This window comes from Dysidea avara, chromosome 4 (assembly GCF_963678975.1).
Source record: "Dysidea avara chromosome 4, odDysAvar1.4, whole genome shotgun sequence".
In the NCBI taxonomy this organism is placed as follows: domain Eukaryota; kingdom Metazoa; phylum Porifera; class Demospongiae; order Dictyoceratida; family Dysideidae; genus Dysidea; species Dysidea avara.
The window spans coordinates 24,158,843-24,230,931 of NC_089275.1; the positions used below are offsets into that span (position 1 = coordinate 24,158,843).

At 38.5% G+C, this 72,089-nt stretch overlaps 3 protein-coding genes across 5 annotated transcripts; 2 read left to right on the forward strand and 1 right to left on the reverse strand.

The window, feature by feature from the left end:
• The first annotated feature begins 3,963 nt into the window (after positions 1-3,963).
• Positions 3,964-21,236, forward strand: LOC136253303 (uncharacterized). Its single transcript, XM_066045946.1, has 9 exons — positions 3,964-4,075; positions 5,668-5,924; positions 11,525-11,771; positions 12,606-12,854; positions 13,551-13,612; positions 14,255-14,452; positions 16,677-16,879; positions 19,144-19,253; positions 19,502-21,236. Coding segments are annotated over exons 2-8 (1,176 nt in total). The 5' UTR covers positions 3,964-4,075; positions 5,668-5,708; the 3' UTR covers positions 19,145-19,253; positions 19,502-21,236.
• Positions 21,237-28,895: 7,659 nt separating this feature from the next.
• Positions 28,896-35,915, forward strand: LOC136254451 (uncharacterized). 3 transcript variants are annotated; one of them, XM_066047140.1, is made up of 7 exons: positions 28,896-29,528; positions 29,643-29,814; positions 29,868-29,924; positions 34,790-34,891; positions 34,948-35,522; positions 35,631-35,682; positions 35,728-35,915. In XM_066047140.1, the coding sequence occupies exons 2-5, from the start codon at positions 29,713-29,715 to the stop codon at positions 35,314-35,316; spliced, it is 630 nt and encodes a 209-aa protein (XP_065903212.1). In that variant the 5' UTR covers positions 28,896-29,528; positions 29,643-29,712; the 3' UTR covers positions 35,317-35,522; positions 35,631-35,682; positions 35,728-35,915. The 3 variants fall into 3 exon arrangements, with proteins under 3 accessions (XP_065903212.1, XP_065903213.1, XP_065903211.1); XM_066047141.1 differs by having other exon boundaries at positions 28,896-29,275; XM_066047139.1 differs by having other exon boundaries at positions 29,113-29,128; positions 29,186-29,814.
• A 10,790-nt stretch (positions 35,916-46,705) lies between these two features.
• LOC136253695 (uncharacterized) lies at positions 46,706-49,175 on the reverse strand. The gene is made up of 2 exons (XM_066046355.1): positions 49,120-49,175; positions 46,706-49,067 (listed from the first exon to the last, which is right to left on the reverse strand). Exons 1-2 carry the CDS (start codon positions 49,173-49,175, stop codon positions 46,706-46,708), a joined length of 2,418 nt encoding a protein of 805 aa, XP_065902427.1.
• Positions 49,176-72,089: the final 22,914 nt, after the last annotated feature.

Genomic DNA, 72,089 nt, shown 5'->3' on the forward strand with positions numbered 1-72,089 from the left:
GTAAAATAGCACACAATAATAATTTTACCATGCAATTATGTTATGTAACATAGAAATCACCTATAGTCTTTCAGTGGTCTGCACATTCACTCTAGCTTTGCCAGCTCTTTGGTTTATAATGTTTGTAAATAGCAACAAGTGGGTAGTGTTACAAAGAGTTGCTTCTCATTGTGCACACTTTCAAACAGGAAGTGAGGTTACACATATTTGAAAAAAATACAGTAACTGTAACAAGAGGTCAAACCAAAGTTATACCATGAGCAGGCTGTAGGACCAGGTGTCCTACAGACCTTCAGCACTTGTGCTGTAAAGCATTAATAAATAAATAAAATAAATTTAAAAAACCACCAAAACGAGCACCTACCTTTTTCAAACACACATCTTTAAACAGGCTGTAGGACCAGGTGTCCTACAGACCTTCAGCACTTGTGCTTAAATAAATTCAAAATAATAGACTATGTACAGTTAGCTGTACGTATGTGCCTCTAATACTCAAGATGAGACGTTATGTAGTCACTTTTAGTGGTTGAAAGAGGTGTTTGTGGTCAAAAAAATGCGTTTGAACAAAATGTATGTGAGTCCAGTAATCCAGTCTAGTGAATGGATACACCCACTTATTCATCCACAGGACCACAACATATACCAGTTCCGTGTTTCAGCACATTTAGTACCGATGTTTCACATGTGTAGCACGGCATGCGTTAAATTGGCACATTGAAACAATAATATAATAGCATATATACAAGTAACAACAGGAATTCGTTCCCAGTCGCCCACGCATTTGAGTGGGCGGCTGGGATTGTTTTCATATAAGGTCGTGTGCGTTAGTGAGTGTATCCTCTCTAATTATATTCATGCTGAGTATCAGGGCTGCAAAGACAAAGGTAGACGCTTCGATTGCGAGACAAGATTTGTTGCGAGACTTGTAATAACTAATATTTCAGTTAAGAGCAGGGTCGGTTAACAGTTCTTTTGCCGGCACAGTGAGTCATGCAGTGTTGGATGGTTTCATAGTTACTCAGTGATCAAATCATTTGACGATGTCTCTGCTGGTAGGGGACGTTCATCTACTGATACTAATCTGCATTGGCATGTCACCGTCTCATGTACAAGCACTAACGTGGAATGATGTCAAAAACCCAGATGCGTCGTGCAACGATTTTACTCAAGCTGGGTATTATATCGTTCGCAGGAATGATTCTTCATCATCAGATTGGCTCATGTTTCTTGAAGGTGGAGGTGCTTGCTGCCAATGTGTGTGTGTGTGTGTGTGTGTGTGAGTGAGAGCCTGTGAGTGTGTGTGTGTGTGTGTGTGTACATGTGTTTGTGTGTTTGAAAGGTTCCAGGTTTGATGCCCGGGCCCAGCCCGGCTATGCCAATTTGGTTGTTGTTTCAGTTGTTGAGCAAGAAACTTTGCTCCAGTCTATCCAGCTGTATATTGGGAACCTGGTGGCCTGGTGTCAATTGGGAAAGCAGCCCACCCAGCTGTAACATCAATGGTTGACTGGGGAAGCAAATGCCCTACTGTCCTTGTCTTGTCTGGAGTCATTGTGGAACTTTGGGCTCTGCAACCTCTTTCTGTGATACCTGGACAGTCCTCCTGTGGGTTACTAACCCTGCCCCAACCTGCACAAGGCTCATTGCCTGAGTGGTGTGCAGGGATCCCAGTGCTGGTTTGCTGGGCAGCAATAGCTGTGTTTTGCATGGCTGTCATAGGTTTGTTTTGCTTTGCTTTGTGTGTGTACGTGTGTACGCGCGTGTGAGTGATTGTAACTATAACTGAAATATTTTGAAAAATACAAACTAATGTTAGGCAAACTATAGCTACTTAATAATAGTAATTGTAAACTAAAACTAAAATCACTTAATCAAAACTAAACTAAAGTAATTTTCCATTTAAAACATCACTAGCAATGTATGTAGCTATGCCTAGACCAGTGTTGAGACTTGGTCGGATCAACTGAGTCACATTTTGTCCGGGTCATCCCTGTCATATAGAATAACTGGCCAGATTGGATCATGTGTGAAATGAATTCAATTAGTTTGATGGATATGGGAGGCGTATTAATGCACCATAGTCTAGTCCCAGCTTCTTTTGTGACCATATTCCCTTATCATTAGGCATATTGGGGTCTGTAGGTTTGCACTAATCCATGTTTGTTGTTGTCTGCATACTTACATGGAGTCATGTAATTAGTATTATTTGGTGCACAAATCAATGTGATTATATACATGCACAGTTATTGTGTGAGTCATAGTCTAGTCTTGCAGCAAGCCATCTTCCTTGTGAGCCATGCCCACTTATTGGAAATACGTGATATTGCCTGTAGGCATGAATCCATGCAGAGTTGGAGGTAGCCAGTAACTAAGTAATTAGTTACATCTCTTGTCCAAAAGTACTAGTTATAAGTTACGATAGCAACTAGTCACAATAGTTACTAGTAACCATGCTTTAAAAACTGACACGTTCTACAATTTTTCTACTATACATGCTACAGTCTGCTTAAGCAGACACATTCTGTGTACTATACTCTGAATGTAACAGACAAATTTAGTTGAAACTGAGCTGAAATGATCGCTAGAGCTTTTACGTAAGCTCAATGTAATATAGCTTTGTTCCACTATCCCAACACCCATTTCCTTAATGTGCGTACAGTGGGTGGTATAGCCTGTACTTAGTCAACAACAAACTTACTGTGTAGGTCTCTTACATGGCTGCATGTCATCTGTGGATCCACCTGCTATTACTACACAGTTTAAATCACAGGTGATGATATTATTAACAATGACAACATGTTAGCTATCTGCTTATCTACTATGTTTAGCTAACAAAGTGTGTTGTCATTGCCTATCCACCTTTGTTGAACCTGTTTTGTGTGTTTAACAGGAAACACATTTTACATGTCTTACCACATATTATAAACAATCACTTTTATTTAAATGAAAAATGTTGATTATACAATAGGTACTTCACTCGTGAGACACGTGCTAGATATGGGGGTGGTGTGATCTTACAGGATTTTGATCTGACAAGAGCTTGGAATGAAAACAAAGACAACAACCGAAGGAACACAGTTTCACCATTTATGACCTCAATCAAAGGCTTAACTGGTGATGAATATCATTATATTGAAGGAACTGACATCTTATCCACCAATGAAGACACTAATCCAGACTTCTACCACTATAATCACATCCTTGTACCATATTGTAGTAATGACCTGTGGTTAGGAGATGATGATGTAACAAGATTTGGTGACATCACTAATTTTGAGTTTGCTCCAAATGCCACAGATAGCATTCAATTCATATTCAAAGGGTTTGTGATATTTCAGAGTGTTATCTGTGACCGGTACTGTACTATTAGCAGGATACAGTGCTGGTGGTATTGGAGTACTGAATCATGCTAAATGGGTAAAGGAATACTTACCAAATGCCAACATTAAAGTCTTATCTGACTCATCCTGGTTCATAAATTTTCACGATAACATTTATAACATGTTCACAGACTACACTAATGTATCCAAAGTCTCAAGAGATGCAAACTTCAACATCACAGAATATGTTATGGAACAAGAGAGAGCAAATGGTGACAATGGTGACAATGGTCATCCTTGTATTCTCTGTTACTTCATCATCCTCTTTGTAATTCAGTTGAATTAGAACTCCCTGTTGTCTTTCAGCACACTGTCTAATTGCAAATTCCAATTTTTACCCAAACAATTAATGTACTCACGTTTGTAGCAATTAGTATAAACGATGCATTTATACTGTCAAAGTCTCTTAATGGTGTTGTAGCATTCAATGCTCAGGAGACATCATTTGAAGTTAATTTTGAAAACAATGGTGAAACAGAACCAGTTGGGTTGAACTTTAATTTCCTACGGATAATTGGATAATATGGCGGAGTTATGAACAGTACATTAGATATCACATCACACCAATCACCACACCTCAGTTATTATGTTACTAGTTGTCTACAACATGTCTACCTGGCTACGTCAACACTCTGGGGTGATGATAGATTATTTGGTAGTAACTCTTTAGAGTTCAGTAATGATGTGTCTTTGATAAGGTGAGCTGCTATTATTCATACATTATTAATTGAATAGGAGATGGCTTTTGTCTATTGTGGTGGGTGAAAACAACAGGATGAATACCTTTCCATATTATTTTATAAAGACATGCATTTAACATTTTCATTTTGAGCAAAACAATCTGAATCGTATCTTGCTCTTGGCTACATGCAGAAATCCCTTTGCTTCACACATTATAATTGGAAGACTGCAACCCAGGTTATTAACACATCATAATTATAAATTAAACAAAAATAATATTTAGGTATATGAGTCCTTAAACGGGGAAATTGGTCAAGCATATTTGCAAAATAGTCTCCAGTTCAAAAATTTGTCTGACCAAATGGATTTTTGTCAGCCAAATGATGAAAATTAATTGATTGGCAAGTGATCAATAGCCAAATACTATTGCAAGCACCAAGAGTATATAATAGTAGCCATGAGTATTGAATGGGTGTATTTCCCCATGAATGATTGCATAAAGTAACATGGATATTTCAGTAATTGTTTGTTTATATCACCATTAAGGGTTGCTGTATTTAGCCCAATTCGGCCACTAAACCAATCAAAAACATGATAGTATTAAAGGGAACTGGCTAATGTTATAGTTCTGGCATCATCAAGCAGATCCCTGAAGGCATAGCAACATGCTCATTTGTGTAACCATTGTTTTAGCAAGCTGGAGTTATCTTGGGTCCTTATACTTTCCTTGTACAATAACTGTTGAATGCTTGGTTGAAAAACACAGAGAACTGGTGAACAAAGACCCATTGCCATGTGTGCATTTCAAATCACCATTCATGTAAAAGTACAATTACTGATATATACATGTTACTTTACGCAATCATTGATCACGGGCTAATACACTGTTCAACACTCTTGGCTTCTATTATATACTCTTGCTAGTGCTGCATGATGTTGAAACATTAAGATAAGTAATACTTTGTCCTTAATACACACAAGTGTGGGAATTTTACAAACTAGTAGGAATTGTTACAATAAAATGTTTAATGATCACCTGAAGTGCAAATTTAATTCCCATATAATTACAGCAAACCAGCATGGCTAAAGTAGGGATTAAATTTGTACTTTAGCTGATGATCCCTTAACCCCTATTATATATACAATTATGGTTTTCCTGAAGATATAATTGTGTAACAAAACACATGCCCCTACTATATAGCATAATGTAGCTGTTTGCTTAGTTGGTTTCTGGTCAATAATTCTTTGTAGGAATGCTCTAAACTCCATGATCCCTACTATACAGTACTACTGTACTGTATGATATAACGATACATTCAAAATGCTTAAGGTAATGTCTATATATACATTTGCTGCATAACATGCATTTGATATGGCTGCTAGTCTTTAAAAGAAACTGCCAGTAAGTGTGGTTCACTGCATTTCCTAGTGTAAGATGTATTATTGAATATAATGAACTATGCAGGCTCACTGTTAAACAAGATCATTGGATCAACTTTAAACTAAGCAATTGTCTGCTACATCTAATGATATTGAGTATAATGTATCCCTGCGTGATGCTATTGGTATGTGCATGCATGGCTAAATACTGCTAATTCAACAAATCCAGTTCAATTCCGAGAGGCATGCTACCTCACTCATTGCAATGAGATGTGTCCTGAAGAACTTAGATTTGAGCAAGATGAGTCATTTCTCTGGGAAGATGCCGGAGTTAAAGTGTTTGTTTATTGCTTTGTTGGCATGGTAACACTGATATGTTTCATAATCAAAGGAGTGTTCTGGTTATGGCACTGGATGTTGTTACATAAACAGAGTCAGTTCCTACAAAAGGTTGAAGATACTGAAACAAGTAATGCCATTCATCAGGTGAGTACACTGTGTTTATTAACTATGCAAACTATGGGTTGGTATTGAAAGACAGCTGGGCTTTATTCTGAGGCCTGGTAATTACAGCCTATAGTCTATGTAGCTATTGTAGTTACAGTAAGCAGAGACCTCAACCTGTAAATTGAAGTGACACCTAGATTGGGTGAAATTTGTTTTGCTTATGAGCGAGATTACCCTCAATGGAAAACTTTTAGGTTTTTCCTGCACCTTTTCTTAATTAGGTTAGCTTTAACACAGTTTGTTGGTTTTTATGTTAGTGTAATGTGTATGATGAAAATAACCATCAAATTATGTAAGAGTGTCTGATGGTATGTGAGATCAAGAATCACCTCACAGCATTATTTTACAGTTTCACAGGCATATTACATATAACATCTTAGACCTTAACAAGGAAGTTATAGACCCCATGCACACTAAGGCATGCATGGTCTGGCAAAAAGTTACTACGGTTCAGATTCCACGATGATTTATGGGGGGAAATGAGGGCAAAAGTATCAAGCATTCTATTGCAAAAACCTTCCCTTGGCGAGATAACTCACCATGCAACAATTATGTTATGTACTTTTACGTACTGTAGTATCTTACATTTTAACAGTATATATACTCCTCTGTTTTTCAGTATGATTACTTTGCATTGCATTTAAAAAAAATTACTAGCATGAAATGAATACGTTTTTTTGCCCTCAAAAAGTGGCAGATGCACCATTTTGATGATGTAATACAGTGCCATGCCTTAGTGTGCACAGGGAGAAGTTGGAAGAAGTTGGCATCACTAAAGCAATAATTAATTAACATGCTTGATGGTACTGGAGAAACAATTTTGGATGATTTCGTGACAAAGGGAGGACCTGCTAAAGATTGTGCGAAAATATCTATCTTTAGTAGTTCATCATATTTTAAAAGCTTTAACCAATAGCGTTTACCGAAAGGGGATAATTTTTTCAGAATTAAATTAATTAAATTTGGAGCCTAGTAGTTATAGTACCAGCCTGCTAGTTTGGCACAATATGACTTAATGTCACAAATAAGATTATCTGATCCAAAACAGCCAAGCTGTAAAAAAAGAGTGCGGCCCTCAAAAAGGCTATGGTGAAAAAAGATGTGAAATCCAAGCTGGCAACCAAGAAATGGCTGTGATGGTAGGTTAATGGTAAAAATTTTAATAACAACAATTAAGGTGAATTTTGGTGCCGCTTGGTCTTGGCACAAAATTCACCTGAATTGTCGTTATTAAAATTTTTACCATTAACCTACCATCACAGCCATTTCTTGGCCGCCACCTTGGAATTCACATCTTTTTTCACCATAGCCTTTTTGAGGGCCGCACTTTTTTTTACAGCTTAGCTGTTTTGGATTAGATTTCACTTCTTTTTGTATTTGTATACCCCAAAGCCAGCCTATGGCCAGCTTTGGGACTTTTTTAACCTATCTTTTTTTCTTTACCACAGGAAGAAGAAAAGATGAAGCAGATTTACTTTAAATATTTCTAATTTTATCAGTAAATGTACAAATTATATATATATATATAATACATATATTTATTACAGAGCTCTCCATGGTGGTTTCTTTGTAACTGAACACTCTACAAGGTGACTTCTTCTAGCTGTTCTCTCTAAAGGGTGAATTGTTTGCAGCTGAAAGATCTACAAGGTAACTTCTTCTAGCTGATCTCTCTACAGGGTGATTTGTTTGTAGCTGAATTCTGTACAGGTGATTTGTTTGCAGCTGAACTCTCTACATGATGGTTTCTTTGTAGCTGAACTCTCTACAAGGTAACTTCTTCTAGCTGATCTCTCTACAGGGCGATTTGTTTGTAGCTGAACTCTCTACATGGTGGTTTCTTTGTAGCTGAAGTCTACACAGTGATTTCTTCTAGCTGAACTATCTCTTTCCATAGTTGCATGAACTCCCTACATGATAACTTCTCCTAGCTGATCTCGCTACAGGGTGAATTGTGTGTAGCTGATCTCTATACAGGTTACTTGTTTCTAGCTGATCTCTTGAATTCTCTTCAGGGTGACTGCTCTATTAGGATGACTGCTCTATTAGAGTATCTCGATCTTGCACTTGCTACACCAAGTTGGATTTCGTGTTATAACTCCGTGGCTTTAAGTCTGATTCTTCAACACCATTGAAGAGCCTTTCTAAGATGATTACTCCATCTGTACAGCGATTTTCAAAGCATTACCCCAAGCGGTTTATCTGGTAGGCGTGGCAAGCAGTCGTTTTTTTTATTAGTTAATCTCGATTGCGTAATTGTTACACACTGTTGGTTTTTTCGTTGTATCTTCCTGGTTTTTAGCTCGATTTCTTTCAAACCACAAAGGTTTTAGGTTCAATAGTTAACCTATTCACCACCGATTTTCAGCTTCTTCCCATACGTGGTTTACCCTGTAGGCTGACAACATATTGGTGTTATTTTTCGTGAATAATCGCTCATAACTCTTTGCCTGTGTATCGTATTCCAGCCAAAGTTGGTACCGAGATGCACCGTTATAACCCTCTTCTGTGTGCCATATTTTAAGGCAATCGGCTATAGCGTTCGCGTTTTATAGTAGTTTTTGTAAGTGTGTGAAAAGAGGAAGAAAATATGAAGAAAAAAAACGAAGAAACTAAGCCAATTTCTGAAGCCGCATATCTCGGGAACGCTTGAAGCGATTTTGCTCAAATTTGGAATGTGGAGTGCTGAAGTTGGAGGGCATGTCCACAGCAAAAATCGTCTTGTTTCATCAAGGCAGCACAGAGCTACAGAGGTGCGAAAATTGCGTTTTTGTTCTTCCTGTCAATATACTCACGGGTGTTGTGCGCCAGCTTCTTGTCCGCACGACACACTACCGTGTGTCTTGATAGTTGAAAGCGTAGAAATGGCAAAAATATTATATAGTTTATTATAAGTGCTGCAATGACACAGGTAAAAATATGCAACCCTGAGAAGATAGGGCATGTGGGCACGTAGCTAAAGTTTTCCTCCTTTTTCAAATAATCGATAACATTTTATCATTTCAATGACTTTATAATTGAATTTAAATTACAGAAAGCAGTTATTCTATCCAGTTACAGTACTATGATATGTGAAATTTTGACATCTGAGAATCAACTACCAAACCACCCACAAATGCTAGGCTAGGTACCATGCACATTAAAAAATGCTAGATTAGTGCTATTTGTTATTAATGTCTTGTCATGTAAATCAGCTAATATGTTTACAAATTATGAGGTTTTTTACTATATCTTCAAGGAAATGTCTTTTCAAGCTGCAATACATACTATCAACCTTTCTTACTAACTGTACTCTAAACTAAAACCATCAATGGATGCATTGTCTGGAAGGATTTCCAGCTGCAGCATCGTGAAAACAAGATTTCGGACTCGAAAAAAGTTTCAATGCCGCTGGAGCACACAGCAACGATGCCAAAGTCACCCTCCCAGGTCAAACTTGTCTGGCATTGGTCCAACTACTCCCACACCAAATATCATCAAATTCCAAAATTGTTTGTCATCTGGCTGAGCTCTACGGCTGTCATCAAAAATGCTGATATTATCCATTTACAGGAACTTTTGCAAGCCTAGTCTTCCGATACCATCTATGGTCGATCTGGCCTATTCTGAGGGTCACCTTGAGTCTGGCACCCTCGAGTGAATTGTTTCAGTAGCTGGTACCCTCCAGCTGTCCAACACTTAACAGCCAGTGTTGGGGGTTGTAGGCAAGGGCAGTCCATCTAGCCCGGGAAAAATATTTTTTGTAAGCCAGTTGTGCTAGTTTACTTCTTAAAAGCTTGCTAGACCCATAGCCAGTAACCTTCATTCATAGGGTTGGTCTGGTAACAACCTTATAATCCACCAAATGCTGATATCGAAGTATTCTACCAATTTACACCTCGTTAAAGAAATCTTGCACACCAAACATGATACTTTGCCTCTCTAAAGTCATGCTGCATCCTGTTTAGTTGCATTCATCCATAGAGTGGGTCTGGCTGCTCTCATATCAAGGCCAAAATCCATCAAAAATGCTGATCTCATCGGTTTTAGTAAGTTTTACAAATCAAACATGCCGATTTGCCTCTCTACATTCTTGCTAGACCCTACAATCACCTTCATCTGTGCAGGCAGCTTTCTTCAGCCTCTTGGAAACGTCAGATTATGCCAATTGGGTGCAACCATAATACCAGTTACTGCTTATTCTATTCATTTATTCCTGATGAAGAAATACCAGCAGAAATATTGCAGAACTCAAATGATGCTTACACATCTCTACTACCTATGAATAGAGTTAGTCTAGCTCTAAATATTACACACTTGGGCACTTTAGACTATATGAATGGAAATTTCGATTGTGGTTTTTGGTAATTATTTGCATTTTGGCAATCATTTGTAACCATGTATATTTAGAGCTATCTGTAATATTTCTGCTATTTGTCTTCGTCATTCTTGTGTAGAATCAATGAAACAGAATAAGCAGTAAGTGGTATTATGGTTGTACCCGATTGGCATGTTCTGACTATGCTCTGACATTTCCAAGAGTCTAAAGAATGCTGCTTACACAGTCGAAGGTGATTGAAGGGTCCGGCAATAATGTAGAGAGGCAGACCAGCATGTGTTGACTTGCAAAACTTACTAAAACTGGTGACAATTGGTGAGATTGGCGTTTTTGATGGATTTTGGCCTTGATAAGATAGCCGCCAGAGCCACCCTATGGATGAATACAACTAAACAAGGATGCAGCATGACTTTAGAGAGGAAAAGTACCATGTTTGGTATGCAAGATTTCTTTAACGAGGTGTAAATTGGTGGATATCGACAGAATTCTTTGATATCGGCATTTGGCATAATTAGAGGCTGCTAGAAGAGCTTCCAGACCACCCCTATAAATGAAGGTTACTGGCTATGGGTTTAGCAAACTTTTGAGAAGTAAACTAGTGCATCTGGCTTGCAAAATTAAGTTCCTGTTAGTGGATTAAAATCAGCATTTTGACAAATTTTTGACAGCCGTAGAGCTCAGCCAGATGGCAAACAGTTTTGGAATTCGATGATATTTGGTGTAGTAGTAGTTGGACCCATGCCAGACCAGTTTGACTTAGGAGGGTTACTTTGGCATCATTGCTATGTGCTCCAGCAACATTGAAACTTTTTTCGAGTCTGAAATTTCATTTTCACGATGCTGCGGCTGGAAATCGCTCCAGACAATGAAGCCACTGATGGTTTTACTTTAGAGTACAGTTAGTAAGAAAGGTTGAGAATACGTATTGCAGCTTGAAAAGACATTTCCTTAAAGATAAAATCTCGTAATTTGTAAACATATTAGCCAATTTGCACGACAAGATGTTAACAAAAAATGGTGCAGATCTGGCATTTTCTAAGTGGTACCTAGCTTAGCATTTGTGGGTGGTTTGGTAGTTGATTCTTGGGTGTTGAAATTTCACGTTGCATACCCTGACTATGATTTGTTTTGCGACGGGGTGTGTGGTTTGTGCCCACATGCCTTATTTTTGCAGGCCCGATCACAAATATTGTTGCTGAATTATGACAATTATGATACTCTTATCACTTACTTTGTTATTTTATATGTAAATTTGTTACAGTTTCCAGAATGTGTAGACAAGATTTCTATTGCCTGTTTGGACCTTCATTATTCTGTACCCTTTAACCACAAGAAACACAAATCAGATTATGATGTCATGCCTATGGTATTGCCATCCATCAGCACGGACAACGAAAATAATATTTTTGATGGTTATAATGATGATTGTGGTGATGAAAGAAAGATGGCAGGTGATGTTGCTAATGAAGAAGAAACGATTGGTCCTAAAGTTACTAATGGAGTTGCAAGTAAGTGATTTATAACAAGTATGTGTTGCTTATATTATACAACTGGCTTATATCTAGAAAACTATAATGTATGTACTGTATATAGGAAGTAAATGAATCATTACATAAAGTGTATTTCCTAGTAGTTAAGACACTACTAGCCTATAATACAACTGTTATGATGGTTTCTGTCTTCATGACCATGGGAACTTTTCATACTGCACTGTACCCACCATAGTGTGACATGGTTACTTAGCAGAAGGATGATAGTGTCTTGATGCATTCAGTGATGTATCTACATAGCCAAACCAGTTTTGTATACATTTAATTGAGAACCATATCATGCAGTACAGTAGTACTACATATTAGGGATCATAGAGGTTTGCACTTTCAAAAATACATTTGACCAGAAACCAGCATTACACCCACTACTACACCTTCATGATGCCTTAGCAATATTGGTTAGGTATAGTGAAGCCCAAAAGTGCCTTGATTGTGACCCAAAATGCTTCCAATAGGTAGCTGTAAATATTTTTTAAAACTTCTTTATTCACCGAATTTTCGACAGACTGATAACCAACTAACTAACTAATGTCTAAGGATGAATATACAGTAACTCAATAATGGCTAAGAGTATGGGCTTGATTTTTTCACAGTTCTACAGTGCTTCAGATCAACAGGTGCCTTTTAGCATACCACAGTACATACAATGTGTGAATCTTGGACTTGCCTTGTCCTCCTTTGTGTCCCTTTTCATTTTGCTGAGGTGTCAGTATGCAGTAGCACATTATAACACTGTGTAGGATTTACATAAGTAGTAAAGCAGTGTTTCACTGCTATGTACCTCCCCTCCAGCCTACAGTGATTATCACAAGGACATAGAGTCAGAGACTGGCAGCACTAGTAAGGTGTCCTCTGTGTTGTTTGATGAAGAATCAATGACTGTACCTGCAGTCGGTGATGTTGTGCAAAAACTTATTGGAGAACACTGCAGCAGAGATAGAAATATGACTTCCAAATCCAAGGAGAAAGTGAAAGTGATACTGAAAGGAATTTCACTATATTTTAATCCTGGACATCTTGTTGCTATTATGAGTCCATCTGGTGAGTGTATATATAAGTATATATAAGTGTATTGTGTGTTTGTGTAGGAGAGAATGGTACTTACATGTACATATATGCATACAGCTTATTTTGGAACAAATCTTTTGAGTAAATTATCTGCAGGTAGAAGAAAGCACATTAGTCATTAACAGTGACACATTCAATAATGTTGTCTTAACAATTAATACCATTGTTTTTAGTTGCCACCGTAACTGCTTTTCCATTAGGGACCTATCAGAAGGCTAAAGCTGAGGAAGTCAGAATTTTGCAATCACAGTTGTAGAATTATTGGAAACCATATAGACAGATACAGATAGTATAAACTGACTGTTTTATTAGGGTGACTGTACTATTAGAGTATCTTGATCTACACGTTATTGTATGCAGTGGATTAATTGTAATAGAAAAGCCTTTTGGTGGTTAAAAAAGCAATTGGATTTTGACTCCATTGCAAAAAATCTAGTACCCAATCCCACTTTGTAATCTCTATATAATAGCCATGCTTCATGAAATCAATTATGGTATTTAGTTTTGTAAATATAATGTGAACGTTGAACCCTGAACTCAAGCTCATGTGTATATATCAGACAAAGCAGTCTTGCCAATGGTATAACAATTGTGGGCATAATCTACGTATATGCCCACAATTGTGCTGTCTACATGATGTACTTACATGTGTACACTTATTTGCTACAGGTTCAGGCAAGACAATTTTTCTGGACCTGCTCACGGGTCACAGGAAATATGGCAACATAAAGGTAAAAGAAAAATAGTATGGCATCAAAATTATATATAGATATATACACATATAATATTTATTTAATAAGCAATTACTGTAATGTTGGTTCAACTATTGCATTTGTAAATCACACACTTTTGCTTTGCCACTGCTGACAATGTTGCCATGGTAGAACATCTTAATAAGTCACACAGTTATCCTGGCCTAGTTAAAGCTCTATACTTACTGTGCCATTTTTCATTATGCGATTACATGTTTCGCACAACTTACGGCCCATTAAACAGGGTCAGAAAACAGTAATCAGCATCTATAAATTTACATATTTTGATGGCACTTAACATATAGAAGTGGGAACTGTACGATGTACTGTGGTGTGCGACTCATGGTCCCTTACACTAAGTATGCAATACCCATTCATCAACTCATGAGTTTTTTATATTAATATTTTGAAAAACAGTATTTAAATTGTGATAAGCTAAAAAGGAAAAAGAAAAATAACTATAAAACTTAAATACGTTGGCCTAAGGTTTTCTCTAACTGAAAATTGTTTTGTAAGAAAGCTAACAGCACAAGATGTGGTTACTATGCAGAAGGTTATGTTACATATTTAAATGTACAATGTTTTGCATACATGTGCATATACATCTTCTCCGCTCCATAGGGCAACATATTTATTAATGGACATGGGCTGGATAATATTAGGGACAGGTATATAGCCAATACTGGTTATGTACTACAACTGGCAATACCTTATTATGAGGAACTAACTGTGAGGGAGAACCTGACACTAGCTGCCCAGATGAGATTGTCATTTTCTATGAGGGAGAAGTTTGAACGAATTGAACAAGTCATGAATGAGGTAGGTATGCCTGTTAGGATAGCTGTTTTTTTCTCAATAAACACATGCAACTTTGTGATTGCGTATCTTAGCACTTAATAACATTATATGAATAGGTCTGGACACCTTTTCTCAAAACTAGTAAAGTGAGGAAATTCCTAAATGCAGTTAGATATGTAGTGCCTAAGTTTAGTTATTAATTTGAGACAATGGTTCTGTGACAAAATCTGTACAAAACATTGTTTATAGATATGGCTATTGCAGTTATTTAACTTCCTAGTGTCTAAATGTAAGCTATGTATTTGTAAAGAAAATTTACTTCAGGTATTTGTCTGTTTATTAGCTATCACTATGAGTTTCCAATGCCCAGAATATGCATTGTTGTGGGCAGCGGTAGTAATGTTACATTTGGTAGACACAAGGGGAGTAGGTGGGGATGGTGGGTGGCGTGAAGGCCAAGATCACATTTGGAGTCTTTATGTTCCCTTCTTTGCACTCAAATTGCTTGAAGAATAAGACTAGCTGGCTCTCCATGGCTTCACAAGCTCACTAAATACCATTCTTACAAAGCCATGGCCATTGAATGTTCACAAGAGAACCTGCTGCGGAAACCAGACTTACCAGTTTTGAAGGTTGGTTTTGCTAGTCTATTATTGCCTCAATCCTGGTGAGGTAAAAACTTGGAATTTGTGTGCATGGAAGCTGGATGGGTATTCCATCGTGATGTTGGCTTGCCTTTATTCTTCAACTGTATATATCAGAAAAAATATGTACAAACAAGCTGTGTGGCCTTGAATTAAAAGGGCAGTTGTTTTTTAAATATTCACAAAAAGTGTTTTAGACTGTACTTTGCAGCCCTGGGTTTCACTTGATAGGACAATCATGCTGCAGTTGGTCTTGGATTGTCAGTTAGCTTTATCAAGACCAAGTTCATGGTGGCTGGACATGATATAACGGAGGAAGATACGCAGCCAATAGTAACATCTGGAGGGAATGTGGAGTGTGTGTCCAAATTTGTATATCTTGGTTCCCAGATGGCATCTGATGGGAAGTTGGACACAGAGGTGGAGAAACGTATATCTACTGCATCCAGAGCGTTTGGTACACTACGCCGTGCAGTTTTCCAAGACATAACTCTGTCAGTTCTCACCAAGAGACTTGTGTATCAGGCATGTATACTCAATGTATTACTGTATGGAGGAGAGTGTTGGACACCATATAATCGACACCTTGTTCGTTTGAATCGTTTTCACCATCGGTGTATTAGGACTATTCTTGGAATAAGCAGGAAGAAGCAGTGGGAGCAGCATATCACTTCTGAAGTGACCCGTCAGATGTGGGGTGACCCTGAGACCATCAGTGAGAAACTGATTAAGCGTCGGCTAGAGTGGTTGGGGCATTTAGTGAGAATGGGAGACAGCAGGACCCCCAAAAGAACATTATTTGGGTGGTTACCCAAGAAACGACCACCTGGTGGTCCGAGAAAGAGATGGAGAGATGTTGTGAAGGCAGACCTTCAGACAGTAGGACTATTGGATACTTGGTACACCTCAGCACTCCACAGAGATCAATGGGACAACCTGTATAATAAAAGAGTAAGCAACAGTCAACTTCTAGCAAGAGCAGCTTTACCAACAGTGCAGTGTACGGTGTGCAGCAGGACCTTCCATAGGGAACAGGATAAGGCAAGGCATAAATGTATTGAAGAAAGACTGAAGCCAGTGCATCAACAACAGGGTGCACTGCAATGTGCTGTTTGTGAAAGATGGTTTAGGAGTAAGGGTGGTCTTGCTGTACATAATTGTAATCCCATCAAGCACAATATATTTGAACATGCACCAATTCCAGCAGTGGAGAATAGAATACAATGTTCTATATGTGAAAGATCTTTTAGCCGGTCTAGTGATTTGAAGCGACACAAATGTCTGGCAGAGAGATCACTGCCAATTGAACTTCAACATGGAGCTATTCAGTGCTCATTATGTCACCATTGGTTTCGTAGCAAAGGAGGACTAACTGTACACAAGTGTCGACCAGCTGAGTAGATATCTTAAGCTTCTTCATACAACCGTATGAAGACCACGTGACCTTTATGGTAGTGGAGAGGAGGAGGAGGAGGAGGAGTGTGTGCGTGCGTGCGTGCGTGCGTGCATGTGTTTATGTGTATGCATGCGTGCTTGCGAGTGTGTGTGCATGTGTATGTGCGTGTATGAACAAACATTGTTATTGATATTCCCTATTTTAGGTAATAATGGTATCATCATACAGTTTTGAAGTTTATCTACAAGTGTTAGTTGTCAATATGGCTCTCAACCAGACATGGATTGCTCTACTAATATTTGTACTCTGTGCATTCCCCAGTATAGCATTCCGCCTGTCACCAGTGATTAGTTCAGTAGCTGGATTTACTAGTGGCTTCTTTATACCCCGTGAATCCATGCCTCCTTGGTGAGTTGATAGTGTAGACTCTAGAATTACATGTATGGCTTACACAAAAACTCTAGTTACATGTGCTTGTTTACACTGGAGTAAAATGTGGCTTCACCATTTCTAAGCTTTAATAGCCTTCTTGCTTGCTTGTAACACTATACCATCATGAATTTGTTGAGTCATGGTGAAGATGAGACAAATCCAAATTCCATAGATTGTTGTACTCATGACTTCTGATGTGCTTTTAGTTTATTTTCAATATAGTTGCTATAGAATTGCATTCAATAATAAAGCTGAAACTTTAACAGATCATCAATTTATCCTTCTAGACATGTAGCTAAGAAACCATAATATGAATTCAAGAAAAATGCCAACTAGTTGGGTTTTTATTCAGCAGATCACATGCAGTATAATATAAATCAGATCCTTATTACCTGTAGGGTGACTGAAGTTCCACTCTCTGGTATATTCATTAAGGTAGCTCAATCTGAAGGTTATCATGATTATTTTAGAATTAATGACAGCTTGTGCATTATTTCACAATATTAAGAAACATTGATATCAAACTTACAAACACATATGTAACTATGCCAAAAATATTGCTGAGTATACATAAAATGTGTGAAAATTTGGTACAGGTAGCTTCAACCATTGGTAAGCTACAATACACCAAATACTTGAAACTGGGTCACATATATGTGCACTATTTGCATACATTCTTTTTGTAAGGAAAACTTATTTAGTTCTGTTCATACCTATCTGTACACAGGTATCATTGGTTGTTCTTTGTTAATCCTAACTACTATGGTTTCTCCTCAACTTCTTATCTACTGTTAAAGGAGTTTGACTCAAACTGTGATGGAAATGAGCTGGAGTGTTATGTCTCCACTGGGGACTACACCTTGACACGGTTCAATTTCAATGAAACCAACCCCGCTCTGCATGTAACAGTGAGTGTTCACAGTAAACTAAAGACTTGCATATAGTCTGTACTGTAACCGTTTAGGAAACTACACATATCAGCACTTTTGAATTTCGCAGATGGTCCAAGCTATTGTAAATTGAAGTGTAGTCGGCATGTGTGATTTTTTGCCGTTAAACTTTGTAGATGCATTAGTTTATCAATCATTCCCATGTAGGCGTGACAAAAAAATCTGTCTTTTCTGATGCAAATTATCATCCACAACTCTGTGACCATTAAAACAATCCATGAATTCACCTCTAAATGTATGCCAAATTTTACAGCAGTTGAGGTACAAATTTGTGTTTATACTGGTTTTGTAGAGTATGCAAAAATGAAGAAAACTTACTGAAGCCCCTGCAAAAAATGTAAAAATGAAGAAATTAAGCCTATCTGTGTATAAGATGATTTTGCTTAGATTTGGTGTGTGGGGTACCAAAAGTGGAGGGCAATTACAAAAATTGTGTAATTTTGAGAAGGAATCATGGAGCCTATGCACAACATGGTATGGTGTGCCAGCTTTCTTGGCTGCACTACTCACTACCAGGTGTATTGATTTTTAAAAATGAAAAAGGCAATGTTCAAATTTTTATGTAACTTTGCCAGTGGATCGAAGTGCAATATATAGTAAGCTCACAAACACAGCAGCTTGTAGCAGTTGTGCACTTACAGTCTTATGCTTGATAACAGTAATAGTCAAGATGCAGATTATTGCTCTTGCTCCAACTTCCTCAACAAGCATTAGTGCAGTCACTGTAAATTTTAGTAATTTCCTGATGACTTAGCTGCTGAGTTTTAGTATCTGTCTGCAGTTGAAGTACAAAAAATCAAGTGAACTTGGAATAGTGTAGAAATACATTCATTGAGAGTGGTTGCATGTTGAACTAATTTTTATAAGTACCCACATGAGAATCCATATAACACAGGAATTGAACAGCCCACATTTGTCACCCTTGACACATTGTATCACATCTTTGTAGTTGTTTGCGTTTAATGTTATTTTTATTAAAGTCATGTTAGGTTGAATGCGGAGACAATTCCAGATCCCAAGCTGTGTGGTTCATTTAGGTGCTTGCCTAGAATGTCAGTTGTCCTGGTGTAGAATTTTCTGCTAACAGTTTTGTTGCCAAGATTCTGACTATATAGGCTTTGATCCTTTGTACATGTCCCTAGTATACACATTTACATGTAATATGTATATCTTATAAAGTGTACTATAAATTCATGAGTTTGTATAATTAATGTGCATTTGTAGTAGATAAAGTATGTTTTATAGCTGTAAATGTACTACTGTAGTAGATGTTGTATAATTTGTCATCAGATTTTGCTGTTGATGACAGTTGGTTACCTCATACTAGCAGTGATAGCAATGTGGATCAGACATGCCGACTTTGGTCCTACACTTCGGCGACTTCAGGCTATATTCTTTAAGTAAGAAATCGCCATGTCAGTAATATATGTTTGAGTTGGTCACTATAATGAGTTTGTATAGAAATGGTGTCCACTAAGTTACTCCCTGCTATACAAGTTTTCAACCTCCTTGTAGGTCCCGAAAATACAAAGCAAACTTGCTGAGTAATGTGTAAATTAATATGTTAAATAATGCTGTGTCAATTTTAATTGCACATTAATTAAAAAAGACAGAAGATAAATATATTGATGCTGTTGCCTCTATCCAGGTCTTACAGTAGAATATCTAGTTTTGACCAGTGGTTGAAACTTGAATCTCCAACAGAAACAGAAAATGAGAGTGAACAGACGGGGTCTGACATTCAAATGACAGAAATTGGTAGTGCAACTAATAGCGATCAAGATGAATATTGCAGTGACATTGATGAAGATGATGAAATATACTTTGATGATATGGAACTAGAAAACACAGCTCCTCTTGTAGCACAAGGTCAACAATTTAATGGTGGCAATAAGACAAATATCTCAACTAGCATCATTTTCTCCAAACAACAACATAGTAAGCTATCTTTGTCTACTGTTGAAGAAGAAGAACCATGTCCTACCACTACATAAAATAATGGCTCAGACTTGCAACTTGAGAAGTTACAAGACTACTCTATTGGATCCCAAGGTAGACAAGACACCAATCATGAGTTATTCAAGAAACAAGCCAGCTCATTCAGTTTACCAGAAACAGGGAATTCTTCTAATCTTGAACTACTTGTGAGAAGAAAACCATCTACAGATAGAACTGAAGCTGGAAGCAAAACACATCATAAACTACAAAGAGGAAGTACAAGACAGCGATTTTCTCGAAAACCTAAAGATTTGCATCTTCAACATCGTACATCACGTTTCCAGAGTAAGTTTCTCAATGATGATGAATTTCATGTAATCTGGAAACCTGACACACCAAATGTCACAGCTGCAAGACTGAGTGATTCAATGCAAAAGAATCTTAGTACTTCTACTACAGTGCCAAAAATTGATCCTAGTTTACCTAAGTCAACTTCTTGGAGCCAACAATGTGAAACTGTTTCTCCAGCAGCTATTAGCACTACATCCACACCAAGTACACCAGCAGATTTGCGCTTTAGACAAAAACAATTATTAGAATGTGTCAATGTAGCTCGTGAAGTGTCTAAAGATCAGAACATTAAACTGGTACAGCCAGAAGTTTCTCAAAATGTCAAGCAACGTGCTCTCCGACTTGCTTCAAGATATGTTTCTTTCCGAATTAGTAAGAAACCTCAAAATATGGCTGATGTAATATTGCAAGCCCAAAAACAATCACTTCTTGCCAACTCTGATCAACCACTAAGTCCGAAACAAAAGTGGCAAAGGGCTGTTTTATTATCAGCCAACAAAACAAAAGTAATGAAAAATCCATCAGAAACTTCATTAAGTAGTAGTTATTCAGAAATACAGCCCATCAGTATCCATACAATTGGTCAAAGAATGAGCAGGATGAGCAAAACCCCATATCACAGTGAATTTCCAATGTAACAGTCAGATTATACTTTGTCATCAAAGTCAAAGGATTCTTCAAGCAGAAAGAAAAGTGCACTAAAAACTTGTGCTAGTTGCGCATTAATGAACACTAAACCCCTACTAGAAGACGCTACTGAACTGGAAAATGATTGTTTTGAAACAACAGCTAAATTTTCCACTGCAGCTAATTCATCTGTTGAGAATAAGAATTCCACCAATACACTGGAAGTAACAGATGGCTCTTCTGCAGCATCACCTGATGATAATGATTGTAAGGATGTATCAGAAGCTGATAAAAAATTTGCTGCAGTACATAAACCAGCACTGGCTACAGCAAGAGTATTTCAATGACTGGCTTTGTGACTAAAGTGGTCAAACATATTATTGAGCTGCTCAATACTATAGCTATAATTTTTAATGTGTGTGTGTGTGTGTGTACGTGTGTTCATAAAATTTCATGATATAGTTAAATGAAATAATAAATAGCTAATCAAATAAACTGACAATAGAAACCTCTAAGTGTTACTAACAAGTGTTTATTTTGGGAGTAGCTAATCAAAATTGTTGACATGAAGCCTTTTAAGTACATCAACTAGAGTGGTCAATTATTATGGTCGGACACAGTTGGATAGATGTGCACTACAAGGTGGTCTCTATATGTGATTAGTAGGCAATTGCTAATTGGAGTACAAAATGCTGGTACGTAATGAGTAGAATTATTCCCTGCACTCAAAAGTGTGCAATAAGTTACCTACAAATTGACTTAATTATTATACTGAGTAATGTTGTAGCTATACCTGTTAGTAGTAAACATGTATGAATTAGCATAAACTTTTTGAAATGCCTGAGCTAGCTAATATCCCACACACTATATATAGTTACATTAATGGAGAAGAAGCTTAAGGTAGAGGAACAAACACTAATACTTAAATCATTGCCTTGATAACTGAAGCTAAGTGAGTACCATCCACTGGGACAACTATCTCTTGCAGTGACATTGATGTTGACAAGTTTCCTCTGCATCCTAAGCAAACAATTGTTTCACATACAATACCTCCATTACTGGTCATCAATTCGAATTGAAAGTACCCCAACTTGTCACCAGTTTCAAGATAATAGATGTAGATGATCTCACAAGGTAATACATTATGGTCAATAATTATTCACCACACACAAATGCATCTGTGATGTTACATAAGAGCATTGTTAGATATCTGACACTTGAGGATGCATTCTTAGTGTTAAATTTCTGATTCTCTTTTTCAGTATCCTTGCAGGTACTGGTACTGAGTTCTGGATTAAGGAGGTAATCTGGATTATAATATATCTACAACAGTACTAAAGCAACTCTTTATGACTTAGTTTAGCTTTCTAACTGCAAAGATAGAGACCTATACAACATCTATATAATAGTGCTAGAATTTATTTTTACTACAAAATGGCTATTGACAAATTTTTGCAACATCTAAAATGATTCAATTACCGCAACACAAAATGATGGAATTCAGACAAGTAAGGGCCTACGACTCAAACATAGCTATAGTATAATTAAAACCCATATTCAAGTGGATCAACATGTGGTACATTGTGCAAAAGGATAATGTACAGTATAATACTGGTAATTAATTTAATATTAATACAACACATTTACATTACATAAAATATATACAACTTTTACATGCCTGATATATAACTTTGTGTTTAATTGTTATACTTTATCTGCTTATATGTATGTTGCAAAGGCTTTATTTCATAAAGCTCTAGCTACAGTACATGCACAATAGCCTCTTTGATACCCTGATCATTGGTCCACGGACTTGTATGAAATACAAGCCATACACAAATGGGTCAAGAAGAAATGTCGTATAAGTGACATTGGGAACAATGATGTAGTCCATAATGTTGTGATAAGCTGTGGAGTTTATCAGTACTTCTCCTGGAATATACAATGTCAGGAAGAGCACACCAATAGAATAATTCCCAAATAAAATAACCAGTAATGTCTTAATAGGTTTAATGTGGTGCTTGAGTTTGTGCTGCTTTTGTTTTAAAGCTTCAACTTGACTGGTAGAACCTGATAATCTGGTTTCCTTTTGGATTTGTTTGTTAACTTGATAAGTTTTAATGGCTAAGTAGACATTGAGGGACATTGTTATAATTGTTTCCATAAAAACTGGTGTTGCATAAGTTGTTATAGTTTCAACGAAAGCATTGCCATAAGTGCAGGTACCATACTCAGACACTTCAACATAATCAGGAGCGTAGGGAGGGGGGGTTCCGGGGGGTTCAGGAACCCCCTGTAAAATTTAGACTTCTGCAAGCAGGATCCTGACACCATTTAGTGTGGCAGGACAAAATGAGTGAGCAATATAGTGTAATGGCACAGCACAACAATTGATAAAACTTACATTCATCTCTCAGGGAAGGATTTACAGAGGTAACATGAGCCCTCTTCAAAACTTGTTTAAAAGATCGATATACTCTAATAGAGCAGTCAGGTATATACTCTAATAGATCAGTCAGGTATACTCTAATAGAACATGCATGTAAATATCCATGTCCATATGAAGTTTTCAGACATTCCAACATTAAATGCAAAACTTAGCATGACCTTATACTGCTATAGCTTTGGTGTGCAGTGTTTAAAGATATAGAGCTCCAGTAATTTATCACTTGTGTTATGCAAAATGAATCCATGCTATGCATGCATATTTGTATAGTTATATTGTTTTGATTGTCATTTGTATCAGTGGATTCATGGCTCCTATACCACAGTGAGATATAACCATCACTTACAGATTACTATATATATGTGTCTCTATGTGTTATGCTGTCTGTTTCTACTAGGTGGCTTTATATAGTACTACCTTCATCCCAGGGGCACTTAATGCATCATAATTAATGTAAAGCTTCTTCAAAACAAAAGGCCTTTAGGTCACTTGTGATTCCTATTCTGGATTATGCAAGTACTGTGTGGAATCCACACACTCATAAAAACTCCATTGCCCTTGAACGAGTACAAAACCGTGGTTCTCGCTGGATTTGTGGCAGCAGGTTTTGTCCTAGGACCTATAAATGGTCTAAATCATCTGAGGAATGCTGTACAGAGCTATCATGGCCATCTCTTTCCACCCGACGTAAACATCTGTCATTGACAATTATCTATGATATTCTTCACCATCATATATCTCTAAAGTTTAGCAATTACTTCACTTTTTCTTCTGCTGCCTCTACCAGATCACACTCATTGTCTATTCTATGCAAGCAGTCCTCCATAAACTCTTACCATTACTCCTTTTTTGTGAACAGTGTATTTTGGTGGAACTCCATCCCATTTGACATTCTGTCAACTACACGCCGCACTACTTTTAGGTGAATGTTATACAATTTTTGTTTCTGATTAAGTCATGTATGTTTTTAATGTAGGCTTTTATTTCAATGTACTGTTGTAATGTATCCTTAGTTGTTTGGTTTTGTATTGTATTGTTTTTGTAGGTGGTACTTATATAGGCATATTTGCCTTTTGTATTCACCTTACCTTTTGGTTAAACTAATAAAAATAAAATAAATAAATAATGTACTTTTTGCATAAAATATAGCAATTTGCTGAGTTTTGATTTATTAAAATATTGAAAGTCTCTCAGCGGCTGGGGGCTGTGCCCCCAGACCCCTGCTTCTAGTAACTCAATGCTGGTGCTGGAACCCCCCTTCAAAAAATCCTGGCTACGCCCCTGATAATCATCACTGTTAAAAAACAGATGAGCTGTAAGTGCCATCGATAAAGGTCATAGAATGACACATATGTTTAGAGTGACAGAGGTTGTCATAATTCTTTTGTGTTTGAAAGGAAATCTGATAGCAATTACTTTGTCAACTGATATCATCAACATTGTAAAATGAAGCACAACTATCGGATGAAAGAGAAAATAGTACACATTACAACTGATAAAATCTCCTGCCCCAATAGCATAGCCAATAGTCATAATAGCAGACATCACACAAAACAGCACTGCTAATATCATATCAGTTATCATCAAATTAGCCACAAAGATGTTATGAGGCCTGTGTAACCTTCTTGTAGTATTGATGGTGACTAAGACCAAACTAGCCATTAGAAAAATGATCAGTGTAGCCATCACCTTGAATCCCAAGGACAGGTAGGTAGAATACTCTGGAAGATTGTCTACATCTTGTGATAGAAACAGTCCTGAATGTTTTGCTAGCAAGTTCCTGATTGATGTTCGTATATAAAATGGTGGTGGTTAGTGTATTCAGTGAAACACAACAGGTATTGTTTGTCACAGTAAAATGCATACCGTATAGGGCAAGAAATTTTCATGGTATTAAATTTTCGTGGATTGCTAAAATATGTAATTTTCATGGAATAAATTTTCGTGGTTTAAACATCAATCTCCATACAACTAGTACAGGAGCTAATGTTTAATTTTCGCAGATAAGACACCTGCAAAATCCATGAAAATTTGTATCCCACAAAAATTTCTTACCCTACGGTAACAAGATCAAATATAAACCTTGGTTAGAGGTTGCCTTGTCTACAACTTGTGAAAGAAATAGTGCTGAATGTCTCTCAGAGAAATATCCAGTTGATACTCATAACCAGATGCTGTGGATGGCATCTGTTGTAGCTTCAAATTCACCCACTCCACAATCAACGTACACTGTTCTAAATGTTAAAAAGTACCAAAGTGTTGGAAATTCTGTAAGTAATTTATTATTCCTTATAGTGTTTTTATAAGTGCTTGATTGTAGAGAACAGGTGGAGTTGCTGCAGTTGTTTCCCATTTATTAGCCATTGTTGCTATGTATGTTGGCTATCAGTTTCATTTTGTAAATGAAAAATTGTAGATGTGACATATATTTTTCCCTTTGTGTGAAACTGATAGATGTGAAACTAAATTGTAGATGTGAAACTAAATTGTAGATGTGAAACTATTTTTCCCTTTGTGTGAAATATATATTTTCCCATTGCTAGCTAGCTACATGTACAAGTGTATAATATATATATATAAATTTTTATTTAGAAATAATTTCATTTTAAGATCATTTCAATTACCATACTATTAACACTAAGCTAAAATCTACTGCCATACTAATGTTAAACACTTTTGTACCCAACTAGCTCTCATACCCCTGCAGGCTGCTCTTTTCCTTTTGCATGTAATTCCCACAAGAAAGTCTGCACTTCAGTTTTTAAAGCTATGTACCAGTGTACTGTGCTGAGCTATTTTATAATGGAAGCTGGCCATGTACATCAGCTTGATATGGTGTAACATTAAGCTGACCGTTTTATTACAAACAATGCAAGGGTTACTGCATGCAATGTTAAGTTAGTTAATCTCCCATCTTTATCACAAGGAAGAGATAACATGGAACTTGTAACCCTTTATAAAATTGTCAACTAACTATTTCAGATATCCATCAACGAATTAATCCCTCCATCCATACCACAACTAAAGGCCATGCATCCTTACTGCTCGCTATATGAGACCCTATAAAAAATTGACTCATCAGCAATAAAGTTATTGAAGTAATGGAAAAACAACAACCTACCTCCTGATGAATGCAGCAGGAACAATACATTTAGACAGTTGATAAACGTTATAATCATCTCATCTACGTATATTGTAATTTTCCTGTTCCTTATACTCCCTGCATGGTGGAGGGAAAGTTTGTATTCAATGTTTATGCAGCCCACTATGCAGACTTCAAAACAGGTTCACAGATAACTATTATGGAGTTTAACAATTCCTCTCCCACAATCTTCATGCAAGATAATGCCTCCTATTCTTTGCATGGATTGCTGATGTAGTTAAACAGAAAGTTCAGTAACTATACTTAGCTATTATAGAATTGGTTTGAACTTCAAGCATATCAATATTATGCAGGACATTGTGGCTTTACTTCTTATGTAAATACATATGCATTAGATTGGCAACTCATCCATAGATTTTTGCCTGGTTCTACCATGCAGAATTATAGAGATCGTAAGTGTAGCTCTCAATATATGTAGATGCGTAGTATAGCTATTTCTATCATATAATTTCTTGTATTTTATTATAAAAGCTACTTGTTGATTGCTGCTTGCTGTTACTGCTGCAGTTTGCTGCTGCTCAGTCAAGGCTCTAAAAGATAAATATCACTAGAACGTTGTAGCTACCATGGAGGACTATTCTGCCTTTTGGTTGTGGAGACTTTTGGAATTATGGACTCAACTTGCTGTCAGTGTAGAAATGCTGCATGCAAGACATACTAGGATTCCCAGGAAGGTGCTTGATTTTGTTGTTTCTGGAGATTTTCACACAGATTTACCTTTAAGATAAAGCAAACAAGTGCTAATTTGTTATTGGAATGTTTGCAGCAGCTGCTATCAGCACAATTTTAACATATGTAAATATCCAAAAAAGTGGTCATGTGACCAAAAATCCCTTCATATAAGATTTACACTATAAAATAAGATGATGCTCAGTCTTTTTCATTATTTCTGATGATTTTCATACAGGCTTACCTTTAGATAACACAAATAAGTGCTAATATATCATTAAATTGTTCAATATCAGTGCAGTTTTAACTGTACACAAGTTAAAGGAAAAATTAGAAATTTTAAGTTCGATTAGGGATCATAGGAAAAAAGTAGGGAAACAAGAAGGTTGCCTACACCTCCAGATATACTAGGGAACATTTAATCCCTAATCCAGTCTATACCCAAAACCAAGACTGAATTAGGGATTAAATGTTCACTAGTATATCGGGAGGTGAAGGCAACCTCCCTTGTTTTCTTTTTTTTTTCTATGATCCCTAATCGAATGGAAATATGGACGATTCCTGTTTATAAGCATACCGTAGGGAAGCCATGCATTGCTCTACCGCAAATCGGCACCTTTTGGCTGTCAGCAAAAAGAAATGTGACACAAAGGAGGACAAAAGTAAGTCCATGATACGTGAATTGTACATACGGCAGTATGCCAAAAGGCACATCTCGGGATGAAGTGACATCGAACAGTGAAAAAATCAAGTCCATAGCCTTAGCTGTTATCGAGTTACACTTGCCTGAAGGCATCAGGCAGGCAGGCAGGCAGGCAGGCAGGCAGGCAGGCAGGCAGGCAGGCAGGCAGGCAGGCAGGCAGGCAGGCAGGCAGGCAGGCAGGCAGGCAGGCAGGCAGGCAGGCAGGCAGGCAGGCAGGCAGGCAGGCAGGCAGGCAGGCAGGCAGGCAGGCAGGCAGGCAGGCAGGCAGGCAGGCAGGCAGGCAGGCAGGCAGGCAGGCAGGCAGGCAGGCAGGCAGGCAGGCAGGCAGGCAGGCAGGCAGGCAGGCAGGCAGGCAGGCAGGCAGGCAGGCAGGCAGGCAGGCAGGCAGGCAGGCAGTTAGTCAGTAGAATATATATCTTTTAAATTTTGTAACAATCTATTAAAAGCCTTTAGGATCGTACTGAAGGCACTTTTGGGCTTGGTTATACCTAACCAATACTGCCAAGGTGCCAGGATGGAGTTGTGAAGCTGGTTTTTGGGTAAATATTTTGGCTAGGAAAACCCAAATCTCCATGATCCCTAATATACAGTATACCGTACTTAATATGATACCCAAAAAATGGTCATGTGGCCAACAATCCCATTGCAGCTATAAAGCAGGGGCGTAGCCAGGGGGGGCTCAAAGGGTTCGGACGAACCCCCTTTTCAGAGTTAAGTTTTTTAAATCGTGATACTGGTTAACTAGAACTGAATTAACTTACACAAATCCACTGAAATGGGTAGCTACAGGTCTTCAGGCAGAGGAATTCAAGTACCTCTACTCGCTATTGAAACCCCAGACTTCCTGAACCCGCCACCATATGACGGTAGGTCGACCTTGTTCGATTAACGAAGAAGGTGATAACCGTGTTCTCTGGCAGTTCGTGCGAACGAAGGTCTTGCTAAGTGGATAAGTACTGCGAGTGAGACGAGTCAGAGCCGAGAAAACATTCCGCGAAAATACTGAGTTGGGCTGTGGGTGAGTATCCTACTTTATGTGTAGCACAGTGTGTATTCTTTACGACCTGACACTAGCGACACCGAGACAAACTGGCGCCTTCATGTCATGCATGCACAGTAGCTATTCAGTTGTTGGTGATTGTCACCATGTGTAGAATATGTATGTATGTCCTACATGAACACTATAATGGATGTTTGAGCCTGTGGTATTCAAGTGAATTCATGTGTCATGGTTAGCACTCTAGGAGGTGGTGATGTTCATCACACTTCTAGTGAGGTGGTACAATGAGAGGCACCTCTAAATCATCTGTGACACTTGGCCAGAAGGGTCACTACGAGACCAACTTGGGTGCAGTTCTCAGGCAAGTGGCTACTGGAGGTGGGGGTGAATATTTTACAGGAGCAACTATCAGCCATGAACATAACCACCTAATAGCTGGACCAGATGGTGTGCTTTGGAGAAGGGGCCATGGAGCTATGCACGCGTGAAAAGGCTGTTTTCTTTCTTCCTGTCAATATACTCACGGTATGGTGCACTGGCTTTCTTGGTCACACGACACACTACCATGTGTCTTGATGCCTATATGTATAAAATGACAGTGAAATAGACATCTGTTGTTCATTGCTTTATATCAAAAGTACTTTTTAATGTTGTGTACAACTGTTTACATATTATTGTAGTGCATTGGATTTTGTTTCGATAGCCCATTGTACAGTAACAGAAGTCTGACATTCTGCCTATGTTGTAGCACACTGTTTCTTGCTCAAGGTTTTGAAAGGTGTTGGCAATAAATAGCCTTTTTATATATTTAAAGATTGCACCATTTTTTACTGTTGTAGAAAATTTGCTATGTTTCCTGCATGCTTATTAATATTGTTTTATATCACTTCAGTTATCCATATGCTGGTGATGTTACTATCAACATATCACACCTACATGCATCCCTTGCTCACTTTGACATAATGACTGATGAGTTTCAAGCCAAAGTTGTACGTGTGGGCTCTATGGTTGATGTTGCAGACATAATCAGAAGTATTGGAGAACAGGCTCACCAGACTGATATGGTTAATATTATAACTTGTCAAGAACATATATTATGTTTTTTTAATACTTGCAGGTTTGGGGTTCTACCGGTTGGGGTAATCGTTCTTGGTTGTGTACTGATATTAGTAAGGTGAGAGTATGCCTAGGTGGATCCCAAATGTATAGAAACTGTATTAGCATTTATTTTTTTCCTCGTATGAAAGCCACACTTGAATATATGCCTGTCTCAATTATAGGCCAGGGGACTTTTCCTGCATAAATGTCTCAAATGTATGTATGGTTAACTAAGTTCTCTATGCTTACTGTTACAGTAATGGCATTCAACATCACTTGGACTTGTCCAAAAGCTTTTAACATGAGACAATCCAGTAAGGTTTTTATTTAAGGTCTTTAAGGTGGCACTAAAGTAATAATGTGAAGCCGTACAGTGCCCATTCATCACAATTAAAATTAATCCACGCAGTTAATGAGCTATTTCAGGGTGATGGAGAACTTCACTTGAGAATCATGCAGTCTACTTCTAAAGGGTTTGTAAGATAGTCTGTAGTGTTGCAGTGAACCATACCAATTTTCGTGGAAACACTCGTTTAATATTGTATCTCTGAAACTCTGAAATTACAAGCTAATTTAAAAAGTAGCTCTCCTAAGACACAACCTAGCGTAGACTGACAGGTTAATAGAGCTGATTCTTTCAAATCTTCGTATTGCTTCACTTTGTTCTATAGTTTCTGTGTTTTTTTGTTTTTGTTTTGTTTGTTTGTTTTTTGCACAGGACCACAAACAGCTGACTCATTAGCCTTGTAAGGCTTCACATAATTACTTCAGCGCAACCTTAATTCTTACCTTGGAATTTCTGATTTGGTACATGCCTGTACCCTTGATTTCTTGGTTTGACATGTGTGTATGTCTGCAAGAGATTTGAGTCTATTTAATAGTTATACCATGGCTGCTTGGGATTTTGCTGACATATACACCCGCAGCCCTCGGGCTTTGGTTGTATATATCAGCAAAATCCCAAGCAGCCGTGGTATAAGTGATATATACCACTTGGGACACACTCACCTAATAGGTGAAAGAACTAACGAGAACTCATCCTTTTTGTTTTATACAGTAGCATCTGAAAATTGATCGTGGTTTTAAAAGCATGGGCTAATAGCCATCAAAACAGTGTCCATACGTTAAAACGTCATTAATACGTTACTATGGTTCAACACGCTATGTTAGAAAACTTGCGATTGTGGGATTGAGTTTATATTGTTATCATTTTTGTACAAAGTTGAGCCAACTAACTTCGCTATTGGGACAGTAAGTAAGTTATTATATTAAGTTAAGGTCTTAGGACTGTAAGTTACTAACCTATTTCAATGTAGCAGTAGTAGCTTTGCTGTTCCATGGTCTGTTCAAAGGCTGATACGCGGTGGGTAGAAATACGCATCCACAATCGTCCAAACAATTATTTTATGCCTTCATTCTCCTTTAGTAACAACCAACTAGTCTATCTTAGCCTATGTACTAAGTAGTGTTGTTCCAGTATTAAGAAAGTTGTTAGTATACAGGGGCGGATCCAGAGTTTGGAAAGAGGGGGGGCACTTTTCTGAAAAACAGTTGAAGACCAAAAAAAAAAAAAGGTCACGACAATAATAGCTAGTTATCCTTACCAACTATATCACGTCTGTTATGTAAAATAAAATCCTATTTATAGCTTCATAGGTAGGCTACACTGCCTCATGAACATTGTGACTGCTTTATTAGAGTAATTGACTGCTCTATTAGAGTATCTCGATCTTGTATGCAATTTCTTGAAGGGGGGGTGCATTTGCCCCAAATGCCCCATCCTGGATCCGCCACTGGTATAGTATTGGTATTGGTATTTCACCTTGACTTTTAAAGATAGTAAAGTACTAGTATTACTTTTGGTATGTAAATTTTTATGAGTAAGTATTTTAAAGTATTTACTACCACAATTTGCTCTGACAAAGTGTATGTTGCCAAAATTTATGGTAAGTAGTTAGTACATAGTACCCAGTTAGTAACTATAATTATTGTTCTGGTCTGATCTAGTAAATCTACAGATATTTCTTGTTTCTTCAAATAAATATTTCTCTTTCTAAATTTTTCTGTGTTAATCTGTTTCTCTTTCTCTTTCCCCCGGTAGCATCCCCACCAGTTGAAAAAATCCGCTCTACAGGAGCAGTTGAGGCTGGTACTGCTAAAATATCACAGGCTATTGGAGCTAGTACTGGATAGTGCTTCAGTTTCCGTACCCAATAATCTAATGAATCCATTTTATGCTCTTCAATGGTTGTACTAGCAAGTGAATAATCATTTAACTCCAAGTCATGTTTGTCCGGTGTAGCGCTATTTTCTCTGGATTCTTCTTCTTCGAGTAGCTTACTTACATGTAGTCTACTAAGATGCTTGAACCGTTTTGCTTGAGGCTCCCCTGAGTCAGAACGGCTAGGGATTGGGTTAGTTGTGGGATTTCCTTCAATCTTTGTCTCTGCGGGTACTTCACACTGGTCTTGGTGGGAAATTAGTTGCTTTATAAATACTTGAGCTAGCTCTTCCTGTTGTTTTGAAAGAACATTCTTATAAGCTGGGTTAAAGTATGTAGATATAATGTATACAGAGTCAAACATGTCAGATTCTGCATCCATTACAAACTTAAACCTTTTCTTCATATCAGTTAGCATTTTGTCTGCCATTACTGTTACTGTTGACCCTGATTTCTTCATCTCTCTTAGATGCAATTTCAATTCTTTAAGAACTGCATGGTATCACCATTGCTATTGTAGTTGTGTCCTCTGCACTAGTAATGTTTGTATGATGATGAAATGGCTCCAAAATCTTTTCAATTACCTGTAGCCTTTTCCGTTCACTTGAACTTAAAACTTAAACCTTCCCACTCCAGTTCTTCTAAAACTTCTAATAAGTGTGGTTTAGCATCTATCATTCAACTTATCATTAGAAATGTCGAATTCCATCTAGTCGGTACATCATTTATTAATTTTCCCAGCCTTGTTGACAAGCTTTTCTGTCATTTTATAGGATTTGTTGCACCGACTCACTAACTGTCTAGCTTTCTTTATAGTTGTATTGGATGATATTACACAGGAATTGACCACTAGTTGTAAAGTATGCATGAAGCATCCTAGTCTTTTGAAATTCTCAGCCGTTAGGGTTGTCTGGTGAATTTCTTCACCCACTTCAAAGTCTGTCACACTCTCTTCTATAGCAGTAATGGTTCTTGATTCCAAGTCGTCATCTGAGTCAGAAGAATGGTGACTTTCCATGCTTTCTTGGCTGGGCAATGTGTTCAAGATGTCACCTTCACCATCATCAGAATGATCATTATCAACTTGATCTGTGCAATGTGGCTTAACAAAAGCAACCATATTGCTTCCATTATCAGTTAGTATTTTAAACACCTTAGTCTTGGGAATATTCCATTGTTGTAACACATTATTGAAAGTCTGGGCTATTCTAATAGCTGTATGGGGAGATGGGAAAGGTTCCACACCTAGAGTAACACCATGCCTTTTGTGGTCAGCTTGTGAGAAACAATGTGCTGTGATACCTAGAAATGATGCAGTCATGCCTTTTTTGGTCCAATTATCAGCACAAAGATTTATCCTACTGGCACTTTGTAAAACTAAATAATATTGATCTTTGCTTTTAACTCTTGAGCAATTCCTTCTATTTCTTTACTTAACCCTTTTCTTCCAGGTGGCTAATACTGTTTGTCCATTTCTAAAAGCAGTTCTCTAATTTCCAAATTATCAACTAAAGATGTTGCAACATTTGATGTGCCAATGAAAACAGCTAATTTTTTGTAATAGCTTTATACTTTCTTGGTGATTTGTCATACACCATATCACTCTTAAATTCTGATAATTTCAGCTGCTTTGATTTACTAAAAGAAGAAGAAGCAATAGAATCCAGTTTCTTTTATTCCATTTTCTTCTTTTCTTTGTCCTCTTGCTCAGCAAGTTTTGAGAACTCATTTTTATGATGGGATTTTAGATGTGACTTTAGATTTGTAGGGTACTTTCCTTTAATCCTGTGATTGCAAGGTTCTTTCCCTTCCTCCTTATCCACCAAAACTTGACACAAACTTATATCCAGAGCTTTGTCACAACTAGGCTACTAGGTAACCTCTGCTTTGCCATTTCACTAACAGCTTCCACCTACAATAAACTCCAACAGTTTCAGTTAGCAAAGTGAACTAAGCAATTTTTGTGCTCTCCTTAGTCCTTAAATTCTGATAGATCAAATAACATGGGCAAAGTGACTGTTGGGTTAAGTAATACCAGAGGATATAAAGGGCCTAATGGCTTTGAAAAGACTTTTTCATAAGTTTAAAAACATGCTGATTACTGATAAATGAAAACTTGTCATTGAGTCAGCAAATCACTTAATACTTACTAAGTCTTGATGAAGCAATTATAAGTAAAGAGTAAGTATTTAGTATCTAACCATCCCTTTACTAAAGTATTGAGTATCTCTTTAGTAAATCATCCAACATGTGGTATAGTATTAGTAAGCAATACTAACAGAAAAAAGGCTATACTTTTCCCTAAGTAAGTATTAGTAAAAGTATACCAGAACAACACTAGTACTAAGCTTAGCAACTACCACAAAAACAAATCCCACAATGCAAAGCTCTATGTCGCTCAATATAACGAGTCAAAGCGTATCGTTTCTTTGAACTGGCTGGGCATCAAAGTCATTGGCAAACCACTTTCCTATGATATTTCCCTGGCAATATGCGAGTTAAACACCGAGTGGCGCCTTTGAACGCCCACGCTAAAGTGGTATATTTTTAGATAACTTCATTCAGATTATTCTTTTGAGAACAATAACATAGAATTTGTCTTACTCTAGCATGAAGCATTTCTACTAAGCTTCTCTAGTGTCAACTCCTTCAGGTACCACAATGGTCTGTGTAATCTCTCCAGTAATTGTGTTCATGCTATGCATGTCTTTTTGTAACAGTGCTCAAGTAATGCTAGCTGTGTGTTCCTTACAACAATACTGATGATGTCACTCTCTCAATTAACTGCTACCATCCCATGGGTACCAGCCAAAGTTTTGAAAGTCAGTGAGTTCATTTTGTTAGAATGCATTTTTATTGTATTTGCCTTTTCCATTAGAACTTCCACAGTATTGCTCATTTCTATAAAACTGCTGATAACTGTTTCACAGAATGTAGTAATGTAGAACCAGGAGCAGCTGTTACTACTGGTATAGATGTTGATGATTTAGTCCGTGATTCTCTTAGCAAAGCTGAAGTGTACTCTTCACCTAATCACCATCAACAATCACCACTTCTTCAGTATACATTTACAAGTACAACGGGAATGTCCCCAGTACTTGGTGATGCAGACAACAGAACGGGCCATACTAAACCAACAGGCAGCCAAAACAGATGGCATAATGATGCTGGTCATTTGATCATCATCAAAATGTTATTAGAGGAAACATGGTATCTAGAAGTGCATCAAGAGCCAAGACTCCATTGAAAGCTGTAGATGTTGACATAAACAATACAAGTTATTCCTTGCAGACTAATGACAGGACTATGGTTAGAAACCCTAAAACTGTCAGTGATTATGAGAGCCATGATCAATACAAGGAATATGCTAGTAGTAGTCTGCCAGGGATTATGAGACAGACAGCAGGAAATTCCAATGTTGTATCCCTTTTTGGGTGTTATGGTACACGACAGGTATGCTTGTACTGTGCATAGACAGTTTACAGAGTTAGCATGTTCATTCAAGCCATTGTTTATGTGAATTCTGTAATGCTGGTGTTAGCATGTTTGTTTACCTTTTAGAAGACTGTACGCGAAAGTGATCAGGTACCAGCTGACAACTGTTCTAATAGAGGTATGTAAGTGTTTTTTAGTTTTGTCAAGAGTATGTGTACTGTAGATGCGTTCATCTTCTCTCCAAACTTGTGAAAAAGATTTTCAAGAACAAGCCTCCGTACGGATGACTTTCATTGTGTTATTGCTTGTGAATATTTTACTTACATATTGTGAAAACAACAACATCTGTTATTTCATTTCTGTCTATAGCTATACACATTTTCTGGTATAAAGTTAGGGTGATAGTCAAAATTGGAGATATGGAATGAGAAAAAGCTTTTAAACAATTTTTTTTTATTACTTTTAGCCTAGACAGGTGAAATATTATAATTGAATGCTGTAGATCTGTGTGTAGATTAGAGATGCAACAATACAGTGTGTAGATGTATCGATGTATTGCCTCTGGTGTATCACGATACAGCAGTATATTGCGCGATACAAAGCGGAGTCTAATGGTCTATGTTATTGTTTTTTTTTGTTTTTTTTAAAGAGAAACAAGTGAGGTAATTTTTCTTTTAGAAGCACTACATATTACGCAGTTTAACCACAATGTACAATAATTTGATTGTCAAACATGTTAAGCCACAATATGTGATAGATTATATCAATACAGTTTGACTTTTTATTGATACAGTGATATTGTTTTAAAATGATATGATATGGGTTATATCGCTGCATCTCTAGTGTAGATTAATTTGACATTTCTGCGATAGTTTTGTGTTCAGGCTGTTTCTGTTATACAGTGAAACCTGTGTACTGAGGTTGTTCGCAGCTATACCTGCATGAGGAACATCTCCATCTGTAGGATGGTTCTTGTAATTACATAGGCTAGTTCAGTATATACGTAACAGTTGGTGTAGTTAGGTGGACTCAGATATGCATGCAGTTGTTCCAGCATTTCCATTATTGGTAGCTTTCAAACTACTATTTACCTGGCACAACCATAAATTAACTTCAATATTTAGTGCATCTCTGTCAGGGGAAGCTTTCAACAGACTGGAAAATGATTTTGTGGTGTCAGTTTATAAGAAAGGCTCTCACAGTTGCAAGTGTTAGCATTGCAACTGCTAAGATTGGTCTCAACTGCTAAGAGTGCCAGCATTGCAACTATATATTATTTAGTTCAAGCATTTTGCAGCAAATGTGCAAGTTATAAGAGGTGGCACTAATGTAACACTACGTGGATAAAATTTCATTGTAGAAAGGCTTTTGCTTCACCTTTGACAGTTTTGCTATTATTGTTAGCATGTTTCTTCCAAGTTAAATGTTCATCTATCACTACCCACAGGTATTTAGCCAATTTGTATGTTGTAACTATTTACTGACTATAGACTTGATAACAATGCTTTATGTATAGGTCTTTTTTCTTGCCACTTCCTTTCATCAAGTAACCAGTTTTGTCCATGCCACCACAATGAAGAGGTATGAAACTGCTCAAAAGTGAGTCCTTTAGTGAGGAGGTCCGCTGGATTGTCATCGGATGAACCATGCTGCCAGGTGATGTTTGGAATTGACTGGTTAATCTCTTCCACTTGATGTTTGATAAACTGAGGTAATTACCTAGCTAGATGGATTCATTTAGATGAATTGAACTTTATTTGTATTTTCCTAGTTTTCTGGAGTGAGAAGATCATTATGGTATGGCTTGTTTCTGTGAATAAGTACAATAGTGTCCATTTTTGAGCGAATATATATATAAAATTAATTGGCAAGATTTTTGTTTTGCCAATCCTAAATAGCATTGCTAGCTATAGTCTGCATGATTTTTTATTTGTGTAGCTAGAACTCATAGAAACAGTACAAACACAGTTAATTAATTTAGTCTGTAAAGAAGAGATGAGATAAATTGGCAACTAATGAATCTACATAGCTACACAATTTATTTAATGGCATAGAGTAAATCTAGCATAACTCTGTGTCCACGAGTACCTAGCTAAGTGTTGAAAGCATGTAGATAGCTAGCTATTATAATTATGGTGAAAGGGTAAATGAATACTGTCAACAATATAATTATATTTTAAAGCACATTCTAGTATGCATGCCGGTCTCACTCGTGTGTAAGTGTCACTGTATGGAAGTTACTGCCCTCACCACTCTAGCTATAGTACCAAAAGCGAACGTGCATGAGAATAAAAGTCATGAGTGAATCAGGCATTGAACCCTGACCATTAATTCACATATTAAAGCATGCATGCTCACTACGACATAACAATTTTTTTCCCCGGGCTGGATGGACTGCCCTTGCCTACCACCCCCAGCACAAAGAAAGCACGTGCTGGACAACTGAATAAAAAGGACCAGATTGCTAAAAGTTTAAAAGTCCCTGTACTCATCAATGCGGCCCATCTCAGGAGAGGCATCAGAGGAGCGATGCGAGATGGACCTACTTCCACGTATGCACATTGTAGCTGACCGAAGTAAAGAAAAAGACAATGTGCATCGGATAAAAGCCAGAGTCTGACTGTAACTAGTAGAGCCGCGGCGAGATAGATGGTCAGCCAAACGACGGTAGAAAACTATTGCCTCCCTTCCCATACCTCCAGTGGTCGCAAACACAAGGGGAGTGAAGGAGGCCTGCTCAACCTCTCTGACACGGTCACCATACTCATGTTTCTTCTGTGCCTCGTGACGTCGATACAAAGAGGGGACACTGGTGTTGCGGTAGCTCGGTGCATTAGGATGAAACACAAAAAAGGCACTTTGCCGCTGCCCCCAGAATCCCCTAGCATGAATGTCTGCCCTAGCCTCATCCTGACGGTTGGCAGTCTTAGGTGCAATGATCTCCCCAGTAAGTGGCTGTAAAGGTGGCTCAAGGGCCACACCATGACATGTCTTGGAAAGCCACTCTGCAGTGATGTTTCGCAAAGCATTGTGGCGAACAAATGTGAGGCCTCCATGTCTGCAAATCATAGCATGATCAGCAGAAAATGGGACCCCACAAACACAGTGACTGGGTATGTTCAGGAGCTTCCAGCCGTATCTGAGATGCAAGGCATCCCAAAATTCTTGCTTCATCAGATGGAATCCCTGCTCTGCTAAAGGCAATGCTGTCAGCCAGGCAGAAGCACCCGGTTCACTGTTCAGGTCTAAAACTCTTTGGGATTGTGACGAAAGATTAGATTTGATCGTAGAAGCCCCCCCCCCCCCCCCCCCCCTCAAAGTAGAGCGACGATCCTGATGAATCTGAGCCTTGATAGAACTAACGTCGGGTAGAGGGGCTAGTAGATTCTGAGCAACAATCAAAGATCTCAGAGAGTGTGTGATTTTGATAGATGCAGTAAACTGAGAATCAGCAATGTCTACAGGATTGACAATACCCAAGCCACCTAGGCGGCAGGGTAGAGAGAGCACATCACGCTCTAAGGCAGAACAAGCACCATGACCAGTGAGGGCAGGGATCAGCTTCAAACGGATGGCATCCTCTAGAGGCTGAAACAGGGGCCCGACATTGGGGATGGTCTTCATGATGTATACCCACCGGCCTATCATCCCATGAGTATAACAATCAACTACATGGTGCTACATTAAATCCTGTTTTCGTGATCTTCGTATATAATTGCGCATGCGCAACCTTATTGCGTAATCTTGCACCTCACGTGCTGATCTGAGCCCTATAAATTGGCCACCTTGACTCGACCCGCCACCAGAACACGGTAAGGTCGCTGATTCCACTTTGAGTGTAATTGGTAGCAACCGTACGCGTATTGGAAAGGATCGCGCCAGGTTTGACGTTGAGTGAATTCATCCGACTGAGTGCGACGTTTCCAAGTATTAGACTAGTCTGTGGCCAGTGGGTGAGTATCTATCTTTACTGTTGTATGTACGCGGCATGTGCAGTCCTTAAGGCCAGAATGGCTTAACAAAACCCGGCTTCTATGTCTTGTAGTCAGTCTACTGTCGATATGACATGGCTCAAACGCTGCCGGGACTAGCCGCACTTCATGTCAGAATCGTTAAGGTCGGCGTAGAACCATGCTAGAAAGTGCATGCATGTTCAGTTCACGGCTAGATAAAATAGTAGTCAATGCCGTCTGCCTCATGATTCAAGGTGTCTTCAGTGCCATTTATAGCAGCTCACAGCCAGTGTCATTCGGCTACTATAAGCTCAGTAGAATGTTGTATTAGCTTAAGCGGACTGCGCTCTGTGTAGCTATCATTGAAAAATTAGCTGATGTATGCATGTTGTTTATGAAAACGTGAAAGGTCACTGTTGTTTGTTGTGACAATTGGAACGTGTTGGTTATCAACAACAATCCTTAGACATTAAGAATACTTTAGACGACTCCAAATAAATTCTCTGTTTCCCGTCCACTGCCCGCATCTGGTTACTGTCAGCCCATTATTCCGTATTCTTCCATTATTTTCCGGTTATTCTTGCATACTGACAGGCTCAGAAAAGCCATCTTGAAACAGTGTCAGCAGTGCTATCGAGTTGACGCAAACTTCACGTTTGTACTATTTTTGCAACTTGAAAAGGAAGGAACAAGCTTAAGCATGCTCTTATGTAGCTTTCATGGTTGTGCCAGGTAAATAATGGCTTTAAAAGCTGCAAAACTTATAATGAAATAATGGAAATGGACCGCCCGCCCACATGGAAATATGCTTGACTCCAGGACGGGAAACAGAGAATTTATTTGGAATGGCATTAGGGTACCCCACATCAACTCGTCAGTCATTTGTGAACCATCATGACTATCTAGAGGTTACTACAGTACTACGTACATATTATAATGTGATTATATTGTTTATAGGAATGTCCAGATCCCCATCGCCCACAGGAACTGGTGCAGACGGCAGTAGCCGTGCACCTGATCCCACTGGTGAGTTAAATCTAATGTGTGTGTGTGTGTGTGTGTGTGTGTGTGATAGTTAATTGTATTGTGGGACAAGCATATCAAGAAGTTTGCGGACATTTGCTACACTTTTGTTGATGGTAAAAATGCCAGCTGGAACAGGCATGTCCAATGCATTTCGATTGAAGAACCGTTAAGAATTAAATTTATTATCGTGTACCACCTACCTCAAGTCTGTTAGTAACTTTCCTAGCTTAATACGTGTAGAGCAACTCACTGCAAGTACAATAATGCCAAAGAAATCCGTTTCACAGAAATTTGGCACGTAAAAATAACCTAAACTGACCCAGTGTAGCAAATTTCCCCATAAATTTTGTGTTGGGCGTTTCGGGAGCATGCAATAAAGGGCTTAATAACCTGCGACACATGATAGATACCTCAGATTCTAAACCAGATTTAGAAAGAGCAGTGAACAGTGATTAAGATGAGCTATAGCAAAAGAAATTCAGAGGAAATTTAAGCGTGTCATGTTAAGGTTAATTGAAAAGAACTCACTTTTTCTATGGCAAATTGTATGGCAGATATTTGGAAGGGAATGTTCTGAGCTATTTCAATGTCTTGAAAGCCATTGAAATAGCTTGCAGCCTTCACTACATAGTATTACAATGAAACAAAAGCACTGTGAATTAGTTCTGCAGGTTGGTTTGGGAAAATTACAGTGTTTTGTGATTAAGCAAAATAGTGTCCGTGCCATGTAGCAAACTTCTTTATATGTAATTTTTTGAACCACATTTAAATCAGAGGCAACTAAGTGGGATTAATCTCTACATGTTAATACAGACAGAATATGGCTTTTAAAGTTGTGCTCAAAGTTAAGTTGTGTTCAAATTTCTTATAATATTAATCGTCATCTTTGTTAATATACGTATGTACTGTTTTACTATGTAGCCCCCACCGTGACATGTAGTGCCACCAGTGGTAAGTTGATAAGCTTTACCTATAATGTACTGTAAGGATATAATTTCACCATCATAGGATCGATGACGTCGTCATCAGGCAGTGGGATCCATGGTATGTTTAAATGTTTTCTCTGTCCTGTATTTGTTGTGTGTACATGTACATGTGTTTGTGTATGCATGTGTATGCGTCCTTCCTTATATGTGGATGTTTATTTATAATGTGTTGCTTTACTATGTTGTACTTTGAATGGGAAAGTGTCAAAGTGTGCTATTATTACACTTTGGGTTATAGACATGTCCAAAGTTTAGGAATAGGGATTGCTGAATAAATCCACAAATCAAACTGGAAAGATCAACAAGTATTGTGGTTATATCAAATAAACCCAATATTTAACTTTGCCAGCGTATGTACTTTGGTACTTTTGATGACACATGATCCTTGTTGGTTTATGAATTTTTCAGTTTCATAATTGTTACCTGCTGAGCAAAACCAGCTGTTTTCTTTTATTGCTTCTCTGTTAGCTATAGTAACAAAAGAGTGGACAACCAAAGTTTCAGCTTTTAGTGATGAATAGTTTTGCGAGTTATATTGCTAGACAGTTGGAATAGGAATAGGCTCGATTTGTACAACACAGTATGGCAAATAAATTGCAGGAACTTATTTAATTGATCATAATTAACTCAAGACTTGAAACAAGCTACAAAAATGGGTTTGGCTTGGTATGTTCCCCATGAACTGGCACATCGATCAAGGTATAGTGTTTTTCCTGTACATTTACGTGGAGACAAAGAAGAAGGCTGTTTCAACAAGTAAATAATGATGGTAAACGTTTTACTACCACATCATAAACAAGCACCCATAACTCACACACTGTGCACTGTGTATGAGCAAGAATTAAAAATAAAGATTTTCTTACTCTCAACAAACGGGATTCTGGTGGCATGTAGGTTTTATTCATTTGAGCTTTGTTTCAGTGCATATAACGAAGCTATTGAAACGTGAGTAAAATTTATGTAGCATACGTATTTTTACCCAGTTTATTTCAATGCTTTTTAATAGCAAAATAGGATTTTGCAATAATGGCAGTTTTTGCTCAGTGGTTCATATTTTCTAATATATATGACCAGATTTGTGAAAAGGGGTCTTCCACGCACATACATTTCTATGAGCTTCAAAAATCATAACTTAGTGTTTAATAAACATATAAACCTGAAATTTATCCCATTCACAAAGCAGTGTTGGAGCTTACCACTGATCAAATTTTAAGTTAATAGCAGCTTTCAGTCTGAAGGTTTAAGTTGTCAAAGTTGGCATATTGGATGTGTGTGGAATACCCCTTTTCACAAATCCAGTCACATATGTCTATTTTGTTTGCATTAATGGATAAACTTGTTAGACACTTAGCTTAGTATAGACTTCAATTTCTAATGAAAACATTAGGTTGAAGATGTGCAATTATACAAGTGCAAGAAAAAATTTGGGATTAAAGTAGGGATTAAAATTCAATCATTCAGTTGTGTTTTGTCTCAGCGGCTTGTTTCAGTGCTTTTTATTGCTGCAGTCCCTACTCATATGGAAAATTCCTATTTTTTTCTTGTACTTGTTTGTGTACTTTTTTGTAAATTTTTATTGAATGACCGTATTTAGTAATCCCCCCCCCCCCCTGCAATTCTCGAAATACACAGCTAAACATTCCTAAGGATGCGGATTTTTAACAAACCGCTTTAAACAACACATTACCCACAGAAGTATCTTTTCAACTGTTTTATAGTGTGTCTACAGTATTATTTTCCACTAATTCTCTCAGCAAAGTGCCTCAGGGCTGTTCTTACTTTTAGTTCGCATAAGTACAGGTCACGCCCACTTTCTAGATGACGAGATACACTATACTACGGTGTTTTTCAGTTGTAGTACGCCTGAAAAGTGCTCTGGGAAAGCTACCCATAGAGTCTGTAGAGAGGCACCATATACAACCTGTTTTTAAACTCAGAAAAGAAACCACCTTCAAGCCAAAGCAAACACTCTAATCCTTACGTGTGTAGTGGCAATGTTGAACAGGCAGCAGCATATCCCGAGGTGTATCCCAACATTAAATCACGTGCTTGCTACGTACATTATACTACACGTTTATTCCAATATGTTGGGGCGCTGTGGTGTGCGTGTTTTGATGGAAGCCGTACCCATGAGAGATGGCCACGATAAAGAAGGATCAAAGATAAAACAGTAAGACAGTAGCGCACACATCGTAGGTATTTAATATTGTGAAAGGTTTTTCTCCACAAAATTTGAGGTGTTTCCGCCAAAGAAGCAAGGCTGTAGCTGTGGGTTAACAATTTACATACCAAACTTGTCTGGTTTGCTTTTGGTAGATGGTTTTTTCAGATGGCCTGTATAACCACGTAAGACTTCTGTGTAGGTCTGGGATGTGGTGTCAAGGGCTCAAACACACTGAAAAATGAGCAGGTAGCTTGAGTGTGCTTTGTGAGAGATTTCAGCTTATGGTATCTGCCTCTTGACTGGGTGTTTTGTGGTCAGGTGGTGCCTTCAATTATCATGTTGTAGTCAATCTGTTGCCCATCTTGCCCCTTATTGAGCACTCGTGATACAGCAGCACTGGTGAAAAGCTGGCTCATAAGCTCCAGTATGTACACATCATTTGCTGGTCCTCAGTAAACTCAGAGCAACAATTGCACACTATCAACATTATGTCTGGATCATGTGATCTCACACAAGACCTATCTTGTCTATTGTATGTTAGCAAAATCATGTAACCATATCCCAAACTGAGATGACACCAGCATGAGGTTGTTGCATTATCAGGCTAATAATTCACATCAAACTTGCCTTCTGGTCTGCTTTTCTGTGTAACAACTCCAAATGTTTGTGCAAGACTATGAACACCAGGAATATGGTGTAGAGGATTCCAACACTCTTGTTACGGTACTGATAACGATTCAACTCTAAATAATGCCTGATCGCCCTCTGGGGCGCGCGCACTTAAATATTATTATTCTCATCACACACCCCCCCCCCATGAAAAGAGGGTTGGTACAACAAAACAAATGGCCTAAATACAATAAAATTACATGAACTGCCTAAAAATGCCAGTAAAACAATAAATTCACACATTACAACAATATTATACCAGTGTCAAAGTCCTCGCGATAATGCATCTGCAACAACGTTGTGCTTTCCTGGGATGTGGTGTATGTTGAGGGTGTACTCCTGTAGCATTAAACTCCACCTCAATAGACGCTGGTTACGATTCTTTACGCGATTAAGGAAAACCAAAGGATTGTGATCCGTGAAAATGTCTATAGGGAACTGGGCTGGTGTTATGTAGAACTCAAATTGCTGTAGAGCTGATATCAATCCCAATGCCTCTTTTTCACTAGTGGAGTAGTTTCTCTGAGCGGCATTAAATTTCTTCGAGAAATAACAGATTGGATGTTCTAACTTGTGTACATCCTCTTGCATCAGAACAGCCCCCATTCCCAAATCACTTGCATCCACATGTATCATGAATGGCTTCTCGAAGTCTGGCATCGCTAGTACTGGGGCTGAGGTGAGAAGCCTCTTTATTTTAGAGAAAGCTTGCTGCTGGTCATCTTTCCACACAAAGCTGTGTTTCTTCTGAAGGAGTCGGGTAAGAGGTTCAGCCACAACTGCAAAGTTCTTGCAAAACTTCCGATAGAAGCCTACCATGCCCAAGAAACTCATTAGTTGATTCTTGCTACTGGGTCTAGGAAAGTTCATTATTGCCTCTACCTTGGCATGAATGGGTTTAATTCCCCCTCTACCAACAACATGGCCTAAGTAAGTTACACATGCCTGACCAAACTCACTCTTGGCTAAATTGACAGTGAGCTGAGCTTGCCTGAGCCGCATCAAAAACTGCTGAATCCACTGCAGGTGCTGCTCCCAGGTATCACTAAAAATAACGATGTCGTCAATGTACCCTTCACATCCTTCTAGGCCAGCAAGAACTTGGTGGATCATTCTCTGAAATGTTGCTGGTGCATTCTTTAACCCGAAAGGCATCACTTTATACTGAAAGAAACCAGTAGGAGTCACGAATGCTGTTACTTCCTTTGCGCGAGGTGTTAAGGGAACCTGCCAATATCCCTTCAGAAGATCAAACTTGCTAACGTACTCGGCACCACCAATCTTGTCTATGCAGTCCTCCACGCGGGGAATGGGGTATGAATCCGCTTTAGTGATCAGATTCACCTTGCGGAAATCAGTGCAAAATCTGTAACTTCCGTCCCCCTTCGGAACGAGCACGCAGGGAGAACTCCATTGACTCTGGCTTGGTTCTATAATATGGTTAGCCAACATGTACTCAATCTCCTGTCTCACCACTTCTAGCTTCAATGGGTTGACCCGATACGGGTGCTGCTTAATGGGACTAGCATCTCCAACATCTACATCATGAACTGCTAAGGTAGTCTGCTTCGGCACATCTGGAAATAAGTCCACAAACTCCAAGAGCAGGGAAGAAAGTTGAGTCTGCTTGGAAGCTGTAAGGTGCTGCATCTTCACTTCTAATTTGGCTAAAACACCAGAGTTCTTCAGCTTGACGCTATCTCCTGTCATGTCGTTACCCAGAGGGAAATCTTCCCTTTCTGTTGGCTTCTCAACAGCTACCATCAAAGTTGGGTGAACGTCTTGGCTCTGTGTTGGAGCCTTCTCCCAGTACGGTTTCAACATATTGACATGACAAAGGCGACGAGTCTTACGTCTGTCAGGGGTACTGATGACATAATCAACATCATTCACTTTCTTCAATATCAAATAAGGACCAGAATACCTGGCCTGAAGTGTGTGATTCTTAAGTGGCAACAATACCAGAACTTTGTCGCCTACATTGAAAGTGCGTAATTTTGCTTTCTTGTCATACCAGCACTTCATCTTGGTTTGGGCAGATTTCAAGTTCTTCTGAGTGAGTTCGCCAGCAGCTGTAAGCCTGGTACGGAGGGCCGAAACCTGATCCAGCAGGTTTGTGGGAGGTTCTTCTGTAAGCCAGCCTTCCTTCAATAGCTTTAAAGGGCCACGGACTGTCCGGCCAAAAACTAATTCAAAAGGACTGAAGCCCAATGATTCCTGGACAGCTTCTCGCACGGCAAAAAGTAACAAGTGAATCCCCTGGTCCCATTGCTTCTCAAATTGAGAACAGTACGCGCGAATCATAGTTTTCAGAGTCTGATGAAAGCGTTCAAGTGCTCCTTGGGTCTCAGGGTGATAAGCAGAGGATTTGCATTGCTTAATCCATAATTGGTGTGTAACCTGTTACATGAGACTAGACATAAAATTGGAGCCTTGATCAGACTGTATCAGGGAAGGTAGGCCAACAAGGGTGAAAAACTTGACAAGAGACTCAGCTATTCGGGGTGCCTTAATGTTACAAAGAGGGATAGCCTCTGGAAAGCGTGTAAATCTGCACATAATTGTGAGCAAATACTGGTTACCTGACTTAGTCTTTGGTAAAGGACCAACACAATCAATAATGACCTGACTGAAAGGCTCACTACACACTGGGATGGGTTTAAGAGGTGCCACTGGAATCGTTTGATTAGGTTTACCAACCTTCTGACATACATGACAACACTTACAAAATTCGGAGACGTCCTTCCTTAGATGTGGCCAATAGAAATGGGTGAGAATTCTGGAGTACGTCTTGTTGACGCCCAGATGGCCTGCCATGGGTGACTCGTGAGCTAAACTTAGCACTTCTCCTCGGTACTTTCTGGGTACAATTATCTGGTGGACAACCTGCCATTCCTCATCAGCAGGGGCATCTCTTGGTCGCCACTTCCTCATCAGTACGCCAGATTTAAGGTAGAAACATTGTGCTTGACGACCAGCCTCTTCCTCACTAACAGCAAACTGCGCCAACTGGTTAACCTCTTGATCACTCTCCTGATCAGCAATGAGTTGCCTACTAGATACAGGAAGGTTACCTGCATCTTGTACTGTTCCGCGATCATCATCAGTCTGGTCACCTCGATCCTGCAGTACTGACTGACTCTCTACAGCCTGGTCAAGTACATCTTGCGCTATTGACAGGTTGTCTTCAGCCTGGTCATCTCCCTCGTCACTTCCAGTATCCGGCTGGTTGGTAGGTGCACAATTCTGTTGTGCCTGAGCACGTCGCGCTGCTGCTCTTGTCACCACACAAGCTGGGAAAGTGTCCGAAACCCCATCAGTAGTAGGTCTTGAACACAGTATTTGCTCAATGTTGCTAATAACTTGCAAGTCAGGTTGAACCTTGCCACCGGCCAGATCGTTGCCCAGGATTAGAGACACACCTTTCACTGGTAAGCTAGGTCTGACTCCTACTACTACGGGGCCAGATACCAAATCCGACTGAAGGTGTATCTGATGAAGTGGTACTCTCATTACATCCAGGCCTACTCCTTGGATGAGCACACTTGCACCAGCAGAAGTCTGATCCGACAACGGCAAAACATGGGAAGCAATAAGAGACTGTGTGGCACCAGTGTCATGTAAAATCTTCACAGCCATAGTATCTCCACCCTCTGGAAGGGACACGCGCCCTTCGGATACAAACGGACGATAACTATCCAAGTCCTGGGGCTTGGGACTAGGAGGGGAAGGTCTATTCACAGCTTGAACCAATGAGTGGCCAGTAGGATGATTCCTCCTCTTTTCCAAAGTGCGACATTCTGAGATCACATGCCCTCTCCGTTTGCAATAATTACAAATTGGTCCACCAGAGGTAAACCTTTGCATATTCCTCTGAGGGTCTACTGCACTACCTGTGGACTTGGAATCGGCATGAGTGCGAGTAGTGTCACTGTGCAACCCTCTATTGTGCGAATTATGTGAACTGTCCGAAAAAGAACTATGAATTAGGGAGTAGTCGTCGGCGAGTACTGATGCCTGCTGGAGACTGTCTGCCTTTTGCTCATCGATGTAGGTTTTGATACTATTGGGCAAACAACTCTTAAACTCTTCTACAAGTATGAGCTGGTGAAGCTTCTCAAAATCTTTTACTACTTCTTTAGAAGCACACCAACGATCAAACAAGGCTTCCTTGTCCCTGGCAAACTCCCTGTATGTTTGTTTGTCCTGCTTCCGACAATTCCGAAAATTCTGACGGTAGGCTTCGGGAACGAGCTCATACGCCTTCAAAATAGCCTGCTTGACATTGTCATACTGCCCACTCTGTTCCACACTCATAGCTGAATACACCTCCCTGCCCTTTCCAATAAGCACACTCTGGAGCAAAACCATCCACACATTCTTCGGCCACACCAGACTAGTGGCCACTTTCTCAAAGTGCAGAAAGTACTTGTCTACCTCCTTCTCTTGAAATGGCGGGACAAAGCGGATGTGCTTGCTCACATCAAAGGGTAATGGAGGTCCAGGGGAAGGTGTTGAAGGAGCTACTGTTGCTGCCTCTAATTCTCTCAACTTCAGTTGCAGTGACATTTCCTTCTCACGTGCTTCCAACTCGCGAAGCTTCACTCTAGCCTCTCGTTCCCGTTCACGGTCTTGAAGCTCTAGACGCTTCAACTCTACGACACTGGGGTCTACAACTGGGGATTGAGATTCATCGATCTCCTCTTCGGAAACTAGCTCTTCATCTACTAAATGTTGAGTGACTAACCGACAGAGTTCGTTCTTTCTAGTAGACGAAGTGAACGTTAAGTTAATGTAGCTGAGACTTCTTCAGCGACTTTACCACTTGAAGCGAAGGATCGCTAAGAAACGAGTCAACATTGAAATCTGACATGGAGCGAAAGTCGACGATAGAACCCTACGAAAACAAACTGGACCGCAACAAACCAACAGGATGACAAAAGAATACCTTTACAGGTGCCTGTAAACCCGGCACCAAGGACTTTTAGAAGTGGGTTAAGAAAAAAATGGCGGACGCCTTGGAAGAATCCGCTCTGAACAACGACGATATCGGCTTTTCACCGTAGGCGAAGGTTGCAAAGGTTCCAATATAAAATTCTTTTGTCGATAGGTAGGGTTGAAAGGTAGAACATCGACGTATCGTCTCCCAGACAAGCCCCCAAGTTTGTTACGGTACTGACAATGATTCAACTCTAAATAATGCCTGATCGCCCTCTGGGGCGCGCACTTAAATATTATTATTCTCATCACACTCTGGAAGATGAACAAGTAGCTGAACAGCCTATTTCCTGTTTCTGACAGGCTGTTTTGTGGTATGGTGCCTTCAATTATCATCCTTGTCCATTATGTATGTAGTCTAGCTATCTTTTGTCCACCCCCTTGAGGAGCAACGCTCTACAAGGATAAACTCGCTTCATCGATACATGTAGCTACCAGGACTGGTGAGTTAAAACATTAAAATACCTTTTTCTATGAATCAGCACTGCAAACATGGAAAATTTTCCAAAATTAGCATCCCTGTTGTGAAATAATAGTGCAAATGTGGTGGCGTGTCAATGATTTATAGTGTACTGTCAAAATTATGCATTTAATTATTTTCTGCCTCATTGTTGTATTATTGTGCTTCTATCATACAGTACAGTGGGTCCTCAGTTATCCAAACAGCTTTGTTGTTATAGTTAGCCAAAAGTGTTCAGATAAGTGGAATTGTTTGGATAACTGAAGCAAGTGAAATTGTTCAAATGTTCACTGTGTTGCATTAAAATTATGATAACACATTTACTTAATCAACTATTAATTATTTAGATTAATGATTATGATGTGTGTTGTGTATGTACAGCCACCACCTCAGCAATACCAGTCCACTTTGTAACATCTAGTAGGGCTGGTGAGCGCCGTCTTGCGGGTACGTTCAATATTACTTTAGTAATTTTACAAGTATTGTTTGACCTATGCAAGTACAATTACATATGCATGGATTATTATATTTGTATTTATCATAACAGACTGCTTCATGTCGACTAGACAGCTGCATAGAACACCACCTGGTACGTTTATTTACTCTTGTTAGTATGTACACAAAAGTAGGAATTTTCAACTAAAGTAGGGACCTGGAACTTTGATTTTTAAAAAAGTACCCAAGCTGGAGTGGTGCACGATATTGAATCACAGTAAGAAGTGTTATTTCCCTACTGTGCTCAATAAATGCACAGTGGAGATATAACACTTCTTGTTGTTTTACTGCTTTTTTCAGTACTTTTTATCAATGTACTATGGTTTCTACCAAGAGTTAATAATAAGAGAGGAGAGTGTCTAATGCTGTATAGTGCTGTAATAGATGATTGTACAGACGTCAAATGGCTTCGTTTCCGTGTATCGTATAGGCTTCTAGTATTTGTTCGTTTCCTTACCGCAATTAGTTTAGCCACACCGTGATGAATCCTTGAGAATATTTGAAGACTGAACTAAAGACTGAGCTGTATGTACAGGGAACAGTGCTCCTTCTATTGAAGAATGCTCAAAGGTAGGGTAACATGGCGACGCAGTGAAAATCCAAAGTGATACTCCACTTTTGGTTCAGTGTTTATTGGTTCTCAGACGCTCTCCCCCAGAGTTATCTTCGAGGTTAACAACCACACTTCTTTACGCAACAGAGCAATGCTCTTCGTGGTGAACTGGAACATCCGAGTTGAACACACGCCCTTGTGTCTGGGATAGCCTTTGTGGTTAAATGCGATAGTATACTAGCCAGTCTGTACGTTACGTGGAAAAGAAGCCGTTTAACTTCTGCGCAATCATCTATTACAAGACCATACAGCATTAGACACTCTCCTCTCTTATTATTAACTCTTGTTTCTACTTTAGTTGAAAATTCCTATTTTTGTGTACTTGTTTATTAACTTTTTTTGTAAAATAGAATTATTGTGACTGGTGAACCCATGCTTACTCATCAAAAGAAAAGTGTTGCGTGTCCTTGCTACCAATTATTGTCAGAAAAGTGAAGCATCTATTACGCTTCGCTGTCAGCCATGTTCAACCTGTTACACAGCATTAAAAATCAAGAACTGTTAGAAAAGCACCTCTGCAAATCAATGGAAAAAAATACTAATCATCCTTTGTGCGCCTCATTCATCTTTGCTGGCAGCGAAAAGTATAGATTTGGCAGTAGCACTTGATGGCTTTCCTTTGTAATAGAAATCATCCGACATGAGATATATGAAGATGACATTACATGTACTGTGGTATGCCAAAATGCACCTCTCGAGCCGAAGCAATGTCGAACAATGAAAGTTACATTTGTCTGAAGGCATTGGTCAGTTACTCAGTCAGTCAGTCACTCGGTCAGTAGAAAATCCATTTAATATCTATTCTTAAATTCTGTAGCAACTAGTTGAAAGTATTTTGGGTTAATCTGAAAGCTTGTTTGGGTTTAGTTTTACCTAACCAATACTGCCTCACTGTCGTCAGGGAAAGTTGAGGCTGGCTTTTGGATGATGTTTTTCATGGGTCATGCCTACTTCTTTGTGGCCCCTACCATACAGTACGATATACTATACAGTACTATCATACTGTATGATATCCATTTTTATTGCACAAGCATTATCACCAAATTTTTAAGGCTTTTTGACAATTTGGGATATGTACCATTGTAGTGTAGACAGCATTACAAAACATTCCTTTTAATATTCTATGTCAATTCGCCATTGCACAATGTAATGTCTATATGTGGAAGGTTTGGATTTTTCTGGCCACTAAAATCACCCTACAACCGGTCTCATGCACCTTCATGGTGCCTTAGCAGTATTGGTTCGGTATAACCATAGATATACGACTCCGGTGTCACACACCCAGTATATCACCTGTACAATTGATGTCACTCTTTACTGTAGACTATCAGTGTAGGTTTAGCAGAATATGAAAGTTCTCTAAGGTTGAGCGATACAGGTTGCTTTGGTGGAAGTCATTGAATCGCCTTTCCCACAAAAGAACTCATCATATCGTGCCATTTGGTATTGCTTTGTACACCAAGATATGTTTCTGTTCCTATAGCAGCTGTGTACACCTTCTGGTATCAATGATACGTGGCTTTTTAGTACCTCTTTATTGTCATTAGAGTTGAACAGTATGGTTTGTAAGCCACGTCTTTATTTTAAATGCTGCATATTTCCTTGGTTACAACTTAACTAGGTCTTTTGTGTTTCTGTTCTCCTAACTCTGCACAGCTGCTGTCTAGCGTAACCGTTTGTCTTTCAAGCTTTAATCTAATGCCAAATCTGTGGAACAAAGCTAGCAGGATGGTAGCACACTTCGCTCTTAGATTCTAAATCACTCTCGCAAAACCTTTAAAACTTTATTAGGGGCTAATTAAATTAGTATATGATACAAATTATGGAAACCGCCTGTAACATTCGAAACAAGCCTATTTCTGATGCACGACGCCATTTCCAATCCCTACTAGGAGTCGTATATCTATGACATAACCAAGCACAAAAGTACTTTCAGTATGACCTGAAATGTTTCCAATCAATTTTTAAAAGAATGACTCAGTGCATAGAACCTTTAGATAAACAAAACCATAATTTGATAACAGCTAAGGCTATGGGCTTGATTTTTCCACTCTTCGGTGTCACTTCACCCTGATTTGTGACTGAGTCTGAGAAAACTGGTTTTATTGCCTATTTAAATGTATTGAGAAATGCCAGTTTTAGGTATCTAGTGTGCTGTAGCTCGCCAATGGTTGAAGCTATGTATACCAAAGTTTCACACGTTTTACACCAATTCCTTACTTTCCAGAGCATCCACTGTGCAAGTAGCCAACAACTAAATTTCCAGCCATTTTAGATAGTTTTTGAACTGAGGTTGACTGTAGCAGAAGAGCAAAAAGGGAGAGAGGTGGGGGCCCGGCCGGAAGGCAAGAGGCTGTTCAATGAATTGAGAAAAGGAAGGCATAGGGATGAACTAGGTCAAGTTATGGGCCATTCAGGTCTCAAAACTGGCTAAAATAAAAGGAAATTCACAGCGAGGTATTTATTCAACACCACAGATCTATACAGCCATCCCCAGGCTGACCAGAGCTCCACTAAGGTCCTATACCACATGTACTGATCACCACTGGACTTGGGAAAAGCAGCCAGCAAAACCAGACCACTTACATCTAGCTGATTTTGATTGAAATTAGATAGTTTGTTCATGTAGCTCTGTGTTCTGAGTGAAAAATCGAATCTGCTGACATGGGTGATAAGATCGGTTTCCCAGGCTGGGCCACATTTATGGGTTTACTCAATGTAGCCACAATCCTTCTTGGTTTACTCCAGTGATCCCTTAATTTTATTTTATTTTATTTTACTTACATTTTAGAGCCCATTAAGGATAAACTTGCTCACTTAGCTTAGTAGTTGTCTATAGACTTTAATTTCTATTGAAGTCATCTACAAGATGTTATAGATACAAGCCATGCAATTACATAATGGTGTTCAAGCAGGCATGCAGTCAGCTGTTTACCACCATATACTAGCTCTTCAAACCAACTAAGTGATGTTTTCTGACTAGTGTAACTTTTTTATGGATGATACTAGGGGCTTGCTTTAATTGTCCTAAAATTTCTTTTTGCAAGGTGCATGCATGTTAACAGCTAGATAAGATAGTCAATGCCATCTGCTTGATGATTCAAGGATTTATAGCAGCTCAGCCAATGTCATCCTGCTACAAAGCTCACTTAGACTACTGTATCAGTGAATAATTAGCTGATGCTTGCATATTGTTTATGAAAACATGAAAGGTCACCTCAGTGTTTGTGACAATTTGAACATATTGGTTAACAACAACAACAACAACAACAACAACTGAGCAATCCTTTGACATTACGAACTTTAGGGGAAAATTTTACCTTGCATCAATCAACTCCTCAGTTTGTTGTGAACCAACATGGCCATCTAGAGGTTACTACAGTAGCTACCACATATTATAATGTGATATATTATTTATAGGAGCCACCACTAGTGCAGACGGCAGGAGCCATGCACCTGATCCCACTGGTGAGTTAAATCTAATGTGTGTAGTAAATTGTATTATAATTTTTTGAACCACATTTATACAATCAGTAGCAACATACTTTTAAACTTGTGCCCAAAGCTAAGTTGTGTTCAGATTTCTTTTGTTATAGCCTTACTATTGTACTTATAATGTTAATTATTATTTATGTACTGTTTTACTATGTAGCCCCCACCGTGACATGTAGTGCCTTTGCCTATAATGTACTGTTAATATATTTTCACCATCATAGGATCGATGACGTCGTCATCAGGCAGTGGGATCCGTGGTATGTTTAAATGTTTTCTCTGTCCTGTATTTGTTGTGTGTACATGTACATGTGTTTGTGAATGCATGTGTGTGTGTCCTTCCTTATATGTGGATGTTTATATATAATGTGTTGTACTATGTTGTACTTTAAATGGGAAAAGTCCTAAAGTGTGCTATTATAACACTTTAGGTTATAGATATGTCAAAAGTTTGATCTGACAAGTGTGACTTATGATTTATTTGCGACTTCATGAATTTTGAAAAATCTCCCATATGTTTACATCATTGATTCATAGAAAAAATTAATGTTTTAACTCACCAGTCCTGTTTGATCCGCCTTGCATTAATACATTATTTACATCAACTATTAATCATTTAGATTAATGATCATGTATAGGAAACACATCGTGATGTGATCATGATGTGACTTGTGACAATTTGATCATGTTGGTTAACAACAACAACAACTGAGTAATCCTTTGACATTACAAATGTGACCAGATTTTACAGAACGCACATCAGGCAAAATCAAACTAACACCACCAGTGGATAGCTACACTATCGTACTACAAGTTTTGACCCTCAGCACTACTCAAACTACACGAGGCTGGTTTTAGTAGACGTCTTTTCTGGGTAGTGTGGAGTGCCCAAATGGCGGTTTCAGGCCTTGTGAAGGACCTGGCTTGGCAAGAATCAGTGGTGTACTGGTGGACAGCCTAATAATGTTGGCCAGACGTGTTCTCTGTAGATTTTGCTACATATCAGCCACTAAGGAGCCAGCACAGCCCTGTAATCTCGTGTCTGGACTCCAATCGTGGTCTGCCTCCATTTTGAGGCCTATCTTTTGCCCTCCCCGCCACCCCCCAGCCTCCACCCCCCAGCCTCCACCCCCCAGCCTCCACCCCTTTGTGAGCACTCGTGATACTACTTCGCTCGTCCAACTGCTCAAATTTTCTATCTTATTTGGTGGGAAACTGTACAAGCAGCTACAAGTACTGGAAGTAGCTTGAAAGGTAACAGATTGATGCATCTTTTGTGTAAATTTCATACGCGTGCTTGCTATCCTTGGAGAGTTATGCTGGCTTCAATTCTTTAAAACTGTTTATCTCGAAACTTCTAATGTGCGATTTGGATCGTTTTTCCAAAATCCAGTCACAAATACTTTAGGGAAAAATTTTACCTTGCATCAATCAACTCAGTTTGTTGTGAACCAACATGGCTATCTAGAGGTTACTACAGTAGCTACTACATATTATAATGTGATATATTGTTTATAGGAGCCACCACTGGTGCAGACGGCAGGAGCCATGCACCTGATCCCACTGGTGAGTTAAATATAATGTGTGTAGTAGTTAATTGTATTATAATTTTTTGAACCACATTTATACAATCAGTAGCAACATACTTTTAAACTTGTGCCCAAAGCTAAGTTGTGTTCAGATTTCTTTTGTTATAGCCTTACTATTGTACTTATAATGTTAATTATTATTTATGTACTGTTTTACTATGTAGCCCCCACCGTGACAGGTGGTAAGTTGATAAACTTTGCCTGTAATTTACTGTAAATATATTTTCACCATCATAGGATCGATGACGTCGTCATCAGGCAGTGGGATCCGTGGTATGTTTAAATGTTTTCTCTGTCCTGTATTTGTTGTGTGTACATGTACATGTGTTTGTGTATGCACGTGTGTGTCCTTCCTTATATGTGAATGTTTATATATAATGTGTTGTACTATGTTGTACTTTAAATGGGAAAAGTCCCAAAGTGTGCTATTATAACACTTTAGGTTATAGACATGTCAAAAGTTTGATCTGACAAGTGTGACTTATGATTTATTTGCGACTTCATGAATTTTGAAAAATCTCCCATATGTTTACATCATTGATTCATAGAAAAATTAATGTTTTAACTCACCAGTCCTGTTTGATCCGCCTTGCATTAATACATTATTTACATCAACTATTAATCATTTAGATTAATGATCATGATGTGTTTCCTATAGGTATACCAATGATTCAAGCAGCCAGGTTCATTTATACTGGTGGGAGCCGTTTGGCAGGTACGTTTAGTATTACTTTTTTATATAGTAGTTGCACAATGAGTACTGCATTGGGTAAAAAGCTGTTCATATGGGTAGAAAAGACTATTAATGACTTGTTCAAAGGGTGATTTCCCTATTACAATCTCTTGTGAATCTTCAGGCCTGAATTAGGTGTCGTTATAATTACATGTACTACAAAGGTGGCCTTAATGGTAGCTATAAGCCATGCAAAAGATACTTGTTTATGTGGAGCAGTAATTTTATATTGGCCTTTGCAAGTACAATTACATATTATATTGTACTTTGCGTGGGAGGATCAAAGCAATGCCGCATATCGTATTGTCCATATGGTACTAATCAACTGCATAACTGTACTGTATGAGTCATACAGTACAGTTATGCAACTAATTGGGCAAATACAGCACACTTTGGCAAATACAGTACAGCTATGCAGAGAATTTATTTAAGGAATTTTATGTAAACAACACACCGTAAATCGCAAAAACCAGGCAAACTAATCCTATGAGTTCGTTCTATGGCTAGGAATAGATTGTATAAACACTTACTGATCGTCTGATCATGAAGCTTTTTAAACACTAAGATCACGTGCATGATGTTGTAAATTACTAAAACTAGCCAAATTAATCCTATTAGTTTGTTCTACAGCTAAAATTTCAGCTGTTTGAGTACTAGAGAAAGTCACTCCAAGCCAGATGACTAGGAAGTACAACATAGCAGTTAAAGCACCGCCTAAACTTGTGTGCAAGAAAAATACAACACTTGGGGGTGCAAATACAGCACTTGGGGGTGCAAATACAGCACGAGGCGAAGCCGAGTGCTGTATTAGTCTCTCAACTAGCCCTCTCGTGCTGTAATTTCCATACACTTATGTGGCGGTTCTTTGACTATAAGTATCAATCTTTGTATTTGTATTTTTCATGACAGATTGCTTTATCTCACAACACGAGCTGCAAAGGACACCTGTTACAGGTATGTTAGTATGTATATACAATTATGCAATATCCGTTAGTACTAGTATGTATGTAACAGTTGTATCATGTACCCGAGTGATCTGCCTGATGGCCCTTGAGCTTGGGTGTACATATTAGGCAAATCACGAGGGGACGTGATACAACTGATATGTACCATGCCAATGCAGGCGCCTGCAGGCGACCCAAACCAATATGAAACCATTAGACCAACTTGTGAAATTGTATTATGGGACAGCAGAAGCTAACGTTGTGACTACATTTGTTAACATGAGGGGAAAAGTCATATATAACAGTATCACCAAAATTTTCAATTAAGCGATTTTACAAGTATTTTAAACTCACTGCATGATTTTACAGATTACTACATTTACTAGGGGTAAGCTTTGCTGTAGAGTGTTTATCTCGTGTTACTTGAAAAGTGGGCCTCTCTGTATTCAAAATGTGGCAAATCACTTATGAATATGCTAAAGTACTAGTTCTCACCTTAAACCAACGTTTTTCAACTCATAGGATGGCAAGTGTAACAAATCGCTTCCATTTGAGTGCTGTAGGATGCAAAATCAAAGCATAGTTTTCATCACATGACCAATAATAAATTCCTACAATTAATTTCGGCTTGAGTTCACAAAGAATTTGGTGGTACTGCTCAAGGCCATGGTACATGTAAAATATACCATCGCCAGCCATGGTTTACAAGAGATGTATCCTGAAATTTGCCTTTGAAGGTAGGTGGCTTCATGGTACATAGCAATGATAAGAGTTGTACACACTAGTTTAACAATAGCCTTTTGTGCTTCAATATATCATTGTTTTTACATATGTCTAGGTGTTGCAACAACCGTTCCAACAACCTATGCTGATGCAGTGAGAGGCATATCCGGTAAGTATACATGTATTGTTATAAATTTATTGATTACATGTGAAATATATGAGTACATACACCCCTGCACAGGGAGTGTATAAGACTAATCATGCATGCATACATTGTACAGGAGTATAATCATATAATATTTACAAGGTATACTGTATACCTGTAGTACTAAAATAGTAGGAATTGCAAAGATTTATGTTTCTCTCCCCACAAAAAAAAGAAAAGGAGCCAACTTCATGGCATGTAGAGCATATCCAGCTAAGGTGGTTTCCAGACTGTGTAGTGAGTGCAGGTTTGTATAGGGATGCCACGATAGTCGTGACATACAGCATGTCATGACATAAAGTTCCATGGTGTGATAGGACATTGGCTTCTTTATTTTGTGGCACAATTGTCTCCTAATAATACACACTTTTCCATTCATTTTGATCAAATTTGATGCAATAAATATGAGGAAATTTGACATAAATATGAGCAATTGTTGGTTGTTGATGTCATATCATACTTAATATTACTGATCTTTAAATTCATATTTTTGCATGTTTAATAAAAATAAATTATATAAGTAACAGCTTCAGTTTTGAAACTTAAGAAATGCTTATGTCGTGACATACGACATGTGACATAAACATTTCTATGTCATGGCATCCCTAGTGTGTAGCCGGGGCATCCACAGCAGTTAAGATAGTAAAATTTGAGAGGGTTCTGGAACTGGCACAGTATCATGAATTGAATACAATAAATCCAAACACATCTCAATGAGATATTTTATAGATGTAGTTGTAACATGGGAACGACTGATTTGCTTGATACGTGTGCCCAAATCCCAAGGGCTGTGGGTATACATATCAGGCAAATCAGGAGTGTCCATGATTCAGCTATCATGAACCACGATAGTGGGTTCATAATAGGAATCGCAGAAGAATTTTGGAAATCCTAATAGAGCAGTCACCTAAAACCAGCCTTAGAAAGCAGACTCGGGCATAAAACAACACTCAGATGGCTTATTATCAAACACTGAACTCAGACAAATGGTGATATAGCAGTAAAAATGGCCTAGACGAAATTTGGAGACATTCAAAAATTGCGAATTTTACGTGAATTGTTCATATTATTATTCATAATATTATTATTATTATTCCTAGGACCGTGTCACATACAACCAAGTACATACCCCAACACGACAGCCCCCCGGTGAGGCTATTAGGTGGTGAAGGCACGATCCCCAAATCATTTCAATACGTATGTCACAGTAGTGACAGATATAACACAATAGTGGCATCGTAACTAAAGGCCACCAGTAGCTAAGTGCCAGTACATCATTGGTGTGGTAATGGCACAGTGATGTGTACACAGTATATGTATACATAACATACAGGAGAGTACTATACATTATTGCAGTATTGTATGCAGCAATGCATTATAGGCAACATCACCAGATCAGTAAAAATTATTAGCCAATATACAGCACAGTATATCAAAATCAACTAGAGCTACATAGGGTTCATCAGTGGTATAGCAATGGCACAGTGATGGGTGACACACTATAATTATGCATACACAACTTGCAGGAGATAGCTACACAATACTGTAGGAGTATGCAAGCCAGATGAACCAGATAAAGGAAGACAGCCAAGCCAGCCATAACCTAGTAGCTAAGCCAGGTGAAGGCAAAAAGGATTAAAGGGACAATGTGCTGTTTACAACATCTGATTATTTTGGGGCCCAATAAAATCATGTGATGCTTGTACTTTACCACCTGCAACATGAACTTGACAAGATAACAATGCAACCAGCTGGTCTTGGACAAGGGTTGAGTGGCTTAGCTTCCACACATCAAAACATAATAGGCATGTAAACAGCTCATTGCCCCTTTAAGCATGTAGTTAATTGCCTGACACCAACACAAAGGAAGTTTGCCATGCCAGCTGCACAAGACAAGATTGTTTACTTGTATTTCATACTGTAAAGAACATGGCATGAGTTTTAATGTTTTCTTGTATTGTTAATTAATTAGCTAAATATTTTATGTGACTGGCAGCTGGCATAAAGACTTGAGATGTTACAAACAGTAAAACTTACTTGTAATCTTCTTGTTTATGTGTAAAGTGGCCTCACCCTCTCCTGAAATCGTTTCATAGACATTCGCTAATCTTCTCCTTCGGCATTCTGTAATTGTGACTGTCTCTGGGAAAACCGGTCTTATCGCCCATTTAAAAGTATCCAGAAACGTCGGTTTTAAATATTCTGTGTGTTGTAGCTGGCCAATGGTGGTAGCTACGCATACCAAATTTTCACACGTTTCACAACAACTTCTTACCTTCCTGATCATCCACTGAAGAAGTAGTCAACAGCTAAGTTTCCCGCCATTTTAGATAGTTTTTAAACCGAGGTTGTCTGTATCAGGCGAGCTCCAGAAGGGTGGGAGGCGGGGGGCCCTGGAAGGCGGGCAAGATAGTGTTCAAAAATTGAAAAGAGACGTGCTGGGATGAATTAGGCCAAGTTATAGGCCATTCAGGGCTCATAACTGGCTAAAATGAAAGGAAATTTACAGCACAGGTCATTGTCCAACACCACAGAGCTGTACAGCCACACACAGCCATCTCCTGGTTGGCCAGGGCTCCATCAAGACCCCAGACCACTCGTACGGCTCGCCACTGTGCTCTAGAAAAGCAGACCACTTTACTCTGGTCGACTGTGGCAGTGAAACTAGATAGTGCATTCATTAAGCTTTGTGTTTGTGTGAAAAAATCAAACTTCCTGTCTTGGGCGATAAGAACGGTTTTCGTAGATCCAGTCACAATTAAGCAAGGGTGTAGTACTGGGCGTTATATAGAATTACACGTATAGTCAAGTCATCAGCACGAACAGGTGCAATAATTATATGTTTGTTCCTTCATTCACAGGCGAATCAATCCCCAGATAGTTCATGTCTCTAGGCCTCGTAGTTTTCTCAAACATTAATTATTTATTTATTTAGGACGTAATTTTAACCGCGTTTCATATTATTCTTAGTACTTGGTTGTATAATTATTTTGTTTCACTCGTGTACAGCCCAAGGCTTTCATTTTTCGCGATAAAAACTACACAGCCTTACTCACTGAGTCCTTCCGTGTGTCCATGACCCATTAATTAACCCCTGTACTCCACAGATCGCTAACCGGCCTCCATCTCGATAAATTTCTAAGTTCTTTGCCATTGCCTGCTGTTCCATATACGGAAGAAGCCGTAGAAGAACAAAATTACAGGATCTTGTGTGCTCTGGGATGCATATTGTTCAACTACCGTACGGAGGGAAATTTTGGAGGGGGAAAAATTTGGCGAATCAAGCAAAATATCACTGTTGGCGAAATAAAATTTAATTTGGCGAATTGTTAGCAAAGCGCACGCCCTATTTAATTAATTAGATTACTAATTGCTGTGCCTGGCCCTGAAGCGAGAACTGGCAGAGTGCCACACCTCTCAGCGGCGCCTGGAGTCAGCTACCAACTAAAAGGTAATACTCGAGGTAATACTATATAGACAGTAGATCTACACCCTCTGGAATAGTGAATATCGTACTTAATATGGTATAGGACTCGCTTGTCACGCCCATTTGGAGTTTTGTTACATCACATATGCTTTTAATTATTGAAAATATCTTTGTGTCATTTCGAGGTGAAGTTTGAGGATACCACGTGTACAGTAGCTAGCTACCTAGTGAGGTAGTTGAGGTAGGCTTGGCTTCATGCCTGGTCCACTATCCCTTGGTCGAGTAGAAAATTGATTAGTTTGAGGCTTGGTTTGCTATTTTCTTTGCCACAAAAATATTTGGATGGAAAAAATTTGGCGAATTCATGGTCATTCGCCAAATTCGCCAAATTTTAACGGCGCCAAAGTTTCCCTCCATACGGTATAGTCTTTATAATGTTAATTGATGTCAGATCGAAGTTGTGCAGCACTCTTTTACCTTACAAGGTTGCCATAATAGGGTCTCTAGTGAGCTTCCCGTCTTCGCTATGAGAAGCCGTTCAAGTATGCATGCAAGGCATCCAGTTTATTCTTCTTCCTGGCCATCACAGTTATTGCTTTGTTTGTCCTTTATAGGTGGAAGATAAATGGTAGTGCTGATATCATGGCTACTTTTCACACGCAAAAAAGGTTGGGTGGGGTATTTATTACAACCCTACCACTTAAAAATATTTTGTGGTCTAACCACATATCATCAACAACCCTCCCATATGGTACCGTATAGCCTAAATATTTTGAGGGGGAAAATTTTCGATGATTTCGCGGTTTTGGGGGTTATCAGCAAAAATTTTAGCCTTGAAATATTTAGACCTCCATATAGTCTAATACATTTTGGGAGCATTTGCAAATCCATGAAAATTTTATTCTTAGCAACACTGCTCAACCTCGAAATATTTGCCCCTTGAAATATTTAGGCTATATATACAGTATCCATGTCAAACAACTTACAGTGTGCTTATGTCACTGTAACTAGCTACCGTGTACTTATTCTAGCACATTCTCCGATCAGCTAGTGACATTGACAGTTGCAAACATTTAGCTATGACCACATGCTAACCAGACTTTGCTGACTATACCTATGGTGTTCCACTTTTTGACACACTGTTGTTAGCAGGCTACACCTAGGCTTTCCAGGGCTAGAGCCCAGTCTACGTCCCTGCAATTGGAACTCAATATGCCAGTTTAAAGTACTCCTGCATGCATGGGTAATGACTGCCAAATCCCTGGTAATCATGCATGTAAGACTGGCTATGCCACTGGCCACTAGTAGTGACGTGATTTGTACATGCAGACACCGGCATAGGAAGACTTTTCGGCCAAGCCTAGCCATCTCCTATTTAGCTTGATTAATACCAACTCACACGGTTGCTGCTGCATTCAGCGTTGTTCACACATGCATTTATACAAAAGTGTTGTAAAGCGTCATCGCTACAATAATAGCACTACAGCTACAATGTATAGCTATCTCTTCACTACCTATTCTGCTAGACAACTCTACACCTATAATGCAGGTGCTTGATGTATGCATTGTTATATGACGTGAAAATTTATCTTCTCTTTTGAAAAAAAAATTGAATTCTACAGGAATTATAACGCTAACAGTTACCATTCTTAAAACTTGTATCACAGAGTTTCATTCTTGTCCTTTTTTTAGAATAAACACCTAAGACATCTTGTTCTTCTTCAAGTCTCCTGTGCTGTCATCAACACTGTCTCCTGTATGATAGGTGCACAATCAGTAATTCTTCTGACAGGTAGATAGCTCATATAGCAGTGTGTTTTCAGCAATGGCACCAAGTGTGACGATGATGGCTCAAACACTGAGTGTAGACTAGGAATTAATGTATCATGCCTTATATTTTGTGTATGTACAAATCAGGATGAAAATATAGTCTTTATCATAGATTACAAAATTAATATTGTATTGAGATATCTAATGAGTCAGCCTTTTAAACTAAGGAATCTCTGTTAGCTTACTACAATATAATGTGTCAGTTAACTTATAATCCGTAAATGGATTTGGAATAAAGTACACAAACTAGACATATTAAAAATTTTGCTGGGATGGTAATGTAAACCACAAATCCCTATTTTGACTCCCTATAAATACAAAATTAATAATGCATTAAGATATCTAGTTATTAGTGTTGCACCGATAATCAGTTGAATTATCGGTAACAGCCGATATTAGCTAATTTTACAAAAAAAGTATTGGTATCGGCTACGAAGCGGAAATAATTTGCCAATTAACCCACAATCAATCGTTAAATTTACGGCAATGAATAGGTGAAAGTAAAGAAGGTGGTGAATGTAGCAGTAAGTGGTTTGCTGTAACTGGTTTGTAACTGTTTTGGCTTGTTTGTTTGCACAGGTATGGTTGCAAGGCTATAGTAGGCTGTGTATATTTATCGGCCGCCCATGCAATTAGTTGATCACTCTTCACAAAGGGTCTGCAGTCCCACTAAAAACACTGTTTGATAAGCTGGCTTAACTGTTTTATAACTACTTGGCTTCCTTTTCCATGAAAGGAGATAGCAGCAAAACTGTAGAAAACATTGTAAAAGTTGGCTTCCCACGCAATTAATTACATTATCATTACAAATGCAGTTTATACACATAAACTTTAGGTGATTTTCTGCTCCTCCTCCACTGTTCTGAAGAATTGAAGAATATCGGTAAATATCGGCATATTGGTTACAGGAATAGGCAAATAATTGGTATCAGTAAATGCGAAAAAATGCATATCGGTGTAACACTACTAGTTATTGAGTTAACCTTTTTAACTGGCTTTTGCAATTGAATTCGTCCTGTTTGCAATTGAATTCGTCCCGTTTGCAATTGAATTCGTCGGTTTTGCAATTGAATTCGTCCCGTTTGCAATTGAATTCGTCGGTTTTGCAATTGAATTCGTCGGTTTTGCAGTTAAATTCGTCCGTAACAAGAATGGCAGCTGGAACAAACATGATGTCACAGCTGCTACAAGAACTTGTTCAAGTACAACAGTAGTAAACAACTCTTTATAAGGCAATAATTCTTCCTCTACAGCCTCTCCAGCAACATTCCAAACTCTACTACGTCACTCGCGAGCAAGCTAATTAACTTGTCAGACAGCCATCAGCTTCGCGCACTACCAGCTTCAATTACCTTCTAGTGTCTCAAGTGTAACTCTCCAAGGCATAAATAGTTCATCTCTTAATGAACGAATTGGTTTCTTGGAGCCGTTTTGTTTATGACGAAATGTAATGCAAACGCGACGAATTCTATTGCAAAACTGACTAATTCAACTGCAAAACCGACAAATTCAATTGCAAACGGGACGAATTCAATTGCAAACGGGACGAATTCAATTGCAAAGGCAACGAATTCAACTGCAAAAACCTGTAAAAGAGCAGAGTCAAAATAGGGATTTGTGGTTTACATTACCACCCCAGCAATCCCTTCTTGTTTCGTGGCTTTTTTCAGTGATCCCTATTTCTTATTTTAAATTTTTAATATGTCTAGTTATATAACACTTAAATTCAGACTGATAGCCTTTATGCCAATATGAGTGTAACCACTGGATTGTTTTATCTGCATGTCTGAAAGATTCCATTATGGTTAGGTGGCAAGTAACATTGTAGCTAGGATTGTTATAACAAACACATGAGTCCTATAGATATCATGGAAAAGTCAAGTAGGGCAAATTTCAGGGAATTTACAAGTGTTTTAATGCTTTCATGTTGTTTAAAGGCCAATCACAATGCGTATATACTAAAGATCTAAAGGGGTAAGCTTTGTTAAAGTGGTTAACTCGTGTCATCCGTATTGTGGGTGTGTCTGTATTCAAAAACATGTGGAAATGCTTGTGAATGCACTGAAATCACTTTTACGTAATGTTTCCCAACTTGTAATATGACAAGGATACTGAAAGACCTTCATTTGAGTGCTTCCTGTGGCAACACTTCAATTTGTGGTAAAAGTCATGAGAGCATTAATTTATTCCCACAATTGATTTCAGTCTGAGCTTGTACAAAGTGAACAGAGGGCAGTACCATTACCTCATCCACATCAGGACCATACTTGTTTTGATGAAGTGGCTTGCTCTTTAGAACTGCAACCACTTTCTGGGATACATGTTGATGTACACTGGTTTAGCTACATTTAGATGTCTCCGGTATCCTCTGGAATTCTTTTGATCTGAGATGTCTACATTTACCTGTGGATAACTAGTGTGTGACTAATGAAGTACTGTATGACACACAGAGGATCTTATATTTGAATTGTATTTACAGTATACATATCTTACTGTACATAGGTCGTAGTCCACCACCAATCCCATCGTTAATGACCGGTGCCTCTAGTGGTAAGTGTATGTATCACTTGACGGGTACATGCAATATAATATTTTGTGATTGTAAAGTAAAACATCTTATAAATTTTATGCATGATTTATGTATGTTTTTTATTTATCCCAACCGATGAACCGACTGTGCCCAGTATGTTGGTGCCATGCAATATAGCTGTATACACACAGTTATATGCATTTTCTACCTAACCAGAAGCCTTGGTTCTAGTGGTTCCCCCTGCTGTTGGAATGGGGGCATTTCGAACCTCTAGCATTACCGAATTATGTATGTATGTTTCAGATGGCTTGGTCTCGCACACTGTGTGTCAATGGGGTATGCCTTCTCAAACAGGTAAACTGTAGCTTTCATGCACCTCTATTGCATAACAAAATTCCACCGTCATACCCATAACTCAGCCCTTTTCTTAGCTTGAGCATGTATCACAAAATTGATCAATTTCATCAGGAGAAATTGAAGAAGGATAACTTAATACATGAGGTGACTATTACCAAGAGTATATAATAGAGCCAAGAGTGTCGAACGGTGTATTAATGATTGCGTAAAGTGACACGGATATTTCAGTAATTGTTTGTTTACGCGAAATGGTAATTTGAACTCAACGGGTCTTTTGTATGCTAGTTTTCCATGTTATTCAACCAAGAGTTATTATACAAGGAAAGTGTAGAAGGACCCAAGATAACCCCAGCTCACTAAAACAACGATTGCACAAACGAGCATGTTGCCAGGCCTTCAGGGATCAGCTTGGCAGTGCCAGAACTTTGACATTAGCCAATTCCCTTTTATGCTGTCATGTTTAATACAGCTACCCATAGTGGCAATAGAAACTGTGTTACTTTACGCAGTCATTAATCACAGGGTATTACATCCATTCGATACTCTTGGTTACCATTATATACTCTTGCTATTACTCACTGTCATTTTTGAAGCAGCACAACTAACCATCACTTAAAGCAAAGGAGCTTGTAAATACTGTAGGACCACAACGAATGTCAAGTTTAGCATCCAGATATTTGGACGTCTTAGCCAAACTATGCCAAAGTGCTAGAATTCAGCCACATACGTACATGGCCACTTTCTCTCTGAAATATATGCAAAGTGGTTGTCCTGATAATCAATTTTAAATGGCAAAGCAGTCCATCTCGTAGAAGAATAGCTGCATGGTCACCAACACCATTTCAACTGTAAACACTTATAATTAACAAATAAATGTAAAATTGGATAAATCGAATAATACAGTACTTGTTGCAGCCCTACTTGTACAGTAGTTTAACTCAGTGGGTAATTAAAACTTCCATTTTAAAACAAGTACCAATTAAGCTTTTATGCATGCTTTGTGCTTTTCATTCAGTAGTTCCGCTGACCGCAAGTGCAATTGCTCCATCAACATTGCCTGATATGTTGGTTTTATGAAATGTACAGTAGATATATTTGTAAAATTGATATTTTTATTAATTTAGTCCCATTATATATACGTATACCTGTATACTAAGAACAAGTTTAATATTTTGCTGGCCAGAATCCCAAGTGTTAGCATCAAGTTTGGAAAGCAGTTTGACATCTCCTAGTCAAAGATTGTTCTCTTCAGCCAACTACCTTACTGATTTGGTAACCTGTAAATTATTAAATATGTTCTTGGACCTCATTATTTTGTACACTGTAGTTTGTGCCATGTTTCTGTTTGATTTACATAATTTTGATGTTTCCCGAAATCTTTTCCTTGGAGTAATTTCATAGAATAGACATACATTCACTACCGACTTTCAGGTTTATTTACTTACATTTATTTTACAGGTCTGCCATTGTTACCATCATTGACTGTACACAGCTCTCCTGGTAAGTTTAAAAACTGTGTATTGGAATCACAAAGGTTAACCAAACAAGAAACCGACCCCTATCATGGGATGGAGTTTAAAACTTCCAATTAGTGTAGATATTTTCACTTATAATTCACTAACCAGCTTATATACTATTGTATTTGTGACCCACTGAGCAACCCAACTAGATTGCACTTACTTGAACTTCATTCCATTGGGCTGGTAAAGCCTGGTGAGTACTGTTTTGGAGTTGTAACAATAGACAAAAAAGCAAAATAATTGACTTGTACAGTGCCTATATGAAAATTAATCATACATACTGTATGACACTAATGCAACAGTCTATGGAGTTAAGACTTGTCCACTCGTGTCACAACCACTTGTAGCCATAGCCATTTATAAGTTAAAGATTAGCCTCACCAATAGTAAAATTTGTAATTGTAGCTACAGCCAGGTACTGCTGAGGCCATGGTGGTACCATAATTACTTTTTAAAATCTCAATAGGGCTATATGTAATCACATGTTTAAAAGCTTGTGGACATTTACAATAACTGTTATGTTTTCGATACCATCTGTAGCTGCTATGCCACCAGCAGCATTAACAACGACAACAACAGCAACAAGGACATCATCCAGGGTGTCACCTAGGACGTTGCCGAGATCCACCAGGGGTTCTCCTTATAGTGGTAAGCTAATCTGTAGTAACTGTAACATGAACCAGGGTGATTTATATGATGCAAGGTGATTTATATGAATGCCAGTCTAGTGGTGGGCAACTAAGATACGTACCTTGGAATTAACAAAGTTATCCACATAATACTCTTATACTGTAATTTACACTTTGAAATACTAAACATCTGCTAGTCAATACCTAAGCCATTCCACTTCCATGAATCAGCACTTTGGGCTGTCAGCAAAAAGGAGTGGGACACAAAAGAGAATACATGCATTGTACATATTGCGGCATATCTCAGGATGAAGCAATGCCAAATAGTGAAAAATCAAACCCATAGCCGTAGAGTTTATTGAGTTATGCTTGTCTGCAGGCATCAGTCAGACAATCCATCAGTCAGGCAGTAGAATATTACACCGATTAATTGTGGTTGCTGTTTTTTTTCTAAATTCCGTAGCAAGTTTTTGGAAGCATTTCAGGTCATACTGAAGGCACTTCTTGGCTTGGTTATGCCTACCAAGGCACCATGAAGCTGGTTTTAGGGTGATACTTTTGGTCAGAAAAGCCCAAACCTTCATGATCCCTAGTATACAGTACACTGTAGATTGGCTTTCTATATTGTACAGTGTTTACTATTGTATTTATCTCTAGGCGGTAGTCCACTGAGGACATCTGATGGTGTTCCAAGGAGTTCCCCTGGTAAGTACAACAAATCATGGTTGCAAGCTCAAGTACCCAACTGCAAAATAAAATACCCAATTTGACCTTTGAGTAGCTTGAGCATATGTTATTAATGCACATAACTTCACCTTCTTCATACAGTATAATTCTAATTAAATAGCCTATAATAATTTAGTCTTCTGATGGTGTAATTGTGCTGACTCTGATTTGGCTGCTTACAGAGTTTGGATTAAACTGATTCCCATACCCTTTGTCTCATACTTCTCTACTTGTATAGTTGCCAATAGGACATAAGCTTCTGATCTTTTAACTGTTATATATTTTTTGCATTAGGTGGTGTGCCATCTGCGGCAACGCCTAGGTCCTCAAGGAGGCTTCCTAGTGGTAAGTAACTGTGTAGTACAATGGAACCCCCTTTAAGAGGATATCCCCTGGATTGTAGACAACCTTTTTATAATTGACATTTTTTTGTCCAGGTACCAAATAAACAGTACTAGTAATTTGTACATGGACACTTCTTTATAAAGATCAGAAATTATTCCTTATAGAGGTCAGATGTTAATTCCCTAATAATGTCCATCTTAGAGGGGTTCCACTGCATGTAATTGTAATATGGGCCAGGGTGCACACTGTATGTGCTATGCACCCTGTATGTATATGTAATATGCAGCGTTCTATTGCTGGCTAATAGCCAGTGTTGAGTGACCAATCACCTAATGCAACTGTAACCATTGCATAAGCACATGTCTTAAATATTCCTAATAAATGTTCAGTTTAGTGATTTCACAAGTACCTGTACATGTTTTAACAACATGTTGGTCTGCCCTTTTATGAAGGGTATGTGCCTCTTTGAAGTCAAGTAGTAATAATAGCTTAATTCACCACTTTTAAAAACTTTTTTTGATATGTGTATTCTAATAGATTTGTGCTACCATTACAGCTACATAATGCAGTTAGATTACCACAATTGATTGTGTATGCATTATACAAGTAGTTTAATTCAGTTTCCTACAATGTCCATGTTACCAATTTTTGTCTATGCAAATTTTTAACCTTCTAAGTTGTTAAGAAAACTACTGAAGCTTCATGCTTAACCTTCTCACTGCCACTTAGATTGTGAACGCCTGTAGTATTGCATTCTAAACTCTCTGTAACTTTAGTTGAGCATTTTAGTAGCCACTGTCCTTATCCTGTAGTGGGCACGCCCTTAAGTGAACGGGAACAGGGATAACCAGTCTCTTGTGCACTGTCACGCGGTTAGATGATGCAATCGCATACTTTCGGAATGTCAATAACAAGCATTGTAGAGAATTCTCCAAAGACTACTAATAAAGAGAAACAGTAAGGAGAGGGATTATATAGGTTGGAGTGGCGTGTTAAACAGCGTTAGCCTGTAAAGGTGTGAAAATTCATGTTTGGTTTCACTTAGATCAATTTTTGCATTCAATAGTTATATAATGGCTTTGTGGTTGCTCCTGTGTAATTAGCAACTCAATAAATGAATTCCTTGTTCTATAGCAAGTAATTTGATATATAGGTTTATAGGATTATATGATATGGTAAGTTACAGCAGTTTAGAAGCAGTAGATTGGAGCCTCTACAAATTTGATGGTGAGGGGTTTTAATTAATTATGTTATGTGTTAGTAATTACTTTGATGCAACCATAGTACTGGCTGTAGTAGCACAACTGCATACATGAATGAATCAAAATTTACCAAGGTTAGTTGCATGCTTCCAGGAAGCACGTGATCTCCCTACTGATATATACACCTGTAACAACGCTATAGAGTGTAGCCATCAAATAATAGTCAGTGTTGAAAAGTCGTGTACCTCTCCTTCAGTCGGCAAAACATTGTATGCATGGCGGATGTTCATGGGTTTAAATATTTGTACAAAATTCTCGTGAGTGTGTAATATTGTTTCTTTTTACTATATAGCTACCGTAACAACAACAGTATCATCCCCTGCTGGTATGTTCATGTATGTGTATATTTTAAAATGTTTACATGCTACTAAATGATTTCATACAAATTCATGTGTGATATTGTTTGTTTACACTACTATAGGTGACCAAGTACCACCACAACTACCACCACAACCACCACAACCACCACCACAACCACCACCAACATCATTGGTCACCAGCAGTGGTACGTGTATATTTTAGTACTTGATCATATGGCCTTTATAGTCCTCTTATTATGTTTCTTATGTGACCTGCTAAGCAAAACCCCGACTAGTTTGCGTAATTCTGTTTTTGAGAAAAACCGCGTTGAAATACATGGGTAAAAAACGTGTACTAGTAAAACAATTTTACGTGCATTTTAATTGCTTCAGTAAACAGTGAAACAGGGCTCAAATCAAGATAACCAAGTGACCAACGGGTTCACCTATTAATAGTGAGTAAGAATATCTTTGTTTCGTTTTAGTGACACAAAGTAAACATGAGTTGGTTTACGTTGCAGTAAAATATTGTGTAAACATTGCCATTTCTAAATTTAAACAGCCTTTTTGATTAAATGCATGGGTGTATATAAGGCAAAACTGTACCTTG

Coding starts and splice junctions, on each gene's coding strand:
- LOC136254451 (XM_066047139.1), top strand. CDS start 29,611: ATGCTTATTAATATTGTTTTATATCACTTCAGTTATCCATATGCTGGT. Junction 29,815..29,867: donor AGGCTCACCAGACTGATATG/GTTAATATTATA, acceptor TAATACTTGCAG/GTTTGGGGTTCTACCGGTTG. Junction 29,925..34,789: donor TGTGTACTGATATTAGTAAG/GTGAGAGTATGC, acceptor TTTTTGTAACAG/TGCTCAAGTAATGCTAGCTG.
- LOC136253303 (XM_066045946.1), top strand. CDS start 5,709: ATGTGTCCTGAAGAACTTAGATTTGAGCAAGATGAGTCATTTCTCTGG. Junction 5,925..11,524: donor CAAGTAATGCCATTCATCAG/GTGAGTACACTG, acceptor AATTTGTTACAG/TTTCCAGAATGTGTAGACAA. Junction 13,613..14,254: donor GGAAATATGGCAACATAAAG/GTAAAAGAAAAA, acceptor TCCGCTCCATAG/GGCAACATATTTATTAATGG.
- LOC136253695 (XM_066046355.1), bottom strand. CDS start 49,175: ATGTCAGATTTCAATGTTGACTCGTTTCTTAGCGATCCTTCGCTTCAA. Junction 49,068..49,119: donor CCTTCGCTTCAAGTGGTAAA/GTCGCTGAAGAA, acceptor TTCGTCTACTAG/AAAGAACGAACTCTGTCGGT.